Genomic DNA, 71,610 nt, shown 5'->3' on the forward strand with positions numbered 1-71,610 from the left:
AAAAACTAAAAACTATGAATATAAAAAATATAAAGGGAAAACTTACATGAGTCCACAGAGAACAGAGAGGAAATACTCTGTCACTAGTATAATTTTAGAGGTAGTTCTGTATAATCCTCCCTTTTCCATCTTTAAGATGGCAATTTAAAAAATCAGAAAGGACAAGAAAAACAGTTCAATGTGTTAGGAGGCAAGGCTGAATCTCTGCACATTCTGTTTCCTTTGGGGCAGTGCTTATTTTCCGAGGAAGAATTTTGGGTGTGCTGTACTGGATGTCTCCCTTCTCAGGGAGAGTCACCACTTGCTCCAAAACGCTGGACCTCAGCTCAAGGGCACCACTGAAGGAGCAATAACAAGGTGGAGCCATGTGACAACTGGCGTCCTGCATAGGCTCATTTTGAGGGACTTCCAGAAATGACAGCATGTGTGCAAACAGAGAACAGAAAGCAGTTACACAGTTCTAGACATGGAAGGAAAACCTTGGGCTACTGCTATCAATGGAATTTTTTTTGTAGCCAGACTGAGATCTGGTGACATTTGAGATATTATAGATCTACAGATATAGATCCCCAGACCGTTCATTCAACAAGTCTTTATTGAGCACCTACTCTGTGCCCAGCACTGCACTAGGTGCCATGAGAATACAAGAGAAGTATAAGATGTTACGCGCCCTCCAGCTTACAAAACTAGAGGCAGAAATAAGATGTGCATGTGACTCAGGCAGCATGTGATACACACAAAGTGGGCAGCTCTGAGACAATGGTGGTGAAGAGACCACTGAGACCCAGATCCGTTGGAGCAGTTTTAGAACAGGGTGGAGGAGTTAAAACTTGGATGAGCAGTGGCTGGCAGAGCACTTGGAATGGGTAAGGACAAGACTGGGAGATCAATTTGGCTGGAGCAGGGAGCTTGTGTTAAACTGTGGCCATGAAGGGGGGCCGGGACACAGGCTGGGTCCGTGGGCAATGAGGAGACACGTTACTTCCTCTTGAGATAAAGACCTAGTGGGTTTGTGGCCTTCCGCTGCCTTCCTTTCCCCATCTTCCCATCTCCACTCTTTCCTAGGAAAGTGGAATCTGCATGCTGAGTAGGGCCAGGGACAGGGGCTTAACACCCGCTGCGGAACCTGGTCAGAACTCCCGAGGCAGGGGAGGCTCTGCTCCACTGGATATTTGTCTTGGTGTTTTTGGATGTGCTGATCAAGAGCAGGATGTTCTGGGTTCTTTTAAAAACTCCCTCCACAAGGACCAATCCAGAGAGAATTTATTGATCAGTGATCACAGCTGGTACGCCAAAGCCGTATGTCTGGATCCTTCCCTAAGACCACAGATAGCTCCAGGGACTCCCACCACGTTGGCTACGGAAATATGCTCCACTCTGGTTTCAGAGAAGCCTGGACTCGACCCCGTGAGATGATATGCGCTGGCACTCCAGGCCTTAAATGGCAGGGAAGCCTCAGTGGACTCTGACTATTTTCAGCATTTCCATGTATGCTTAACTCTGAGTTGGGGTGGGGCAGGTCTGTTTAAAATGCCAGGGAAGGTGAGCAGTAAGGTGGATTTGAACAAGGAGGAACCTGTGGGATTTAAGGAGAGCAAAATGACCTTAGGCGTAATCGACTGGTTTTTCCAAGGTCTCACCACGCTGGGCAAGAAAATGCTGCATCAGGCCCTTACTCCACAGAATGCTGAGCTGGGGCCAAGGTCATGGTCAAAAAGGAAAGGAGCCCTCATCGGCTCCAGAGTCAGAAGTTCCTACGGGAAACCAGCAGGAGGTGGGAGAAGAGCCCAGTTAGGGCAGTAGATGGAGCAATAGCACTGAGTGAGATCTCAGCCACAGCAACTGGGGAGGTGGCTGGCAGTGGATATGGGGTCCCCTGCTCCAGGTGCTCAGGCCAGGCATCCCCTCACCCTATTGAGAGTCCTGGAATTCCAAAGAAGTAAAGCATCTAAGGGTGTTGGGCCAGGGGCAGATGTCAAGGTTCAGGGTCTCAGTAGGAGACGCGTTCCTGGCCACTTGAGCCACAGGAAGGGAACCAGGCGCCGGGTGAAAGTGGCGGTGAAGGTGTAGATGAGTTCCTGTGACTCTGCATTGGTGAAAGTCACGGTGCCCCCTTCATAATCCAGGGCAATGCCCACTCTCCGGGGCCGTAGCGCTGGGAAGAGCTCGGCCTCGGGGCTGGTGTTGGCCCAGATGCCGGAGGAGGAGAGGCGCAGTGCCCACACACCATCCTCTGGCCGTAGGGAGAGGTCTCCCTTCCTCTTCATAGAGTCTCTGGCCACCCCCACCATGCAGCTTTCCAGAACTTCCTCCTCTTCATCCTCCTCTTCTTCCTCTTCATCACCCAATGATTCCTCATCCTCATCCGTTTCCCAGTCGTCATATCCATCCCCATAGCCGGCCTCCTCTTCCTCCTCCTCCTCTTCTCCCTCTTCCTCCTCTTCCCCCTCTTCTTCATCCTCAGACCAGCCCTCCCTCTCCACTTCCACTTCCCAGTAGACCTTGCCCCAGGTGAAGCCCTTGCTGCCCAGCACCCCGGGCTCACAGTCAAACTGCTGGGGGTGCAGGTAGGCACATTTGTACAGGCTGGTGTAGGTCACGCACTTCCAGTCCTCTGACAGCTGCAGATACCCACTGGCCGACTGTGGGTCCAGGGTGACGCTCACTGTGGGGAGAAGGGGAAAAAAAGTAACAATATCACTGTTTTGCTCTGTTTTGTTTTTTAAGTTAGAGGTAATAAAATTTATTTTAGCAGACATTTATTTTTCAACATCCTTAATTTGGTATAAGTGTGGCATATTTTCTGGCTTTGTGTTCTGCTAAATCACCATCACTAAACTGCTTTATGAGCATGATATACTGAAATTTAACTTTACTGTTTTCATTTATGCTCTGATTCCAAACAGAACTTTTCATAAGCTTCCTCTATCTCTGGATCTCTGGGTCCAACTCTTCAGCAATATCATCCATGTGTGGATCACCAGCCAAATAAATCTGTTCAATTTTCTTCATAATCTAGAAAAACAGTCCTATTTTTCAAGTAGCTCTAGATGTTCCTCTTGGTAATCTGGATCAGCTACAGTAAAAGGAACACCACGATGTATGAAATGTTGGTTTATTCACATAGTAATTACGATCATTTTCGGGTGTTGCATTTCTGTATGACGAAGTTGCATGGACTCCACCCAGTTACTGCACTGGAGTTTTACAAGCTTCAAGAGCATGTTTCACGTCTCTGCTGCAGTTTGCACCCATGACAACATTTTCAATTCCTGAATAATTTCTTCATATCAGTCCTTCCCTTTTCCTTCCGAGCATCTTCCAAAACTGACCCTGTCACCTTCAGTAATTTTACTGCACAAATTAAGTTGTCATCCAAGGGATTAGAAAAGAGGGCATTTAGTAACTCCCAAAGACCAACCTGAAGAATATTTGCCCTTTAACCTGTCCATTTGTTATTCTGATCTCCAGGTTAAGAAAAAGCTCTCAGAAAGGGAACAAATGCATGAAACTGTTTTCGAGTAACTTCACCCCCTTTTAGCAGCTTGATCTTTAATGTCATATTCAGTCCGACATTTTTGAAGTCAAAATTTGCGGAAGGTGCTACTCTGTGTGCTGTCAGATGATGGGCCATGTAGTTATACAAGTGAGCTCCCATGTAAGAGAAATTTGGGACAGATGTGGCCTCTTGATAAGTGAGTTCCACAGGTTCTTGCAAAGCATCCTCTGTTGTAATACAAGCATTTAGGGTCTCTGCCAACTGTTCAATTTCAGTTTCAAAACTGCCAGTCTGCTCTGTAACATGGTTCGAGAAACCCTGAACATATTCTGACAGAGATAATCCTAACCATCACCCTCATAGGATACTCTATAATTTGAATAACCTGATGGGTAAAACTCAATGGTATTCACAGACAGCTGAGACATTAATAAAGAAGCTACAACCACCTGGGGTTTAATCATTGCTGACTCAGTTCTGCTGTGGGATTTTTATACTGTGAACTAGATGGAACTCTCAGGGCCTCGTTTGCCCCCAGACAGCCCAACCTCTTCAGTGGTTCTCAGGAAAGCAAGTGTGAAAGTGGGCCAGAAGGAACCCACCAGTCTTCACAGTCAAAGAGGCACCATTCACATCTTGGTCTATGCGGATGGCGTTTCTTGGTGGTATGCAGTGTACAATCTAACTGCAGGGCTGACAGGGAGCACAGTAGTGGGGCCTGTGGCAGATACAGCCTCTGGCCTTAGGTTGCCCCTGCTGTTTCCTCTGAATACACGAGCCATGCAGCCAGGAAAATGAGAGAAAGCTCAGCCCCGGGGAAAGGACTGGTGGTAGGAACCTGTGAGGACCGGAAAAGGAAAAGCAAACGCAGGGCAGAGAAGAATCAGACTAGCAAGCAGAGGCCTCTACTGCAGACTAAAGAGTAGAGAGACCAGAAAGTGCAATGAGGGAGGGGGGCTTCTACTTTGCAACTGGGAAATTCTTCCTGTTGCAAAAGGGACTACCTGGGGAAAAACAGGGCAGTCAGAGTCTGTAGGCAGAGTTTTCCATATTTGACGTACATCTGGGAAACACCCTCTAGATACTCACCTGTCTTATATTCCAAGTCTCTCAGCAGCTTCCCTGGGGAGGAAAAAGGACAGCAATGACTCAAGTCCCACAAATTTATGAGCCCATTTGTTACTCGGGCGGTATCAACTTCCTGACAGGGATCCATCTCCAAGACAACAACCAGGAGGCCCTCAGCAGAGTGAGGCTTGAGAATGTGATGGAAAGGAGCCGGAGCCCTCTTTCTACAAGGTGGCCCTGCCCTGACTCCCACCCTTTATGCACTCCCCAACTCTTACCCTGGAATTCCCTCAGGCCTCGCTGCAGAGAGAGGAGTTTATCTGAGAATTCTCCGGTCTTTTTTTTAACCACTCGAGCAATGGGTTTCCCAACCCAGAACTTCTTCCGTGGATACCTGAGAAGATGGCAGACATGAAAACCTGTTACTCAGCTTTTACTTTCCTGCATACTTCTCTCTCAATCCTCACGACAATTACAAAGGGAAGAGAAAAGGTATGATGATCCCCAGAAAAACCGTGGCCCAAAGACACAAGCTGAGCCAGGGCTTCAGACTATCAATAGACTCCACATCCAGGATGCTCTGCCTACTAAGCCATATTTCTAACCTCTCTGCCCTGTCCCACCTCAAATAAGGCCAGTGGGCCAAGGAGCTGGGGTTATACAGAGAACTCATAAGGAGGAGAGCAGGTCTCCGGTTCTCAAGGATGTGCCCTGCCCTGTAGAAGGGCATCAGGACGAACCACGGGATGTGAGTACCTCTGGCACCATATCACCCCCTGTGAATTCAACTGGACCTGCTCAGAAGGGGAGGGAACATAAATAAGAGGGATGAGGTACGCCTGGGAGAGGAGACTCTTTTACCTGTTTAGGAAGTCTCTTGTGTCCTAGAAGGAAAAAAAAAAAAAAAGCACAAGTATCAGTATGAATCAAATAAGACTCCAATGCATATGCACCCAACACTGTAGTAGAGGTGGGACATTTTGGTGAACAAAACAAATGTGGTCCCTTTTTTATGGAGCTGACATTCCAGTGGGGTCATTGGATAAAACAACAAGAAAACAAACAAAATCAATACAATGACAGAAGCCACCATGGCTGGGGATGACAGGGCAACCTCTTTGGGAGACACCTGTGCAGAGAATTGAGCAATGAGAAGTACTGGTCACGTGAAGACAGGTAAGGTAAAACAGGAAAGGGCTTGGCGAAAGCAGCAGAGGCCAGATCATGCAGGGCTGGATATGCATGGTAAGGAGTTAGAATTTTGCTCCACGTACAGTGGAAAGCCACCGAGGGTTTCAAGTAGGGGCATGACATGTGTCATCCGCTGTACACATGGCTGAGACTGCTGTGTATCCTCCAGAGTCCACTCTCCCTTTCCTCCTTTTAATAGCGGAACCCCCTGGAGTTATGGGTCAGATGGCCACCCAGGAAGACTACATTTCCCAGATCCCCTGCGACCAGGTCTGGTCATGAGACTAAGTTCCAATCAATGGGACATGATAGAAAGCAATGACCACAATTCTGGGTATTATCCTTTAAAAAAAGAAAATTGCTTTCTTCTTCCTTTTTCCCCCTAGCTGAATTTTGGACCTGGTGGTGGTGAGCCCAACTTTGACCACACAGCAGAGGACAACATCCCTAGAAGTTGGTAGAAGAACCACATGAAAGTAACCCAGTGCCCTGGATGAGCTTATAAACAGCTACTGTGATAGCTCTAGACCCTGCACCTCTGAACTGTTACTGAAACACAAATTTCTGTTCTGTCTGTGCCACTGTCCAGCAGCGAGCCAAAACCCTAAGTAATTACTTACTTGGCTGCCCCACAGACAATGGAGAGGTTTTTGCTATGGACCAGGGGAGAGCTACAGGTGGCCTGAACTAGGATGGCAGCAGTAGGGAGAAAAAGAGAGAAGTAGCACATTCCAAGTAGTTTAGAGACAAATTGACCTGGACATGCTGGTCAAGGATAATCAAGAACAGGGCATGGTTTGCACCGGAGGGGTAACGGTGGTGCTATCTGTGTGACAGACAGGTGGCAGGACAGGGTGAGTTGGAAGAGGGTTATTCTGAGATGCTCAGATTCCCTTTTGTGAGTCAATGGCCTCCATAATACTCTGTATTAATTGATTTTGTCTTCCTTTCACTCATCCACATATATTAATTAAGTGGGTCCTAGATACCGAGCACTGATCTAGAAGCCTCAAAACAGTCAAAAAAAAAAAAAAAAAAAAAAAGACAGCAACAAATCCCTACTTCTGTAGAGCTGACATTCTAGCAGGGAGAAGCAGACAATAATCAATGCAGCAAATACATCATACTACGTGAGTGATAAGCACCACAGGAAAAGAGAGCAGAGTGAAGAGGGAGGGAGCAGGAGCCGGTGGGGTGTAGGCAGCTTCCTTGAGAGGGTGAGATTTGGGAAACAAATGGAATTAACAAATTACGGCTGCTGATGAATGCTTCAGAAAGTTTGGAAAGAATTGTGAGCTTTACTCCAGAGGAGCAAGACAAGAAGTAGGAGGTACATCCCAACCCCACTATGAAGCAAATGCCCAGATTTGGTTGCAAATTTCTGGCAAAGTCCTCTAACATGCACCTCAAAACATTTAAGTTCAAGGCAGCTTCAGAGGACAGGGCAACAAAACAGGGCAACTCCTGACAGCTCTGCCGACAAAGGTGGCATAAAAGAGCAAATGAATGGAGCAGTAGCTGGAGTGGTGGCCAGAGGCCCAGCTGGGCATATTTCCTGACATAGAAGTTCCCAGAACAGTAGAAAGGGGAGAATCATATAGGAGAAGCAAGAGTCCTTTAAAGGTTAAAGTTGTGAGCAGCCCAGAGAGGGTGGGGTCCTGAAAGTCAGGACAGGGCTGGCCCTGCCAAGAGAAGAGGCCAAAAGACTGAGGAGCCCCCATCTACCGCCACATACAGGGCCTCTGGAGGGAAGTGATCAGCCCAAGGCTCCTGGAGGACTCTTCTCACCCAAGACATCTGAAGCTGTCATGAAACAGGCAATGAGAGCCGAGCAGTGGGGCCACAGCAGTGAGTCATGGCAAGCTCTGGCAGGGGATGCACCTGGTTACTAACAGCATCAGGAAGGTTCTTCATGGAGGTATATAGCAAGAGAAGCAGGGTGCAAGCATGCCACCTAATCCTGCAGGGTCAGCCCCGCCTATAAGCAGGATGCAATGTCTCTCCGGGCCTCTCCTACCACCCCAGTCCCCTTAATGCCTTCTTGATGCTTTCAGCCCCACAGGTCTGTCTTTCCTTTTTTACCATCTCTATCAAAAGGTCTCTTCTATTTTACACATTTTGTCCTGTTGCTTCTCCATCTCACCTGTATTTCTCTTTTTATTATTTTTTTATTTTTTGAGACAGGATATCACTATGTTGCCCAGGCTGGTCTCAAACTCCTGGTTTCAAGCAATCTGTCTGCCTCAGCCTCCCAATGTGCTAGAATTATAGGTGTGCGCCACCACACTGGCCTCACCTGTATTTTTCTATCAGACTTCTGGACCTTCTTTTGGGTCTTTTTCTTACTATACTTTGACAGCCAAATAATCTCTGGGAAAATATTAATGACAATTAGGGAGTTAGCTATCTAGTTCCCATGTAGCACACAGACAAAATCTACCAATACCTTTTTTTTCTGCCTATGGCTGGTTACCTAGTTTTCCCAGCACCATTTATTAAAGAGACTGTCCCTTCCCCATTGTATGTTCTAGGTACCTTTGTTGAAAGCCAGTAGGCTGTAAATATGTAGATTTATTTCTGAGTTCTCTATTCTGTTCCATTGGTCTATGTGTCTGCTTTTATATCAATACTATGCCGTTTTGGTTACTACAGCTTTGTAGTATATTTTGAAGTGTGAGGCCTCCGGCTTTGTTCTTCTTGCTCAGGACTGCTTTGGCTATTTGGGGTCTTTTGTGACTCCATATAAATTTTAGGTTTTTACTATTTTTGTGAGGAATGTCATTGGTATTTTGATAATAGGGATGGTATTGAACCTGTAAATTGCTTTAGTTAGGATATTTTAACAATTTTAATTCTAATCCATGAGCATGGAATACTTTTCCATTTGTTTGTGTCTTCGATTTCTTTCATGAGTGTTTTGTAGTTTAATTATAGAGGTCTTTTACCTCCTTGGTTAACTTCATTCCCAGGTATTTTATTTCACTTTTGTAGCTATGGTAAATGGGGTTGCTTTCTTGATGTCTTTTTTAGCTAGTTTGTTATTGGTGCATTAAAAATGCAATACATTTTTTATGTTGATTTTGTATCCTGCAACTTTACTGAATTTATTAGTTCTAAGAGTTTGTTTCTAAGGGCCTTTAGGGTTTTGCTACATATAAGTACAGCAATTATGGAAAATAGTATGAGAGTTTCTCAAAAAACTAAAAATGAAAGTACCATATGATCCAGCAATCTCATTACTAGGTATTTATCTGAAGAAAAGAAAATCAGTATATCAAAGGGATACCTGCACACTCATGTTTATTGCAGCACTATTCACAATGGCTGAGATATGGACTCAATCTAAGCATCAATCAACGGATAAAGAAAATGTGGTATATATACACAACAGAATACTATTCATCCGTAATAAATTTGAGTTCATGGAAGTAGAGAGTAGAATCATAAGGATTACTTACTAAGTAGAGAGTAGAATCCTAAGGCTGGGAAGGGGGCTGGGAAGGGGAGGGTGGGAAGAAGTTGGTTAACGGATATAAAGTTACAGCTACATGGGAAGAATAAATTCTAGTGTTGTGCAGCATAGCAGGGAGAATATCATTAACTACCATTTATTGTACATTCTCTAAAAACTAGAAGAGAGGATTTTGAATGTTCCAACACAAAGAAACAATAAGTGTTTGAGGTGATAGATATGCTAATTGCTCTGAGTTTATTGTTATATATTATATACAGATATCAAAATATCACTGTAAGCAGGGCACGGTGACTCACACCTGTAATCCCAGCACTTCGGGAGGCTGAAGCAGGCAATCACCTGAGGTCAGAAGTTCGAGACCAGCCTGGCCAACATGGTGAAACCCCGTCTTTACTAAAAATAAAAAAGTAGCCGGGTATGGTGGCGCACACCTGTAATCCCAGCTACTTGGGAGGCTGAGGGAGGAGAATCACTTGAACCCAGGAGGCAGAAGTTGCAGTGAACTGAGACTGCACCACTGTACTCTAGCCTGGGAGACAGAGTGAGACTCTGTCTCAAAACAAACAAACAAACAAAAACTATATCCCATAAACATATATACATTACACAGCACTAAAAATAAAAGAGAAAACATAAAACAAAAAAGAAACCCACCAGTACCAATAACATTTCCTGTACTAGTTTCAAGCAGACACCATTTTCTCTCCCTTCCATTGACCTTACTCCACCCCAGGGAGAGCTGCAGTCTGAGTGCTCTGAGTCACTGAGAGCCGGGGCTCTGCTCTGAGGGCCACTTCTCTTAGTGCATCAGGAAAGGGCACCCCTCTGGGCAGACACAATGGATTTCAGCCCCACCACATCCTCAGCTGTGTGCCTCTGTTCCACGCACAGCAGGCATCCATACATGGCAGGGGCGTGGGAAGAGGAAGAAGAGGAACAGGGGCAAAAGGAGATGCAGAAAGTGACCCAGTCAAAGAGTCTGACAAGAGAAATCTGAGGCAACAGAACGAAATCTGGAGGAAAAGAGGGGGCCAGAGAGACATTCTGGACAAAATGAGAACAAGAGCACAGAGCCCGGGAGTCAGGACACCTGGGCTCGAGCCATGACCTGACACCTGCCTTGTGGCCTGGGACAAACTCCTTCCACTCCCTGGACCTCAGTGACTTCAGCAGTAGGGACTGGACTGGATGGTCTAAAATCACTGCCAGTCCTCATTCTGCATCTGAATTCACAACAATGGTAAGCCCGTGGCCACTTCCTGTAGTCTGTCCTGGTACACACACTTGGGAGTCTGTCTTGCTCTCTCTCCCTCCTGGCTATTGGTTTGCCCTGCCATTGGCCTGGGACCCCCCCTTCCTAGAGATCCCGGGTGACTCTGCCGCTGACCCTAAACAGTGCAAGTGGGGGAATACCATCAGAGAGCCCCTCTTCTCCCAGCCTGTGAGGGAAGGAAGGTCAAGCCCTCTACACCTCCAAAGGCTGCTGGGCCCTGTTCAGGGCAGCGTAAGCCCAAGAGGCTCCCGGGGAGGAGATGTGGTGCCATTTCAGCTTCACAACCAGTTCTTCAGCCCTAAAGCCTTCCTTTCTATCAAAGCCCCCTCCTCTAGGAGGCGCCCCAAGGCCCCTTGTCTGCTTTCCATCTTGTTCTCTGTGTGGTAATCCCATAGGCCCAGAGAAAACCTGGCCATCTCTGTCTCCCTTCCCCAGTTACCCTATCTCTTCTAGACCCTCCAAGTCTTTGAGAGGAGCCGCTGGTCAGCCCCCTCTCAGCCACCCCCAACCACGACACCATAAAAAGCTTCCACCAGTTAAGTGTCTGCCAGTAACTTGTTAGAAGGGCTCATGATGGCAGTGATGAGAATGGAGGATGGTAAATTATATTAATTAATGATTTTAATAACCTTCCCTTCCATTTTTTACTCTATTTTATCATTTAGTTTTTTTAACGATTTTGTGTGGAAAATTTATTTTCTGAAGTGACATCATGCCAGTTATTTCATTTTATGCCCATGCGATCTACAGAATAATTGGCAGGGGTTAGGATCACCATCCTCATGTTTCAGATGACAAAACTGAGGCCCAAGTCTCCTAAGGTCCGGCAAGTGAATGGCAGGGCTGGGACCCACCATCCTGGTCCCTGGCTCCCTGCCCAGGGACGGCCTCTCACCTGCATGAGCTCTGCAGCTGGCTGCTGTGCCTTGCCTTCCAGTTCGGAGATGATCAGAGCCAGCCGGGCGAGCTCTCCGACGCCCCGGCTCTTGAACTTCTCCCTGCCCTCTGTGAGCTCCTGCTCCAGCTTCGCCAGCTGTTCCAGCAGGTGCTGCTCCCGCTCCCTCAGGAACTGATGACCCTGCTCAAACTCAGCCACAATGTACTGCCTCTGGTCCTGGAGCTTCTTCTGCAGGGGGCAGGAAGGGGAGAAGAGCTGACACCTCTGCTCAGGGTGGAGGGTCCAGCACTGGAGGTGCACAAGGCTGGCTCATTCACCTCGGTACCCTCGTTCAAGAATTCCACAGGATGTGGAGTGGGAGAAGCTATAGAGGGCTCCCGGTCCACACTCCTCAAAGACACCAGTAATGAATTGGTTCAGTTCACTCCACCACTACATGATGAAAACCCTGTCTCCACCTGACTGGTTAGCCACGATCTGTTTTAGCTAAACCAGTATGCTCTGGGGTCCCTGGAGAAACTCTGTGGGTCTCACTCATGAGCCAATGTACTTTTCTCTCCTGGACAAAATCTCGGTCACCTCTTCCAGGAACTTTTGCTTGATTAATGTCATCTAAGCCTGTCCAGTCCTCTCTTCAGCACCCCACTGCTAGGTCTAAAATACCTATGTGTACCCCACCTCTGCCACATAAGACTGTATCCTGTTTCCTCAGCAAAACTGTGTGACGTCTGTGCTTAGGGACCATGTCCTTTCCTGCCTACAAATTTCCTCCCCAGCTGGGGTCAGGGGAGTCCTCAGTGGCCCTGTTGACTGGTGCTGGGCTGGGGGCAGTTGTGCACACTGAGAGCCTGGAGGGGTCATTGGACTTAGCTGTCTCTGGCTTACTCTCTCCCTCTCGCTGGGCCTCATGACTCACCACTGGGCCTGACCCCACTACCCCTCCACTGCCCACTTTCCCAACATACACATTTTTCCCAGATTTTCCCCAGAAAATCAGAACCATTTTATCAGTTTTTCCCTCCCAACCCCGTATCTAATCAAGCACATAATGTGCTGCCTAACTACAGTTGTCCCTTGGTGTCAGTGGGTGATGGGTTCCACAATCCCCCTCCGCAAGGACACCCTAATCCAAGGATGCTCAAGTTTCTCATATAAAATGGAAATATATTTACATATAATCCACTATATACTTTAAATTATCTCTAGATTACTTATAATGCCTAATATAATGTAAATGCTATATAAATAGCTGTTACATCGTATTGTTTAGAGAATAATGACAAGATTTTAAAAATCTGTATATATTCAGTAGAGATGCTTTTTCTTTTTTCTGAATATTTCTGATCCATGGTTGGGTAAACCCACAGGTGCAGAGCCCACAGATATGTAGGAGGTCCCACTGTGCTGGCAACTATGATCCTGGGTCTGGGCCTCACTAAGTACAGCGCCATCAGAGCTGGCAGGCCTGCCTTAGCTGTTCCCTAGCCCCTCCATCTCAGTTCTTACCCTGGAGCCAACTCCCTCCTTCTAAACCCTTTGTCCCCACTCCACTTCAGGCAACCTTCTCTCCCTCTCTCTCTCTCTCTCTCTCTCTTTGAAAGGAAGAATGAAGCCATGCCTTCTTCAGTCCCCTGGCAGAAGAGAAGCTGCAGCTAGACATGGGCCCTGCCACCAAGGTGAGAGTCACAGAAAAGGGAAGGGACTCTGGCTGACATCCAGGGGACCCACTTGTCTCTCAGACAAGCAACAGGCCCAAGACCACACAGCTAGAAAGACAGAGCCTGGGCTAAACCCAGGTCTGCCACTGCCAGCCCGACGCCCGTCCTCCCTGTGAGCAGCACCTAGAACACCTCCCAGCTGCCGCCTACTCGCCCAGCCTCACTCTGCCCTACACGGGCACAACACTTCAGGGCTTCCTGTACCAGCCTCACTTACCAGCGCAGCCAGGATATCACCTTCTCCCTTTGCCTGGAAGCCCTGAATTTTGTCTCTGTCTCTCCTTAGGGTACTCAGGTGATTCAGGATTTTTTCCTGTGGAGAAACAAGCAGTGGGAACAGGTGGATGCTCTGGGCTGGGGCAGAAGGGGAAACTCAGGCTGAGTCCTCTGAGGGCTGCAGGCGGAGTGTCCACAGAAGGTGGCAAGGCACCCTTGCGGGTGAGGAGGGCTTACCCTGTGGGGCTGGGCAGCCTTCTCCATGAGGATGGCCGTGTGGGGCCTGTGTTCCCGGGACTCCCGGCACATCACGCACAGCAGCTTCCCATCATCCTCGCAGTAGTAGTGCAGCTTCTCCCGGTGTCGCTCGCACAGCTTCGCGTCCTGCTGCTCCCGGGTCACCTCTCCCGGCTGCCTGCCCTTGTCCACCTTCAGCCGCTCAATGTTCTCCACCAGGCTGGCCAGCTGCCACACGGGTCGTATATTCTCCTTCTTAAAAGGCTTCTTACAGAGCGGGCAGACGGGGCGGCTCCCTGAGATGGGGCGGACGTCTGTGGTGCAGCTGCGGCAGAAGACGTGGCCACAGTCAATGGTCACAGGGTCCCGCAGGTAATCGAGACAGATGGAGCAGGTCACCTCCTCTTCCAGGCTCCGTAGTGGGGCTGACGTGGCCATGGTACCCTTAGTTCAGAGGGGTCTTCGTTCACTGTTGCGGACTTCTTCTCCCTGGAGATGAGACGTAAGAGTCAGGAGCAGAGGTGGCAGCCTTGTAGCTGCCAGGCACAGCACTCAGTCAATCTACCGACACCACCGGCTCCTACAGGGCTCACACAATGACAAAGGGAAGGGGACCTTACAGAACTAGCCCAACTCCCTCATTGTACAGATAAGGAAATGGAATCCCAGAAAGATTAACTTGGTAGAGTGAAGAGCAGGGCAGCCACTAGCCTATACCTTGCTGTTGGGAGACCCTTTCAACACCCTTTCTATCTGTTGGAAAATCGCTGTAGTGCACCAACTGTAACAGAACAATCTCTTACTACTTGCTGGGAAACTTGTAACAATACATATATAAATCTACAATGTCTACCGTAGACACAGTGCTCCCTTGCTTGTGGACACCTGCTCACTCAATTATGCAAAGCACAAGACACATGACCAGCCATGGGGGTCCTGACAGAGTCAAGAGACCCCTTTCGTTTGTTCCTCAAGCTTTCAGGTTTCAAGAACTACGAGGAGCAGCATGCCATGGCTCACCCTGTAAACCCAACACTTCGGGTGGCTACGGCAGGAGGATCACTTGAACCCAGGAGTTTGAAACCAGCCTCAGCAACATAGTGAGACCCTGTCTCTACTAAAAAAATAAAAAAATTTTAAAAGCCCAGTATGGTAGAATATGTCTGTAGTCCCAGCTGGAGGGCCACAGCAGGGGGATTCCTTGAATCTGGAGGTGGAAGCTACCGTGAGCTATGATTCTGCCACTATACTCCAGCCTGGGCAACAGAATGAGAGATCCCATCTCAAAACAACAAAAGGCATTAAAAAAAAAAGCTAAGAGTACTGAGGTTCTTTACCAAAATTTAAGAAGCATCAGGAAGATTCAGGAGTCTGAGTGTCAGTGTTTCCCTTCATGAGTGTTTCCCTGGGCTGCTCTACAGTTTGGGTCTAATTGCTTCCCCTAGAAGGCTGGACTCTAAACTCAGCCCTCCAGCGGAGCACATCTTAGCCTCAATGGGCTTGTTCTTGGCTGTGACTTCCCTGTCTAGCTCGCTCCTGAGGGAAACCAGCATGGGAGGAACCCTCAGGTGGCTGTGGTGGCTATGTGCTGTGAAGCCTTGGCTTGTACAGGGAATGTGGACACACAGAAAGGACTCTGCTTCTGTTTACCTTTGTAGTCCCGTCCCAGTTCTTGTCTGAAGTTATGAGCCTCAGCACATCTAACCTAAGAGCAGCCTCCTGCCCCTGACTCTGCCTGACAATAAAGAAGTCACTTAAGTACTGAGCCTCAGCTGGGTGCAGTGGCTCAGGCCTGTAATCCCAGCACTTTGGGAGGCCGAGGCAGGCAGATCACTTGAGGTCGGGAGTTCAAGACCAGCCTGACCAACATGGAGAAACTCCGTCTCTACTAAAAATACAAAAAATTAGCCGGGCGTGGTGGCACATGACTATAATCCCAGCTACTCGAGAGGCTGAGGCAGGAGAATTGCTTGAACCTGGGAGGTGGAGGTTGCAGTAAGCTGAGATCATGCCATTGTACTCCAGACTGGGCAACAAGAGCAAAACTCCGTCTCAAAAAAAAAAAAAAAGTACTGAGCCTCAGTGTATCCATCTGTAAAACAGGAGTGATACTTACCTTCAAGGGTTTCTAAGCAGGTCATGTGAAAGAATTATGGTAAAAGTACTAAGCACGAGCCTGGTACAGATGGAAATCTAGTAGGGAACTCAGAACCCCTGGTTCCCAAATCCAGTAAGTGTTCAAACCACAAAGAGTTAAATTCAAAAGTGGCAGCAAGAGAAGAAGTGAGTAGAACCAGTCACAGTGACACACACGCTACAGAGTTAAAGAACATCGTCACGGGGCAGTGCCAGGAGGACCTGCTCTCCCATAGATCCATGGAAGGCAACTAGAGCAGCACTGGAAAGACAACCAGCAGGGCACAGAGGTGACTGCGAGGCTGGAATGAAGCAACCTGAATTACAGGCAAATCAATACTAGTAATGATTATGTATGGTGAAAGTCCATTGCAACAGAGTTCAGTGGCCTCTGTCAGTACTGACATGAATGGGACAGAAATAAAACCCCCAGTCTATATGACCCAAGAGAAAACAAAACAGAAATATAATGTGACTCATTGAGGGTCTAGTTAAGTACTATATAAAAAGTGTTTTATGATGTAAAAGGACTACATATAAGAGACTATTACAGTGCTGATAATAAATTCCAACCGGAGGCACTAATTGGATCTAGTTATGTGTGATTTTAAGAGACAAAATGAGGGGAAAATCAAGCACTTTCAAAGCACAAATGAAAGAATCAAGGAATTTAACTGTCAAGTGAAAGTAATATTAAGCTCCTAGATGTTAGTAATGCTGGTAGAAATGCTAGAAATTGTCTGGTCCAACTCCTTGTCTTTACTGTTGAGGAAATAAGCCTGGCCCAGCACTTTTTCAGTTGTAACATACTGCAAGTGTTTAGAAATAGGAAAAAGAAATGGTACTGGGAGTGTCTGTGGGCTGTGAAGCTGTTCATCATGCCTCTTTGCCGAATGGCCTGGAAGTTTAAAAGCTGAGGTTGTTTTCTTGCTCAAGGATAGCCCGTGTTATCTTTGGAGTTGGGAACTTATTTTGCAACTTACTTGCAAAATAAAAAGAATAAAAGGACTATGAAGAGCTCAGCTACAGCTCTTCTTCCATGCAAAATAGGATACCTCATCATCCAGCCTCCATGCTGGGATTCCACAGTCTTTAAACCTCCTGAAACTGTCAAAAATTATTGTATATGTACTAGATACATAAAACTGTCTAGAGATTACAGCAAACATCAGTAAATAAGTAGAGAGGGACAGCAAAACTAGAAATCATTTTGCAACTGCCATGATAATAGCACAAGGATCATCAATAGATGCTAAAACTATTGGGTGAAAGGTTTTGGGGGCAAGATAGTCCCCATGGTGCCAAAGTACCAAGGAATGGATTACTTCCTGACATAACTTGGTAAGGAAGAGATCCTGTGATCACCTTAACTAAGTGATCAAATCCAGTGTTAATCAACAGAGGGGGCGAGGTGGCATGTGCTTCCTGGCATGGCACTACATGAATCACACAACATTAACCATGAAGTTTGTGCCAAAAACGTTTGACTTGAATGAAAGGCTAGTCAAGTCTTTAGATCTAACTTCCAGTTTGTAGAAAATATGAAGGGTAAAAGAATACTCTGAAGTATGTTACAACTGAAAAAGTACTAATGGAGGAGTTTCCACAAGGAAACAACTAGAAAAATCCAGAATGCTGGACATTTCACATGGCAACTGGCCTAATCTTTAAAAAAGTCAATGTCTTAAAAAAAAACTTTGAAAGAATTGCTCTTGATTTTTACAGACTAAAGAGAAATAATAACCAAATGCAATATGTGAACCTTGATTGGATCCCGTTTGTTTTTCTTTCTTTTTTTTTTTTTTTATAGGCTATAAAAATAGTCTTGGAACTATTGTGGGAAATTTAAAAATAGACTGAGTGTTGGATCATATAAAAAATTATTTCCCTTTTTTTTTTTTTTTGAGACAGGGTCTTACTCTTGTCCCCTACAGTCCAGTGGAACTATCTTGGTTCACTGCAACCTACATCTCCCTAGCTCGAGAAATCCTCTCACCTCAGCCTCCTGAGTTGCTGCGACAACAGGCACATGCTACTGCACTTGGCTAATTTTTAAAAGTTTTTGTAGAAAAGAGTTCCCACTATATTGCCCAGGCTGGTCTTGAACTCCTAGGCTCAAGCCATCCTTCCACCTCAGCCTCCCAAAGTGCTGGGATTATAGGCGTGAGCGACTGCACCTTCTCTAAAATTATTTTCGTAATAGCATTTATTGAGGTTACATAAATAAATAAATGTATGTACTTATTTATTTATTTATTCGTTTACTTATTTATTTGTTTTTGAGATGGAGTTTTCCTCTTGTTGCCCAGGCTGGAGTGCAGTGGCGCAAACTAGACTCACTGCAACTTCCACCTCCCGGGTTCAAGCAATTCTCCTCCCTCAGCCTCCCTAGTAGCTGGGATTATAGGCACCCACCAACACATCTGGCTATTATTTTGTATTTTTAGTAGAGATGGGTTTCACCAGGTTGGCCAGGCTGGTCTCAAACTCCTGATCTCAGGTGATTCACCTGCCTTGGCCTCCCAAAGTGCTGGGATTACAAGGCGTGAGATACCGTGCCCGGCCAAGAATACCTGTATTCCTAGGCAATGGATGCTGTAGTGTTTACAGCTTGTCTCCCACCTAATTTGAAATGATTCAGCAAAGCAAAATAAAAAGCTAGAAAAGTTTTCTGGGGAGGGAGCTATAGTTTTCTATCACACTTTTTTTTTTTTTTTGAGATGGAGTCTTGCTCTGTCACCCAGGCTAGAGTGCAGTGGCGTGATCTCAGCTCACTGCAATCTCCACCTCTTGGGTTCAAGCGATTCTCCTGCCTGAGCCTCCCAAGTAGCTGGGACTATAGGCACATGCCACCATGACTGGCTAATTTTTTGTATTTTTAGTAGAGACAGGGTTTCACTGTGTTAGCCGGGATGGTCTCGATCTACTGACCTCGTGATCCACCCGCCCCAGCCTCCCAAAGTGTTGGGATTACAGGCATGGGCCACTGCTCCCGGCCTTCTATCACATTCTTAAAAGGGTCTGTAGTAACCATCAAAAATGTTTAAATCACTGATACAGATATCATGGTGCTTGACACTTTGTAGAAGCTCAAAACACATCTGTTAAAAAAGTGAATGGATTCAGGGGAACTGCAGACAAGGTTAAGTGAATAGAACCATTTGTTTTTGACGGTCTGCCATAACTAGATAAACAAAACACAGTACCACTTTTATGACCAATCCCTTCCCTTGGTTATACAGACTCCTTCTGAGGAAACAGGCTCAGCAGGGTGAAGTGACTTGCCCAAGAGCACATGGCTAGGAAGCAGTGCCTGGTGCCAAGCCCTCCACTCAATCCACTACACTCTCTTCCCCACCCAAGCACACTGTAAAATGGGGTCTAATACCAGCTCCTTTGTTAGGAAGCTCAGATGAGGTCATCTACATGGAAGGGCTTTGTAAGCTGAGTAATGCTGACAAAAGAAAAGGGGCATATATTCTGCTGATACTGACCAAAAGCACCCTAGCCTTAGCTATGACAAACTTTCACATATGGGGTAAGCAATAAAGCACCCCTGTTGGATAATAGTTTTCCTTTTTAGGGATTGGGGATCTCAAGATTTCAGAATTAGGAGAAATAAGGTTGAGTATGAGAGATGTGAGCAGACCAGAATAACCACTCCCTTTCCCCAAATACAAATCTGTCAGATCCGATGTAAAATTCACCCTCTCTAGTCACAAACTATAGAAATGATCCCTGAAAGTATAGTCTTAAAATTCACCCTCTCTAAAAAAAAAACAAAACAAAAAAAAAAAACTCTTCCCCAACTTGCCGCACTCCCCCCTGCCCCCCGCCCTGGTTCTGCCCTATCTTTTATGCCTTCAGCATATTCTCTGTGATTACCACAACAGGTTTCTACACTAAGAGGTGAAACCATTACCCTACTATCCATTCCTGGCTCCTGGGCAAACAGAAACCAAAATTAGAGCCAAAAAAAAAAATAATAATAACACTGGATAACATACTCCACCCCCACCCCCTTTACCCAGATGAGAATTCTGAAGCCATCCTCCCGGCTCAGGGAGGAAGTCACTTCATGAGGAAGTCACTTCATGAACTGCCTTTCACCAGAGGTCACACATCCCTGCTGGGGGTGAGGGGGCATCCTTCTGTCTCTTCAGTAAACCAGTAGCAGCCCAGTGCGGTGGCTCACACCTGTAATCCCAGCACTGTGGGAGGCCAAGGCAGGTGGATCACCTGAGGTCGGGAGTTTGAGACCAGCCTGAACAACATAGAGAAACCCGTGTCTACTAAAAATACAAAATTAGCCAGGCATGGTGGCACATGCCTGTAAGCCCAGCTACTCGGGAGGCTGAGGCAGGCTTGAATCCATGAGGTGGAGGTTGCAGTGAGCCAAGATTGCACCATTGCACTGCAGCTTGGGCAATAAGAGCAAAACTCTGTCTCAAAAAGTAAAAAAATAATAATAAAAAAATAAACCAGAAGCTAGCTGCAATTCTATAGAACCAGGAAGATGCAACAAACAACAAGCCCTGCAATGTCCTGGTACCCTGAAAGACAGAACTGGAGACACCCCCTACCTTTATCTAAGCTTTTCCCATTTCCTTGAAATCCACCCCTCCCCTATATGTCTCTGGATCTCATAAATACCTAATCTGCACATGTCAACAGACTAGGCAAGGTGACGCCTCGTAATTTCAAGATATGGATGCATGCACGCTTACTGGCTCCAAGATAATCACTATGAGCTGTAAAAACTAACTGAGGGCCGGGCACGGGGGCTTGTGCCTGTAATTCCAGCACTTTGGGAGGCTAAGGCAGGAGGATTGCCTGAGCCCAGGAGTTTGAAACCAGCCTAAGTAACATAGTGAGACCTTGTCTCTAAAAAAAGAAATTAGCTGACTTAGCTGGGAGGGATGGTGCATGCCTGTAGTTCCAGCTACCTAGTAAGCTGAGGCAGGAAGATCTCTTGAGCCTGGGAAGTTGAGGCTGCAGAGAGCCATGACTGCGCCACTGCACTCCAGCCTGGGTAAAACTTTGGCCTGCCTCCTGCTGCCTCTGGCTCCTGGATGCCACCCAGAGAGGTGCCCTGGTAGACACTGAATCCCAGATGTGGACTCTGGGCCCAGGAAAGTGAATGGAAAGGTCTGGGTTTGCACCATGGCCTCCAGCATACCAGTTCAGGCCTCTCTTCAGCATCTCAAGCTGCTTCTCAAGCATATGTCTGGACCTCCAAACAAGAGGAAAGCACCTGTAATCCCAAAGCACTTAGCCTAGAGCTCCATTCCCTGTGGGTACTCCATTTAATGGCTCTCGGGGCCCCAGATTAAGCCCCATATTTTAATCTGAGATAAGCAACTTCAGGTAAACTTCCATGAGACACCTCTAAAAAACCTGGAGAGGCCAGAATTCAGGGCAAAAAGCAAGTGATCCAGATGTGCATACTAGAGGAGTGACAGCACTCCCACTAGACATGCCAAAGGCCTGGATACTAGGCTGTCCCGGAGATCCCAGTGACTGTGCACGATGCATTCCTGTGGTCACAATTGGCTTACTTTCCCCATAGAGCTGAGCATCAGTGGTGTTCTGAAGCACAGTGCACGCTACAAAAATCACGAGGGCTCTGAAGGCTAGAAATTCCCACAGGGCTCAAAGAGGGGCAGGAGGTAGCGGCCAGCTGGGAAGTGGATGAGACAAGGCTTTCAAGGGCCCCTGTCCTGCAGCTGACCGATAGGGAAAAATTGGGAGTTCTTCATTTGTGTGCCTGAATATTTGTCTGATGTTGAATCATGAACCAAGCTCTCTCTTGTCTAAAATATTCTTAAGTGTCATTTGGTGCTTTGATAAAATCCTTTATCGTCTCATGGGATGGTTCAAACCCTGACTACACATCAGATTTGTAGTCTTCAAACTGATGAGTTTTCAAAACATACCCAGCCCAACTGAATTAGAATCTCCAGAGGTGGCCCAGACTCTGGTATGGTATTAAAAAACAAACTTCCGGGCTGGGCACAGTGGCTCACACCCATAATCCCAGAACTTTGGGAGGCCGAGGCAGGCAGATCACGAGATCAGGCGATCGAGACCGTCCTGACCAACATGGTGAAATCCTGTCTCTACTAAAAATACAAAAATTACCAGGCATATTGGCACGTGCCTGTAATCCCAGCTACTCGGGAGGTTGAGGCAGGAGAATCGCTTGAACCCAGGCAGCGGAGGTTGTAGTGAGCCGAGATCATGCCACTGCACTCCAGCCTGGGGGACAGAGTAAGACTCCATCTCAAAAAAAAAAAAAAACTTCCTAAGAGATTCTAAAGTCTATCCAGGACTGTGAATCACCAGAACCCCCTTATTTACAGAGGAAGAAAGTGAGGGCCAGAGCCTTGGACTGATTTGCCCAGTGGCAGAGCTGCCTGGCAGCAAGGCCAGAGCTAGCACGAAGTGGGGTGAGGTGCACCTCCCAACTCTGGGCTTCTTCCACTCCACCACATGCTGCACTTTGGTGCCTGGAAAATGAACTCTCCCCCACCCATAGGGAGTGCTGCAAAGGGTGAGCCTCACAGGCAGAGGAAACCAGCTGCCAGAGAAAGGGTAGTGGTAAGTTTGAGGAGCTGACAATTGGCCACAGGTGGAGTGCAGTGGGGCGAGCAGAGGGAGGGTGGAGAAACAGGAGGGAACAGATTATGCAAGACTGTGACCCAGGTTAAGAATTTTGGACTTTATCCTAACAGCCCTGGGCAGCCATTGAGGGTTTAAGCAGCAGGGTGTTAAAATTTATTCAACAGCTAGCAGATGTTTATTAGGTGCCTAATATGTGTCAGGCACTGAGGTTACGGCAGAGAATGAAAATGGCAAACTCCCTGCCTTACCAGAACTTAATCCAGTAACCTAACTGAGGAATCCTGCAGAAGCTGAAATCAGATCCAACTGTGGTATCATCAAACCCTCAGGATTTCCTGATTTACATAAACCTCCTCTCTCTCCTTTGCTGCCTCAGTGCTGCAGCCACTCTGGCCTTCCTTTTGTTCCTCAAGCACACTCGGTCATGGTCACCTGTTAAACTGCCAATCTGCCCAGGTGATCAACCTGGTTAAACCCCTCAAAGGCTTTCTGGAATAAAGTCAAAACTCCTGCCCTTCCTTTCTTCTGTGAGGAGGCTGTCCCAGGAGATCCTAGCTGGATCTTAGATAGTCATGGCCCAGCCCCTGTCTTCAGGCTCATTTCCTGCCACTCCCCATCTCAAACTCAAACTCACAGCCAAACCAAACCACTCTCCAAGACACAAAGTGCCATACATTTTCCTAATCCTGTTGAAAATGTTATTCCCAGGCCCGGCGTGGTGGCTCATGCCTGTAATCCCAGCACTTTGGGAGGCTGAGGCGGGCGGATCACAAGGTCAAGAGATCAAGACCATCCTAGCCAACATGGTGAAACCCTGTCTCTACTAAAAATATAAAAATTAGCTGGGCTTGGTGGCACATGCCTGTAGTCCCAGCTACTCGGGAGGCTAAGACAGGAGAATCGCTTCAACCCAGGAGGCAGAGGTTGCAGTGAGCTGAGATCACACCACTGCACTCCATTCCTGGCGACAGAGCAAGACTCCGTCTCAAAAAAAAAGACAGAAAAGAAAATGTTATTCCCTCTGTCTAGAACACCATCCCTTTTCCACTTGGCAAATTCCTTTTCTAGCTTGAAGTCTCAGCTGAAAGCCACCTCCTCTAGCAATTATTTCCTGACCTGTCAGAATGGGTCCAAGAGTAGTCTAGTTATACAGCCCGAAAACACCCCCATGCTGCACCCTGTACTTCTCTGTAATTTTAAGTCCTGACTTATTAGTATAATTACTCGCTTAACACCAGCTTTTCCCACCAAACAAGAAGAGAGATTGTGTCTGCCTTATCCCCAGAATCTGCATAGTACTTGGCACAAAGTAGACAAAAATTGGCTGAGAAAACAAAGCACGAGCACAGAGTATCTGTCACAAAGAAGACACTTCCTACATGTCTGCTGAAGGAATGCAAACAATCGTAGCCACCTGCCCTTTCTCTCCAGCAAGATGGCAGTAAATTAGTAGAGAGAGAAGCAATTTCTTCATATTCCCTGTAGCAGCAAGAACAGTGGGCTGCATGTCCCCATCAAGTCATTGTTTCCAAGGTTTCGCTCCAGGAACTTACAGAAACCAGAAGAAAAAGCTGTGTCTGAGAAAATGGCTGTTGTGGAGGAAGTTATAATAGTAAGAATCACTCCTTCCCTTTTCTTTAGTTTTAGACCTCCATATACACCCCAGAAACAACAGAGTTTATTTTCTCAGGTTTTGAGCCTCAAATGGAATTTTTTTCCTTTTTTTTTTTTTTTTTGGCATGTATTTTTCCAGCGGCAGGGGTGGGGAGGGAACTGATCACATTTTAAGGCTCATTCATATTATTATAAGCTGATTTTATTTTAATTGCTACTCTGACTACAATTTTTAATGTAGTCTACTGATAGCCATATAAGTTGTTCCCGTTTGGGAACACTTCCATGAATATTTCTGCACACACATCCTAGCACACACAGGCAAGATGAATCCTCAATTTGACTAATCAGGCCAAACTGTTTCCAAAGTGACTATACTGTTGTGCAGTCTGCCTAGCAGGCTATGAGCACTCATGCTGTCCCACAGCCCCACCAACACCTGGTATTATCAGCTTTAATTTTTGCCACTCTGGAGGATGGGGGAGGGGGGGAGAGAGAGAGAGAGAGAGTGTGTGTCTGTGTTTAACTCTCCAAAAGGAAACAGCATGAGAGAGACCCAGTAACAGGCCAAGGAATCCTATAGCAGCAGACCAGATATTGTGCTCCTTGACCCAACTAGTAAATGGTGTAAATGTTTATCTTTGGGGAAAGAAGGGGGAGGGCCCACCCAGCTTCGGTTCTTCTTCCCCTTGGTAACTTACTACCTATGAGTTAGTGAGATGGAGATATTCTAACCGTTAATCCAGGGAGAGGGAGGAAGCTAAGCCATCAGCTAGGAAGTTACTCCTTTTCATCAAATTTGAGACACCTATGACATCACATTTTAGCATCTCTGAAATGTTTTCAATGGCATGTCTTAATTTAACCGGCAAAACATTTTTTTGATATGTAACATAAAATAAGGGCACATAAAAGAATTGATGGTGCTGTGGTTTGAACATGTCCCCCAAAAGTTCACGTGTTGGAAACTTAATTGCCAATGTAATGGTATTAAGAAGTGGGGTCTTTAAGATGTGACTGGGTCATGAGGGTGGAACACTCATGATGGATTAATGCCATTCTTGCTAGAGTCCATTGGCTTCCAGATCCGTAAGCTGAATAAACATCCGTTGTTTACAATTTAACCAGCCTGTGGTATTCTGTTACAGCAACAGAAAATGGATTAAGATAAATAGCATCTTAGATTTGGTGAGATGTGGCATATCTCCTAAAAACGTTCCCAGAATCATCCTTCTAGCACACAGGATCTCATCCTGTTATTCTCCCGCTTCAAATCTTCTAGCTGAGGTTGGGCTTGGTGTCTGTAATCTGAGCACTTTGGGAGGCTGAGGCAGGAGGATCTCTTGAACCCAGGAGTTCAAGACCAGCCTGGGCAACATAGGGAGACCCTGTCTCTTAAAAAAAATAAATAAATAAAATAATTAATTAATTAAAATACAAACAAACAAACCAAAAAAACTCCTACTAGCTGAGGTCAAAACTGCACAGGCATCCTCCTCTGCCCCCATCCAGTTAGCCCCAACTTACCTATCCAGCCCCAAATCCTGCCTCGTCCTACCTAATTCTCTGGCCATGAGATACACTGAACCAGGGAGACAACAGCCCCTTCACTCTCCACTCTCCACCCATGCCCTTCTACGAGCTCTTCTCTCCGGTCCAGCTCGTCCTTGAAGGCTTGAATACAATTTGTCCCCTTATCTGTGAAGTCTTTCTTGTGCCCATCCCATCACTGAGTTGAATGTAACCCTCCTCTGGAGAGCTCCTACAGCTTTGCATACATTATATTTCTATGATCACACTACCACACTGCTTCATACAGTAGCACCCCTCCATCCACTGAAAATACATTCATACAGGAGTCCCCTCAATCCTCAGGAGATGCATTCTAAGACTCCCAGTGGTGTCTGAAACCTACGTTTCTTTCTCCTACACATACACACTTATAATAAACTTTATAAAGCAGGCACAGAAAGATTAACAATAATAACAGAACGGAATTTTAACACTATACCATAATAAAAGTTATATGCCTGTAGTCTCTCTTTTGAAATATCTTGTACTGTACTCACCCTTCTTGTGATGGAGGAACAGTGGGATGGCAAGAGATTTCATCATGCTACTCAGAACAATGCACATCTAAAACTTGTGAATTGTTTACTTCTGAAATTTTCTGCTTACTGTCTTTGGACTGAGGTTGATGGTGGGTAACTGAAACCATGGAAAATGAAGCCATGGATAAGTGGCTGTAATTGATATTTTTATCTGTCTTCTCTCCCAACCAGAATGTAAACCCAAGGGTCATGCCTCACTGATGTTTTTATCTCCAATATCCGGTACAAAGTAGAGGGTCTGCAAATGTTTGTGAAATTAATATGCTCCTCTAATTCCAGAGCCTTGGCATCTCCATTCTCCCCCCTTTCATCACACACCCCACTATCCCACATTAAAATTCTGCTTCGGCAGCAGGCTCCCAGGGCTCTCCTTAGATTAGACATTCTTGGCCACACACATTACCTAAATCTCTCCTGGTCTCCCTCTGCATGCATACAACTTTGGGGGGAAGGACAAAATTCCATTTCTATCAAGTTGGCAAAATCTAATTCATCCCAACACCAGCCAAATTATGCTTTTGTCTTCTAAAACCAACTTCCCATTCTCTGTGTCTTTTCTATTCAGATCCTGGGAGGATCCAAGTCTGAAGTCACACCAAGAAGCCTCAGTTCAGACCACGGGCTCTCGTCTGAGGTTTGCAGTGTCCTCTGTGGTGGTCACATCCAATCTGAGTCCAACTTGTTTGTCCCTTGCAGGAAGTGGCATCTAAGAAGTCATCCACTGCCTTGGGCCTTCAGTCTCCTTACCTCTTAACAAGGGGAAAATATTTTGCCAAGTTTACCAGGCTACTTGAGGTTCAAGCAAGGTCACATTAAGTGTCTCATTAGCAAAAAGCTCTATAAAAATACATGCTGGGAAGGAGCACAGGAGCCAATGTGAAACAGCTCCCAACAGCCAAAGCTGCAATAATCTGAGCAACAAAATAAAGTAGTGCTGAATTATAAACCAAAGCATAAATGTCCGAGTCTACACTGAAATTAATGATTTAATAAATTAATAAATGGGGGAGAAGAGAGAAACAAATCTTCCATGCAGAATAACTGCAAATAATATCTGTAGGGGCTGGGTATGGTGGCTCACACCTGTAATCCCAATGCTTTGGGAGGCTGAGGCGGGTGGATCATGAGGTCAGGTGTTTCAGACCAGCCTGGCCAACATAGTGAAACTCCGTCTCTACTAAAAATGCAAAAAATTAGCCAGGCATGGTGGCGGGCACCTGTAATCCCAGCTATGCGGGAGGCTAAGGCAGGAGAATCACTTGAACCCGGGAGGCAGAGGTTGCAGTGAGCTGAGATCGCACCACTGCACTCTAGCCCAGGCGACAGTGCGAGACTCCATCTCAAATATATATATGTGTAGATACTTGCCCTAAGATATGGGCTGCACTTAGTGACTTCATTCAAGAGGACAATACATGCAAAGAGTGGAAAAGAGAGTAACTGTACAGTGGAGAAACCTGAAAAACACTCTCTCAGCTAAGATCAATATTAAGTCATAAATCATGTTGATAGTACATGGGATGAAAATGATAATCTACCTCTGTGTTCTTCCTCCCAGTTACTCATAAGCCTAGTCTAAGGTGAAACACATCAAATTCCAATAGAGGGGCATCCTACATTATATACGACCAGTATTCTTCAGTACTGTCAAGGTCATCTAAACAAGTCTGAGAAACTGCCACAGCCAACAGAAGCATAAGGAGACATGACAACTAAATGTAATGTGGTAACCTGCATGGAATCATGAGACAGAAAAAGTACTGAGGTAAAAACTAAGGAACTCTAGGCCGGGCGCGGTGGCTCAAGCCTGTAATCCCAGCACTTTGGGAGGCCGAGGCGAGTGGATCACGAGATCAAGAGATCGAGACCATCCTGGTCAACATGGTGAAACCCCGTCTCTACTAAAAATACAAAACATTAGCTGGGCATGGTGGCGCGTGCCTGTAATCCCAGCTACTAAGGAGGCTGAGGCAGGAGAATTGCCTGAACCCAGGAGGCGGAGGTTGCGGTGAGCCGAGATCGTGCCATTGCACTCCAGCCTGGGTAACACGAGCGAAACTCCTTCTCAATAAAAAATAAAAAAAAAAAATAAAAAATAAAAAAAAACTAAGGAACTCTGAACACACTATGGACTTTGGTCAATAATAATGTATTGATATTGATTCGTTAATTGCAACAAATGTACCACGCAGAGGTAAGATGTAAATAACAGGGGACCCGGTTTGGAGCATGTGGGAACTTTGTACTATCTTCCCAATTTTTCTGTAAATCTAAAAGTGTTGTAAGAAATAAAGTCTACTTAAAAAATAAAATTGCAATTTTTGAAACATTAAAAAAAGCCTATTTTTTAAGGTGATTTTTGAACTTGGGGAAAAACATGTTAAGCATTATGATTTCAGCTAACAGTTAAACAGGAGGTTAAGGCATGCATAAACGAATGTCATTCTCCCCTCTTTTGAAGCACACACAAATTGTGGTGTCAAAATTTGAAATCCTACTGGAGATTTGTAAGCGTTTCCCTCCCATTTACTTCACAAAGTTAATTTACACATTTTTTCTAAGGCCAAATAGGGAGAAAATCAGTAAGAAAAATGTTAATGGGCTGGAGTGAGTGAAACCACAGCTCCAAGTATTTGTGGCTAAACCCGCTCACTCCGACCAAAAAAAAAAAAAAGAAAGAAAGAAAGAAAGAAAAAGAAAAAAGCAAGCATGACACTTTGGTCAGGGAGCTGGATTAGCCTCCTATCTACCAGGCTCCAAGCAAACGGACGGTCTACCAGGCCCCGCTTACTTCTGGTTCCGCAGACTATAATGGATCGGAGTCTGAGAAGGACACCAGAAAGCGAGGAGGACCCAAGAGGAAGAGGAGAATGGAAGGACAAGCAAGCAGGAGGGACGAGGCTGGCGGGGAGGACGCAGCGAACTTGACCCCCTCCTGAGCCCGCCCGGGGGCCTGGCCCCGTTCTGAACCCGGGCCCGGCGGCCGCGTTGGGTCGCCCCAAACCCGGGGCGCGTGCGACACTGTTGCTTCGCTTATCTCTCATCCGACACCCCCTACTCACCGGTCCCGAGCTCCGGGCGGCGAACCCCTGCCGGGGTCCCTCCTCTCTCGCGCCGGTCTGTTCCGGGTCCCGCTTCTCCACGAGCAACCAGCGCGACAGCTCGTCCCGGCCCCGTAATCTCCCGGCTATTCGGGGCCCTTCGCCGAGATTTCTCCCAGACCAGCCCCGGGATTGGCTCCTGCTGAACTCCGTCTTCCAATAGGAACCTTAACGCCTTTTACGTCACTGATCACCGGGCAAATCCCCAGCCATCTGATTTCAGTTTTCATTTCACTGCCCGTGGTGCGGGGCTCCACCGGTAGAGAAAGAAAAACTGAAGTCAGGCGGGACCGAGGCTGCGCCAAGAGCCGCAGGCTGAGTTTGGCGCGTAATCCAGGTGGCCTGTTACACGGTTTAAGGGAGCAAATCCTAAGGCTTATGAGGCCCCTACGTAGGACTCTGGGGGTGCAATAATCCCCTTTCCACCTCTCGAGACCCCCCACTGCCCAACTCTGGCCTTCCGCTTGATCAGGGTCCGAGGGCGCTTTGAGGCGAAGGTGGCGCTCGCCAGGGGCTCAACTGTAAATAGTGAGTCCCTTCCCCTAACATGACCTAATTTTGCTTCCAGAACAAAGCAGGATTTCAGCAAGCAAATAGCAGAGACCTATTTACAAAAATTACTTCCTAGGTAAAATAACGTTCAACCAGGCAGCCATTGTCGCCATTCGACGGAAGGTAAAACTGAGGTTCCAGAAGCTGAAGGGTCTGGGCCCAGTTCAGGGAGGTTGTTTCCGCTCCTCGACGCTGAATCTAGAAACCAGAGGCTGCAAAGCGGGCCGAGACTCGGGTTCCCAGGGTCCCTGGTGGGGAGGTTTCCAGAAGGCTCGGGCGTGTCCTTACGGCCCTGGAAGCTGAGGCCGCTGGAGCGGACGCGGGTGCCCAGGCTGCGCTCGCTTCCTGTTCTGCCTGCAGCCGCTGCGTCCAGTCCAGCCGCGGGGCCATGCCCTGTGCTGCCGCTGCCGTGTCCCAGGCACCGCCGCGTGAAGATCTCCGTCTTTTCTAGCCAACTGGGCGGCCGCGGCGATCGACGCGTGCACTGGGCTGGGAGCAGGCTGGAAGAGGCGGCACAGGTCATCCGGGTCAGCCAGTGCCCTGCTCCCAAGGCTGGAGATGTAGCTGGGACACTGGTCACCCACCTAGTCAGTGGTGAGAGGATGGGCCACATTGTTTGGGTATTCATGAATGGAGGAGCTCAGGGTCCTAGACCCTAAAACCTGCCGCATCTTCACCCCTCCTCCGCTGGGAGTGGGGAAATTTGCACTGCATTTACGCAGTGTGGCGAAGTGGGTGGGACATTCAGAAGAAGCCACGCCCACATTTAACATCCCGCGTCCTTCCCTTCTACCCTGCCCCGCCCCGCATTTTGTCTTTTTTCCCTTTGTCTGGCAGTATAACTCACGCTGCTCCTCCAATCTGGGAGGGATGTAGACCTCACCTGCTTAGCACAACTCTGGCGGGCCTGTGCTCTGGAGGTGGTCTCAGCACATACTGCCTAGACCCTTTTCATACCTGCTTTTTTAGTTGGTATTGTGGGAACAAAGTGTGTTTAAGATGCTCCTTTGAATCGCTTGAACCCAAGAGGCAGAGGTTGCGGTGAGCCATGATCGTACCATTGCACTCTAGCCTGGGCAACAAGAGTGAAACTCTGTCTCAAAAAAAAAAGTGCTCGTTAACCCATTCACAGGCCATTCTGGGCCTGGCCTGGGGCACCTGACATAACAGCCCCTCTTAGCTCTCTGATCTCCCTCATGCCACTTTTCCCTCAGCCCCTGTGCTTTAACTTCTGTGGTCTTTGTTATAAGTAAAATTTCAATGCCACGAAAGAAATAAAACTTGAAGATAAATCCTCTAAGCAAGGCAGTTTACTTCTATAGAAGGGTGCGGCATAGAGATGGAACAATGGCTGCCGCAGGCTTGTGGGGAGAAGGGGTACTTATGCCTGATGGGGGTTGTCCCTACTGCTGTGTCGTTCCCCTATTGGCTAGGGTTAGACCGAACAAGCCAGACTAATCCCAATTGGCTATTTTAAAGAGAGCGGGAGTGGCAGATTGGGTGTTTTGGTGGGAAGGACAGTTATGGATGAGTCAGAGCAGGTAGCCAGGGGTGACCTAGGTCAAAGAAAGTATCGGAGCAGGTGACTGGAGCAGGTGGCCACGATGAGTCAGGATGGAGCTGGGCTGGGGGAACAGATGTGAACTACTGATTAGAACCGGTGGAGAAGGTTGTTTACCAGAATTACAAGGAAGTTAAACTTTAAAATAGAGAATTAAAGACTAAGACAGCTGAACATACTGACATACTGATTCTTTGAAGAGAAACTTGAGGTTCACTATAACATCTTGAAACTCTCTGCCCCAGCCCCTTGCATGGCTTCCCTCTTCTTGTCAATGATGTCTCTGTTTAATTGGCATCTCAGAAAGGTCTTCCTTACCTAGTTGAAACCAGTTCCCCATCATGCATTATTCTGTTTTCCTTTCTTCATGCATTTATCACCATTTGAAAGTATCTTGTTCATTTCTTTGTCAATGTGTTTATTTTCCATCTTCCTCCCCCTCAGTGTAAGCCCCAAGAGAGTTGAGATATCCGGTCTTCCACGCACATGGCTTCCATGTCAACAAATGTATGTTAACTGAATGAGCTCAATGTGGGCATTTCTAAAGCTGCCTGGCCCTGCTTGGCTGCAGTATCAGTCACACACTCCCCTCTCCCACCACACTACATTGATTGGTGCAGATTCTCAAGTCCAAGTAAGGGTAAGAGAAACGGACGCTGGGAAAATAGGTTCTGCTTTGTGATGAAGGAGACAGCTTTGTAGCAGCTTTGTAGCTTTGTGCTACCTGCTGTCTACAGCTTTTCTCTCCATTTAAGGTTCTGAAGCACAGTTAAAATTTCTTCCTCCAGTTCTCCAGTTCTGTGGTCATACCAGATGGAGGCCAGGGCAGCATACGGGGCTGGGTAAGAGTGAGCTAAACTACACAGGGTTGAATTCTCCAATCTGCCACATTCTGTGAGGCATTGGGGCAGTTGCTCAACCTGTGTACCACAGGTTCTTCTTCTGTAACATGGAAGTAATTAGATCTGCTTCATATGGTTGTTATGAGGCTTAAATGTAAAGCTTTGAAATGTGAATCAGTGTTGGCTAGGCTAAAGGGTATAGTATAATTATTTGCATTTGAAATAAATAAATGGAACAAGAAGGTTTAGTAGGCATATTTCTTGAGCAGCTCTCGTTTAACCTAAGGAGGAACAAAAGGCTGCTCTCTAAAAATGAATTTGTATATGACAGGATACAGGAAATGCTACCCCAAAATATGGCACCTTGGAAATTGAGAAAACAGCAGAAACAGGAAGATTTCTCTGACCTTCTCTTGCTCCTTTCTCTCCTGAAGCAGGCCATAGAAACTAGAACTTCCCTCACCCCTGCTTCCCTAAAGCAGGCCACAAAATCTAAGAAGGTCACTCTTTGACCTGCTCCCTCCTCTCTCCTTCATATGAAGAACCTCATATGACAGGTGAACATATGACAGGTTCTGCCCTATGCCCTGAGGGAAGGTCTGTCACACAGGTATGCCAAGAAGAAACTAACTAGATAGGCCTTGCTAACTTCTCCTCGGTTTATCACAGTTACATCCTACACTTTTGTCCATGCAATCATACTTCTGCCTAACTGTCCATACAACTACACAAATGTCTCCATTTCTTTGGGTTTTCATTTCTGAAAGTTCCTATGTCATGTAAAACTTGGATAAAAATAAATATGCATGCTTTTCTCTTGTTAATCTGTTTTTTGTTACTGGAGTCTCAGCATAAACCTTGTGATGGGTAAGGCAAAGATATTAGTTTTTTCCCCTACATTTAGTATAAACATATTGAACTAAAATATAGCATTTAGAATCTCAGGGTTTTTTTGTTTGTTTTTTTTGTTTTTGTTTTTGTTTTTTTAGTAGAGGTAGGGTTTCACCATGTTGGCCAGGATGGGCTCTATTTCCTAACATCATGATCTGCCTACCTCAGCTTTCCAAAGTGCTGGGATTACAGTCATGAGCCACCAAGCCGGGCCCAGAATCTCAGGGTTTTAAGAATACTAGAGCGCTTGGAAAGAGGCCTCCAAACAAAAATCAAACAAACAAAAAACCTGAAAACATGAACCTTCCATTGGTAATGAGGCAAAGAATCTGTTTGAATCTTTTGTGTGAAGGATACTTTGGTATTAGTGCCAGAATAAATAAATGAATATCTGTAAAGGAAAAGATAAAAGTTCTATCAATGAAACAATTTTTTTTAATTTTTCTGTTCAAACTTGTGCACTTATACAATGAAACAATTTTAAGCCAATATTTCCATTTTCTAGTAGAGGCATAAGCTAATAAATAACATTTGTGCTACTAAAATCTGCCTGCTTTTGTGCTAACAACTAGCTGCAGGGTAAAAAATAACAAGTTTAACTGTCCCTTTTAAAAGGAAAAAAAGGGATTTTGAATGCTAACAGCATTAACTACCGGGTTTTGAACAAAAAGCGTAAGCTGAACCAATCTCTCATGACTTGGGATGTCATTTATAATACCTTGTATTCCAAATTTGGTGACTTTTAAATGTCTATTAGCTCAAAAGTTAGTGAAAATATATTGTGTAATATATCATGACAAATTCAATTTAAAAATATATATTTTTTTGGAAACAGCATCTCACTCTGTCACCTAGGCCAGATGGTTCACTGCAGCCTCAACCTCCTGAGCTCAAGCAATTCTCCCACTTCAGCATCCTGAGTACCTGGGACAGGTGTGTGCCACCATGCCTGGCTAATTTTTGTATTTTTTATAGAGACAAGGTCTGGCCGTGTTGCCCAGGCTGGTCTCGAACTCCTGGGCTCAATCCTCCTGACTTGGTCTCCCAAAGTGCTGGGATTACAGGCATGAGAAACCATACTCGGCCAAATTCAACTTTTCACTTTAACATTTCTGAGAATTCTAAGCTTTATGTGGTGATGGTACAGTTACCCTAGAATGTGAAATGGAATACTCTCATTAAATTTTAAAAAATTATTTTGGAAAATTTTAAACCTACACAGAAGTAGAGAAAATGTGAGCCACTTAGCTTCAACAATTATTAATATTTTGCCATGTTTCACTTTGTTGTTTGTTATTGCCTTTAAAAGAAAAAAAAAACGAGTATTTATAAAGCAAATCCCAGACATATTTCACTTTACCTGTAAATCCTTCCGTATGCTTTTTTTTTTTTTTTCTTTTTTTTTGAGACAGAGTCTTGCTCTGTCATCTAGGCTGGAATGCACTGGCATAAACTTGGCTCACTGCAACCTCTGCCTCCTGGGTTCAAGCGATTCTCTCATCTCAGCCTCCTGAGTAGCTGGGACTACGGGCATCCACCACCACACCTGGCTAATTTTTGTATTTTTAGTAGAAACAGGTCTCCCTATGTTGGCCAGGCTGGTCTTGAACTCCTGGCCTCAAGTGATCCACCCGCCTTGGCCTCCCAAAGTGCTGGGATTATAGGCATGAGCTGCTGCACCTAGCCCTCATGTGCTTTTTTTATAGATGGGGACTTTGTTTATGTACCAAAATGCCATTATTGCACCACATTAAATTATTCTTATAATTACTCAATAATTTTATAATATCCAGTTCATATTCAAATTCTCTGCTTTTATCAAATACATATTTTTATAGTGTTTGAATCCAAATCCAAATAAGGCCCACATAATTAAGGAAGAAAATCTCAAACTTGAAAATAGGCAAAATGATAACTATATGTCCTTTCTATGTGACACTGTAGCATTTTCTTTCTTTCTTTCTTTCTTTCTTTCTTTTTTTTTTTTTTTTTTTTTTTTGAGGCAGAGTTTCACTCTTGTTGCCCAGGCTGCAGTGCAATGGCATGATCTCAGCTCATTCATTGCAACCTCCACCTATGGGCTCAAGCGATTCTCCTGCCTCAGCCTCCTGAGTAGGTAGGACTACAGGCATGCGCCACCATAGCCAGCTAATTTTTGTATTTTTAGTAGAAATGGGGTTTCACCATGTTGGCCAGGATGGTCTCGATCTCTTGACCTCATGATCCACCCTCCTCGGCCTCCCTAAGTGCTGGGATTACAGGCATGAGCCACCGCACCTGGCCTCACTGCAGCATTTTCTAACAGACCTACATAACAATTATCTAATTCTCTAGGGTAGTTTCACTTTGATTTAGTATTTTAGGGTATTTAGAGTATTCTTTTTTTTTTTTTTCTCATTAAACTTTTTTAATGGGTCTCAAAATTCTGTGACAAATTTTTGGTCGTTTCCATTAAAAAGTACTGATTTTAAAAACTAATAACTTAAAACTGCCACAAGCAAAAAAGAGAACCAAAGTGGTCCACAAAACATTCTCCTTTCCTTCTGAAGGTTTTACGATGCATTGTTATCATTGACCAGTCTTTTACTACTAAACTTAAATGGCCAATTGAAATAAACAGTTCTGAGACCGTTCTTCCTCCACCACTGATTAAGACTGAGGTGGCAGGTATTAGGGATAATATTCATTTAGCCTTCTGAGCTTTCTGGGCAGACTTGGTGACCTTGCCAGCTCCAGCAGCCTTCTTGTCCACTGCTTTGATGACACCCACAGCAACTGTCTGTCTCATATCACGAACAGCAAAGCGACCGAGAGGTGGATAGTCTGAGAAGCTCTCAACACACATGGGCTTGCCAGGAACCATAACAACAATGGCAGCATCACCAGACTTCAAGAATTTAGGGCCATCTTCCAGCTTTTTACCAGAACGGCGATCAATCTTTTCCTTCAGCTCAGCAAACTTGCAGGCAATGTGAGCCGTGTGGCAATCTAGTACAGGAGCATAGCCAGCACTGATTTGGCCTGGATGGTTCAGGATAATCACCTGAGCAGTGAAGCCAGCTGCTTCCATTGGTGGGTCGTTCTTGCTGTCACCAGCAACGTTGCCACGACGAACATCCTTGACAGACACATTCTTGACATTGAAGCCCACATTGTCCCCAGGAAGAGCTTCACTCAAAGCTTCATGGTGCATTTCAACAGATTTCACTTCAGTTGTAACGTTGACTGGAGCAAAGGTGACCACCATACCAGGTTTGAGAACACCAGTCTCCACTCGGCCAGCAGGAACAGTACCAATACCACCAATTTTATAGACATCCTGGAGAGGCAGTCGCAAGGGCTTGTCAGTTGGACGAGTTGGTGGTAGGATGCAGTCCAGAGCCTCAAGCAGAGTGGTTCCACTGGCATTGCCATCCTTACGGGTGACTTTCCAACCCTTGAACCAAGGCATGTTAGCACTTGGCTCCAGCATGTTGTCACCATTCCAACCAGAAATTGGCACAAATGCTACTGTGTCGGGGTTGTAGCCAATTTTCTTAATGTAAGTGCTGACTTCCTTAACGATTTCCTCATATCTCTTCTGGCTGTAGGGTGGCTCAGTGGAATCCATTTTGTTAACACCAACAATTAGTTGTTTCACACCTAGTGTGTAAGCCAGGAGGGCATGCTCTCGGGTCTGCCCGTTCTTGGAGATACCAGCTTCAAATTCACCAACACCAGCAGCGACAATCAGGACAGCACAGTCAGCCTGAGATGTTCCTGTAATCATGTTTTTGATGAAGTCTCTGTGTCCTGGGGCATCAATGATAGTCACGTAGTACTTGCTGGTCTCAAATTTCCACAAGGAGATATCAATGGTGATACCACGTTCACGCTCGGCTTTCAGTTTATCCAAGACCCAGGCATACTTGAAGGAGCCCTTTCCCATCTCAGCAGCCTCCTTTTCAAATTTTTCAATGGTTCTTTTGTCGATGCCACCGCATTTGTAGATTAGATGACCAGTAGTGGTGGACTTGCCCGAATCTACCTGTCCAATGACGACAATGTTGATATGAGTCTTTTCCTTTCCCATTTTGGCTTTTAGGGGTAGTTTTCACGACACCTATGTTCTGGCGGCAAACCCGTTGCGAAAAAGCTAGAGTATTCTTTAGGGGTAGACATTAACTTGTAAAAAAAAGTGATATCAATGCAAATGATTCTTAGTCAATAACAATGTCAATGAATTTTGTTCAGTGGAGGTATAGAAGATGGATGGCTAGTGTCTGTATATTCAATCTTCCAAATTCTCTTTGAACTAGTTCTTTTTTACTAGTCTCATGTTAGTATATCTTTGATACATGGTCATTTTTGCTTTGTATAGGATACTGTCATTGACTCTTAAAAATTATACTTTGGCAGTACATTGCATTTTATTATTATGTCTCTTAATCTTATTACAACAATCTACCCTTCCCTTATTTTCTTTTCATTACTTTGCTGGAGAAGCCAGTTCATTTATTTTGTAGAATGTTCCACTTACTGGATTTGGTTGATTGCTTCCTCATGGTATCAGTTAACTTGTACTTCTATTTCCTGTGTATCTTAGATAAGATTCATAAGATAATAAAGGATGCTACGTAGTCATCTCTCATTCTAAACAATCAAACGTTTCCAATCTTTCACCGTGTGTCTCTAACCCAGATACTACTACTGTCTCTTTCTGCTGTAGAGGTAACCGTCAATCTGCATTTTTGTGATAATCATTCCTTAGCTTTTATTTTTATTTACTTAACTCAAGAGGGTTTATCAGATTTGGGTTCAATTTTTTTCTTTTTTTTTTTTTTAGACGGAATCTCTCTCTGTCACTCAGGCTGGAGTGCAATGGCTTGATCTTGGCTCACTGCAACCTCCACCTCCCAGGTTCAAGCAATTCTCCCACCTCAGCCTCCCGAGTAGCTAAGATTACAAACGCCCACCATTATGCCCTGCTAATTTTTGTATTCTTAGTAGAGACAGGATTTCACAATGTTGAACCAGGCTGGTCTCGAACTCCCGACTTCAGGTGATCCCCTCCCACCCCGGCCTCCCAAAGTGCTGGAATTACAGGCGTGAGCCACCACACCCAGCTGGGTTCAATTTTTTAAGGAGAATACTTCAAAAGTAGTGCTGTGTACCTATGGTACCACATTTAGAGGTATATGATCTCATCCCACTTTTAGTGATGGTAGACTTGATGGAAGATTCAGGTATTGTCAGCCTGATCCCTCAATTCCCCAGTTTGCCAGTTAGGGATTTACTGCCTCTCGGCTCCAAAAATAATCCTGAATCTTTTAAATATGTTTTCTTTGCCAGCTGGCCCTGAAGCTTTGTCAGTAGAGGGCACTGGAGAGTCGCTGCAGGGAAAACTATTTTGCTTCCTGGTTCTGGTGTGCAGTTGCCAGGTTCCCGCGCTTTTCCAGAGCCTGCTCCTGGGGCACCCGAAACTTACCGAACGTCCAATTATTGCAGTGCACAGTCAGCAACATCCAGCAGACAGCAGCTTCCTTAGGCACCCCTCCTGAAGAGGTTTTACACTGGAATGTTTCTGGTATGAACAGCTTTTGCCTGCACCCTAGAGAGTGGGTTTCCAGCACTTTCTGCCATAGCAGAACCACCTTGATGTCTCTACTCTCCCTGACCAGGCTAGATCCCATCCTCTCTTGTTTCCTCAAAAATGAACTAACCGGCCCGGGTGCGGTGACTCACGCTGTAATCCCAGCACTTTGGGAAGCCGAGGCGGGTGGATCACGAGGTCAAGAGATCAAGACCATCCTGGTCAACATGGTGAAACCCCGTCTCTACTAAAAATGCGAAAAATCAGCTGGGCATGGTGGCGCGTGCCTGTAATCCCAGCTACTCGGGAGGCTAAGGCAGGAGAATTGCCTGAACCCAGGAGGCGGAGGTTGCGGTGAGCTGAGATCCCGCCATTGCACTCCAGCCTGGGTAACAAGAGCGAAACTCCATCTCAAAAAAAAAAAAAAGAAAGAAAGAAAGAAAAAGAAAAAATGAACTAACCATCTATAAATATCTACTCTCCTGCTTCAGTAATTTTTTTTTTACTGTTTTACTGAATTATTCTCATGAGCATACAAGCGTATTATAATTCATCACATTAAAAAACAAAACAAACTCCTTGATACCATAAGTTTTTAAAAGGTGTTTGCTCAAGGTACTCTCCTATTTTTCTGCTCCACATTTATAGCAAAATTTGAAAATATTCTGTTCCTGCTTTCTGTTTCCTTTTTTCTCTTTACTTAAGAACTGTGAAATGTATGTTCAAAGGTGTACATATAATGCATATACACATTTTAAAATATCGATCAGATAATAAAGGATGTTATGTAGTCATCTCTCATTCTAGGCAATCAAACATTTCCAATATCTTTTATTGTGTGTCCCTAACCAATAAATAGATCACTCTCCCTCTCTCTTGGCTAGAGCTGCATTTTGTGTGTGTGTGTGTGTGTGATAATCATTCTCTAGCTTTTATTTTTATTTATCTGTTTAATTTTTTTGAGATGGAGTCTCGCTCTGTTGCCCCGGCTGTAGTACAATAGTGCCATCTTGGCTCACTGCAACCTCTGCCTCCTGGGTTCAAGCGATTCTCCTGCCTCAGATCCTGAGAATCTGAGATTACAGGCATGCGCCACCACGCCTGGCTAATTTTGTATTTTTAGTAGACATGGGGTTTCTCCATGTTGGTCAGGCTGGTCTCGAACTCCCGACCTCAGGTAATCTGCCTGCCTTGGCCTCCCAAAGTGCTGAAATTACAGATGTGAGCCCCCGGACCCGGTCTCACTTTGTCATCCAGGCCAGAGTGCAGTGTCACAATTATAGCTCACTGCAGTATGTGAACTCCCAAGCCCAAGGGATTTTCCACCTTAACCTCCAGAGTAGCTGGGACTACAGCCTCATGCCATCACACCCAGTTAGCTTTTCTTCTTCTTCTTAATTTCGTAGAGATGGTGTCTTGCTATGTTGCCCAGGCTTGTCTCAAACCCCTGGCCTACAGCAATCCTACTGCCTCAACCCCCCATAGTGCTAGGATTAAAGACATCCGCCACCAGGCCGGCCATCCTAGCTTTTCCTTATATTTCCTTGATACATGTATGTATCCCTAAATAGGATATTGTCTAGTTTTGCCTATTTTTGAACTGTGTATACATGGAATTGTAATGTACATGTTCTTCTGTGACTTTATTTTTGAGATTCACCATCTTGATGCATATAGCTGTGGTTCATTCATTTTCACTGCTGCATAGTACTCCAAATTTGAATGTCCCATGTTTTTTTCTTCTCCATTTTACTATTCTTGGAACGTAGTTTGTCTTCATCTGTTTTGCTGTCATGATCAATGATGCTATGAACATTCTCATACTTGTACCCTGGCACATACCTGCAGGACTTTTTCTTTTTTCTTTCTTTCTTTCTTTTTTTTTTATTTGTTGAGATGGAGTCTTACTCAGTCGCCCAGGCTGGAGAGCAGTGGTGTGATCTCGGCTCACTGCAGTCCCCGCCTTCTGGTTCAAGTGATTCTCCTGCCTTAGCCTCCCCAGTAGCTGGGACTGCAGGTGCACATCACTACATCCGGCTAATTTTTGTATTTTTAATAGAGATGGGACTTCACCATATTAACCAGCCTGGTCTTGAACTCCTGACCTTGTGATCTGCCCACCTCGGCCTCCCAAAGTGTGGGGATCACAGGCGTGAGCCATTGTGCCAGGCCTAGTAGTGAAACTTCTGAGTCTTGGAATGTGGTTGCAGTATATATAGTGTTACTTTGTGAGGGGAGACTATTTCCTAGGGGTTATATAATTTACATTCCCTTTAGTGGCAGATGAAATTCCTATTAAACCACATCTGCAACTTTACTTGGAATTGTCAGTCTTTTGCCATTTTGCCATTTTGATATGTGTGAATATTTTTTGATATATTTTTTTTTGAGACAGTCTTGCTGTGTTGCCCAGGCTGGAGTGTTGTGGTATGGTGTTGGCTCACTGCAACCTCTGCCTCCAAGGCTCAAGTGATTCTCCTATCTCAGCCTCCTGAGTAGCTGGGATTACAGGTGCCTGCCACCATGCCCAGCTAATTTTTTGTATGTTTAGTAGAGATAGGGTTTCACCATGTTGGCCAAGCTGGTCTCAAACTCCTCACCTCATGATCCACCCGCCTAGGCCTCCCAAATCACTGCAATTACACATGTGAGCCACCACACCCAGCCATGTATTTGGTTTTAATGTGCATTTTCCTAATTATTAATGAAGCCAAGCATTTTTCTTTTCTTTCTTTTTTTTTTTTTTTTTTTTTTTCTTTTTTTTTTTTTTTTTTGGCCAGTTTATTTCTCTTTCTGTATGTCTTTTTTGAAATATATACTTTCTTCTATTGGCTATTTTTAGTTTCTTTTGGATTTGTTATCAAAATGCCAAGGGTTTGGTCTAGATTTCTCACTGCACAAGAAACCAATCACTGAGGCAACAAGTATTGCCAGGGAAGAAGGCTTTATTCAGGAGATCAGCCTCAACTCTGTCTCCTCATCTTCATTGACTTAAAATTAAGAGTTTTTATAAGAGGGGAGGAATGTAACTACCTATAGGAAAACAGGAATTAGGGAGGGGTAAGGAAGAGGAGTTGAACAAAAGGCAGCAAGTGGTCAGTTAGGCAATCTTGAAGGGTGGGGGTCTGGTGACTTACCAGATGCAGTGATCTGGTAAGTTTAAGTTTCCTGATACTAACAGGGAGCCTTGATGTGTTTCGATTTCCTGAGAAAGGAACTCAGATAAAACAAGTGTAAGTTTCTTAAGTTTTAAGATTTGTAGGGTACATTTCTATGTTTATTTAAAGACGGAAAACATAACCAGTCCTATGGGACAAACGGGCTGGTTTCAGATTGATGGGAAGTATTTGTTGTTTGTATATTCTGGATACTAATTCCTTGTTGGTTTTATGTGTCACAAATAACTTCTTTGAGTTTCTGGCTTGTCTTTTCTCTCTATGTCATCTTTTGAAAAGAGAGGAGCATTTTTTTCATTCTAAAGTAGCTAAATGTATCAATCTTTATGTTTTGGACTATGAATCTAGTTTAATAAGTCCTACCTCATCTTGAGATTACAAAGATAATCTATATTATTGACTAAATATTTTTCTGTTTAGCTGCTATAGACTGAATGCCTGTGTCCCTCCCAAAATTCATATGTTAAAACTTAATCCTCAATGTGATGGTACTTGGAGGTGGGGCCTTTGGGAGGTAATTAGGTCATGAGATCAGAGTACTAATGAATAGGATTTGTGCCCTTATGAAAGAGACCCCAAAACGCTCCCTTGTCTCTTCCACCATGTAAGGACACAGTGAGAATTTAGAAGTCTGCAACCCAGAAGACAATCTTCATCTGAACCTGACAGTGCTGGCAACCTAAGCTCAGACTTCCCAGCCTCTAAGAACTATGAGAAATAAATGGTTGTTGTTTAAGCCACCCAGTCTACAGTATTTTTGTTATAGAAGCCTGAAGAACTAAGATATTTGCCTTTCACATATAAATCTTTATAGATCTGGAATTAATTTTTGTGTTTAGAGCAAAATATAAATTTGTTTCCCCCTTTTTCCAGAAGGTTAACTAATTATCTCAGTGACATCTAATGAACAGCCTCTCATTTTCCCCACTGTTTTGCACTGTCAGTTCTGTCACATGTTATGTAACCATCCATTCCTTCACCAATACTCATTGAGCATGTACTTTATGTTAAGTGCCCTTCTGAATACTGGGAATAAAGCAGTGCCAAAGCAGACAAAAATCCCAGTGGATCTTATATTCTTTTGGAGGAAGGCAAATGATGAGCAAATAATTAAAAGTTTATAATATTAGATGCTGATAGGTATTATGAATTATACAAACCAAGAAGGGGAATAGGGAGTGAGGAGAAAATGTTATCATTTAAAGTAGGGAGGTTAGGGAAGTCCTCACAGAGAAAGTCGTATTTCAGCAAACACCTACAAGAGGTAAGTGAGCCAGCTTTGAGAAAATCTGAGAGAAATGTGTTCTAGGCAATGGGAAGAGCCTGCACAAAGGCCTTGAGGCAGAAGAATGCCTAGTAAGTGTAGGGAGCAGTAGGGATGCCAGGGTGTCTGGACCAGAGTGAAGGTGAAATGCAGGACATGAGGTCATTGGGTCACAGAAGTGAGTGGGTCCAAGCTGGGAAGGCCCATGTGGACCATTCTAAGGACTGTGATTCTACTTTGAGTGAGATGGATGGCACTGAAAGGTCAAAGGACTGATCGGCTCTGACTATAGGCTTTAAATCATCTTTTAATTTCTCTGGCTTTTCTGTTGAAAATGCAACCAAGGAAGCAAGAATAGAAGAAGCAACACCTGTCAGAAGGCCATTGAACCATCAAAATAAACTAAGCAAGTGATGATGGCAGTTGTGGGAAATAGTCAAGTTCAGAATGCATTTGAAGACAGAATCAACACTATTAGGTATGGTGTGATAGGAACAATAGAGACAAGGATGATGCCCAGGTTTTTGGCTTGAGCAACTGGAAGGGTGCTGAGATGGGAAAGACTTGTCAGAGGGTAGGGGCAGGACCGACCAGGGAAGAAGATTTGGATCTGATTTTAGATATGCTCATTTTGAGATGTCTATTAGACACGCAAAGCAAAACGTAGACCAGTTACTCAACTCATTTAAGCTACTATTAGTGGCTACACTTTTCTCTTACCTTCCAGATTTCTGGGCAACACTCACATTCTTGGGGTGCAGCCTGAGACTCTCCATTTCAAGCAAGATATTCTTTTTTAAAAATATTTATTTATTTATTGCATTTTAGGTTTTGGGGTACATGTGAAGAACATGCAAGATTGTTGCATAGGTACACACATGGCAGTGTGGTTTCCTACCTTCCTCCCCATCACCTCTATCTGACATTTCTCCCCATGTTATCCCTCTCCAACTCCCCACCCACCACTTTCCCTCCCCTATTTCCCCCTGACAGACCCGTGTATGATGCTCCCCTCCCTGTGTCCATGTGTTCTCATTGTTCAACATCCATCTGTGAGTGAGAACATGCGGTGTTTGATTTTCTGTTCTTGTGTCAGTTTGCTGAGAATGATGGTTTCCAGGTTCATCCATGTCCCTACAAAGTACACGAACTCATCACTTTTTATGGCTGCATAGTATTCCATGGTGTATATGTGCCACACTTTCCCTGTCCAGTCTATCATCAATAGGCATTTGGGTTGGTTCCAAGTCTTTGCTATTGTAAACAGTGCCACAATGAACATTCGTGTGCATGTGTCCTTATAGTAGAACGATTTATAATCCTTTGGATATATATCCAGTAATGGGATTGCTGGGTCAAATGGAACTTCTATTTCTAGGTCCTTTAGGAATCGCCACACTGTCTTCCACAATGGTTGAACTAGTTTACATTCCCACCAACAGTGTAAAAGTGTTCCTATTTCTCCACATCCTCTCCAGCATCTGTTGTCTCTAAATTTTTTCTTTTTTTTTTTGAGACGGAGTTTCGCTCTTGTTGCCCAGGCTGGAGTGCAATGGCGCGATCTCGGCTCACCGCAACCTCCGCCTCCTGGGTTCAGGCAATTCTCCTGCCTCAGCCTCCCGAGTAGCTGGGATTACAGGCACGCGCCACCATGCCCAGCTGATTTTTTGTATTTTTAGTAGAGACGGGGTTTCACTATGTTGACCAGGATGGTCTCGATCTCTTGACCTCATGATCCACCCGCCTCGGCCTCTCAAAGTGCTGGGATTACAGGCGTGAGCCACCGCGCCCGGCCTGTCTCTAGATTTTTTTAATGATTGCCATTCTAACTGGCGTGAGATGGTATCTCAATGTAGTTTTGATTTGCATTTCTCTAATGACCACTGATGATTAGCATTTTTTCATAAGTTTGTTGGCCTCATACATGTCTTCTTTTGTAAAGTGTAAAAATATGGAATGCTTCATGAATTTGCATGTCATCCTTGCACAGGGGCCATGCTAATCTTCTCTGTATTGTTCCAATTTTAGTATATGTGCTGCCGAAGCAAGCACAACAAGCAAGATATTCTTACACATAACAAAGCTTGAAAAACATTGCTTTAGGCTTTCTTTTCTCTCCATTACCTCCAAATGTGTATTTAATACTTTCATAATCAGAAAAAGTGTTACAAAATCAAATATCCAGTAAAAATTCCCTATTTTCACAGCATACCATACAACTACTTTATACAGAATTCTCAACATTTTGCAGTAAAATCATTGTTAACAATTTTTTTTTTTTTTTTTTGAAATGGAGTCTTGCTCTGTTGCCCAGGTTTGAATGCAGTGGTGAGATCTCAGCTCACTGCAACCTCCAACTCTCAGGTTCAAGGGATTCTCCTGCCTCACTCTCCTGAGTAGCTAGGATTAGAAGTGTGAGCCGCCACACCCAGATAATTTTTGTATTTTTAGTAGAGACAGGGTTTCACTATGTTGGCCAGAATGGTCTCGATCTCCTGCCCTCATGATCCACCTGCCTCAGCCTCCCAAAGTGCTGGAACTACAGGCATGAGCCACCACACCTGGCCCACTGTTCACAATTTTTTTGAGCCACAGTTTTTGGCCAGGCGCAGTGGCTCATGCCTGTAATCCCAACACTTTGGGAGGCTGAGGCAGGTGGATCGCTTTAGGTCAGGAGTTTGAGACCAGCCTAGCCAACATGGAGAACCCCTTTCTCTACTGAAAGTACAAAAATTAGCCGGGTGTGGTGGCGGATGCCTGTAATTACAGAATTTTTAAATGTGCAATTATTATTGAATGTAGTCACCCTTTTGTTCTAACAAATAGTAGGTCTTATTCTTTTAATTCTTTTTTTACCCATTTACCATCCCCACCTTCCCTTCAGCCCCCTACTACCCTTCCTAGCCTCTAGTAACCATTCTACTACTCTTTATGTCCATGAGTTCAATTGTTTTGAATTTAGGTTCCACAAATAAGTGAGGACATGCCATGTTTGCCTTTCTGTGCCTGGCTTCTTTCACTTAACGTAATGATCTCCATTTCCATCCATGTTGTTGCAAATGACTGGATCTGATTCCTTTTTAAGGTTGAATAGTATAATCGTACTTCATTGCATATACATATCAAATTTTCCTTAGCCATTTATCTGCTGTTGGACATTTAGGTTGCTTCCAGATCTTAGCTATCGTAAACAGTGCTGTAGCAAACATAGGCGTCCAGATATCTCTTCGATATACTGATTTCCTTTTTTTCTCTTTTTCTTTTCTTTTTTTCTTTTTTTCTTTTTTTTTTTTTTTTTTTTTCTTTTTGAAGCAGAGTCTCCTTCTGTCACCCAGGCTGGAGTGCAGTGGCACAATCTCAGCTCACTGCAAACTCTGCCTTCTGGGTTCAAGCAATTCTCCCACCTCAGCCTCCTGAGTAGCTAGGATTATAGGTGCGTGCCACCATGCCTGGCTAATTTTTTTTGTATTTTTAGTAGAGACAAGATTTCACCATGTTGGTCAGGCTGGTCTTGAACTCCTGACCTTGTGATCCACCCGCCTCAGCTTCCCAAAGTGCTGGGATTACAGGCCTGAGCTACCGCACCCAGCGTTTTTTTTTTTTTTTTTTTTTTTTTTTTGAGACAGGGTCATACTTGGTCACACAGCAGGCTGAAGTGCAATGCTATAATCTTGGTTCACTGCAACCTCCGCCTCCTAGGTTCAAGTGATCCTCCTACTTCAGCCTCCCCAGTAGCTAGGACTAAAGGTGTGCACCACTACACCTGGCTAATTTTTGTGTGTGTTTTGTAGAAATCAGGTTTTGCCATGTTGCTCAGGCTATTCTTGAACTTCTGGGCTCAAGTGATCTGTCCTCCTCGGCCTCCCATAGTGCTAGGACTACAGGTGTGAGCCACCATGCCCAGCTCTCATTTTCTCTTTTGGGGGGTATATACCCAGCAGTGGATTGCTGCATCATATGGCAACTCAATTTTTAGTTTTTTGGGGAACCTCTAAACTGTTATCCATAGTGGTTGTACTAATTTACATTCCCATCAGCAGTGTACGAGGATTCCCTTTTCTCCACATCCTCACCAGCATTTATTATTGCCTGTCTTTTGGATATAAGCCATTTTAACTGGAGTGAGGTCATATCTCATTGTAGTTTTGATTTGCATTTCTCTGATGATCAGTGATCATCCACACTTTTTCATATGCCTATTTGCCATTTTTATGCCCTTTTCTGTTGTTGCTGAGACAGGATCTCTCACTCTGTCACCAGTCTGGAGTGCATTGGTGAAATTATGATTCACTGCAGCCTCAACCTCCCCAGGCTCAAGTGATCCTCCCATCTCAGCCTCGTAAGTAGCCGGGATTACAGGTGTGCACCATCACTCCCAGCTATTTTTTTTTTTTTTTTCCAGAAATGGGGTTTGACCATATTGCTCAGTCTGGTCTTGAACTTCTGGGCTCAATCCCACCTACCTTGGTCTCCCAAAGTGCTGGGATTACAAGGGTGAGCCACTGTGCCTGGCTTTGTATGTCCTCTTTTGGGAAATGTCTATTTAAATCTTTTGCCCATTTTTTACTCAGATTATTAGATTTTTTTTACTATAGAGTTATTTGAGCTCCTTATATATTCTGGTTATTAATTCTTTGTCAGATGAGTAGTGTGCAAATATTTTGCTCATTCTGTGGGTTGTCTCTTTATCGATTGTATCCTTTGCTTTGCAGAAGCTTTTTAATTTGATGTGATACTATTTGTCCAGTTTTATTTTGGTTGCCTGTGCTCAAGAAATTTTTGGCCAGATTCGTGTCCTGGAGATTTTCCTCAATGTTTTCTTACAGTAGTTTCATAGTTTGAGGTCTTAATATTTAAGTCTTTATTACATTATTATTTGATTTTTTATAAAGTGAGAGGAAGGGGTCTAGTTTCATTCTTCTGCATATGGATATCCAGTTTTCCCAGCACCATTTCATTGAAGAGACTGTCTTTTCCCCAGTATAAGTTCTTGGCACCTTTGTCAAAAATGAGTTCCCTGTTGGTGTGTGGATTTGTTTCTGGGTTCTCTATTCTATTCCATTGGACTATGTGTCTGTTTTTATGTCAGTACCATGCTGTTTTGGTATTATAGCTCTGTAGCATAATTTGAAGTCAGGTAATGTGATTCCTCCAGTTTTAATCTTTTTGCTTAGGATAGTTTTGGCTATTCTGGGCATTCTGTATTTTTGTATAAATTTCAAGATTTTTTTTTTCCTATTTCTCTGAAGAATATTATTGGTATTTTGATAGGGATTGCACTAAATCTCTAGATTGCCTTGGGTAGTATGGACAGTTTAACAATATTGATTCTTCCAATCCATAAAGATAAAATATTTTTCCATTTTTTGTGTCCTCTTCAATTTCTTTCATTAGTGTTTTATAGTTTTCCTCATGGAGATCTTCCACATTTTTGGTTAATTCCTAGGTATTTACTTTTATGTGTGGCTATTTTAAATGAAATTACTATTTTAAATTTAAAATTTTTCACATTGTACACTGCTGACATATAGAAATGCCACTGATTTTTGTATGTTGACTTTGTATACTGCAACTTTACTGAATTTGTTGATTGTAATAGTTTTCCTGTGGAGCCTTTAGGTTTTTACAAATATAAGATCATCTCATCTGCAAACTAGGCTAATTTAACTTCTTCCTTTCCAATTTGGATGGCCTTTATATCTTATCTTGTCTGATTGCTCTAGCTGGAACACCCAGTACTTTGTGGAATAACAGTGCTGACAGTAGACACCCTCGTGTTCCAGATCTTATAGGAAAGGCTTTCACTTTTCCCCCATTCAGTATGACACTAGCTGTGGGTCTGTCATATCTGTTTCTTTTATACACAGTGTTTTAAGACTTTTTATCATGAAGGGATGTTAGATTTTATAAAATACCTTTTCAGCATCAATAATCCTATGGTTTTAATCATTTTCTGGTTTTTTTTTTTTTTTCATTCTTTCTGTTGATATGATGTATTACATTGATTGATTTGCATCCTTGCATTCCAGGGATAAATCCCACTTTGTCATGATGAATGATTTTTTTTTTAGATGGAATCTCACTCTGTCACCCAGACTGGAGTGTAGTGGCACCATCTCAGCTCACTGCAACCTCTGCCTCCTGAGTTGAAGCAATTCTCCTGCCTCAGCCTCTTGAGTAGCTGGGATTAAAGGCATGTGCCAACACATGTGGCTAATTTTGTATTTTTAGTAGAAACGAGGTTTCACCATTGATCAGGCTCGTCTCAAACTCCTGACTTCAGGTGATCTGCCTGCCACAGCCTCCCAAAGCGCTGGGATTACAGGCACGAGCCAGTGCACCTGGACCTGATGAATGATCTTTTTGTGTGTTTATTTATTTGTTTATTTTTATTTTCGAGATGGAGTCTCGCTCTGTCACCTAGGCTGGAGTGCAGTGGCACAATCTTGGCTCACCACAACTTCCACCTCCTGGGTCCAAATGATTCTCCTGCCTCAGCCTCCCGAGTAGTTGGGATTACAGGTGCATGCCACCACGCCCAGCTAATTTTTGTATTCTTAGTAGAGAGTTTCACCATGTTGGTCAGGCTGTTCTCAAACTCCTGACCTCATGGTCCACCGACCTTGGCCTCCCAAAGTGCTGGGGTTACAGGTGTGAGCCACTTCAGCTGGCTGAATGATGTTTTTAATGTATTGTTGAATTTGGTTTGCTAATATTTTGTTGAGGATTCTGGCATCAGTATTCAACAGAGAAACTGGCCTGTAGTTTTCTTTTGTTGATGTGTCTTTGTTTGGTCTTGGTATAAGGGTGATACTGGTCTCCAAGAATGACTTTGGAAATATTCTCTCCTCCTCTACTTTTTTTTTTTTTTTTTTTTTTTTTTTTTTTTTTTTTTGAGACGGAGTTTCGCTCTTGTTACCCAGGCTGGAGTGCAATGGCGCGATCTCGGCTCACCGCAACCTCCGCCTCCTGGGTTCAGGCAATTCTCCTGCCTCAGCCTCCTGAGTAGCTGGGATTACAGGCACACGCCACCATGCCCAGCTAATTTTTTGTATTTTTAGTAGAGACAGGGTTTCACCATGTTGACTAGGATGGTCTCGATCTCTTGACCTCGTGATCCACCCGCCTCTGCCTCCCAAAGTGCTGGGATTACAGGCTTGAGCCACCGCGCCCGGCCCCTCCTCTACTTTTTAATAGTTTGAGTGAGATTGGAATTAGTTCTTCTTTAAATGTTTGGTAGAATTCAACAGTGAAGCCATCGAGTCCTTGGCTTTTCTTTAGTGGGAGACATTTTATTATGGCTTCAACCTTGTTACTTGTTATTAGTCTATTCAGCTTTTGGATTTCTTCCTGATTCAATCTCAGTAGGATGTATGTGTCTAGGAATTGCCAATTTCTCCTAGATTTTCCAATTTATTGGCATATAGTTGCTTATAGTAGCCCCTAATAATTCTTTGAATTTCTGCAGTGTCAGTTGTAATGTCTTTTTCATTTCTGATTTTATTTATTTGTATCTTTTTTTTCTCAGTCTTGCTAAAGGCTTGTCAATCTTGTTTAATTTTTGAAGAAAAAACAACTTTTGTTTCATTCATCTTTTGTATTTTTTTATTTCAATTTTATTTATTTATGCTCTGATTTTTATTATTCTTTTCTTCTAACTTTGGGTTTGGTTTGCTCTTGCTTTTCTAGCTCTTTAAGGTTTATTGTTAGATTGCTTATTTGAAGTTTTTCCTCTTTTTTGATGTAGGCACTTATAGCTATAAATTTGCCTCTTAGTACTGCTTTGCTATATCCCAGAGGCTTTGGTATGTTGTCTTTCCTTATTCGTTTCAAGAAATTGTTCAATTTCCTTCTTAATTTCTTCATTGACTCAATAGTCATTCAGGAGCATATTGTTTAATTTTCATGTATTTGTATAGTTTCCAAAATTCTTCTTGGTATTAATTTCTAGCTGTATATGATGCTTGATATTTTTCAACTTTTTAATGTTTTAAGACTTGTGACCTAACATATGATCTATCCTTGAGAATGATATATGTGCTAAAAAAAAAAAAAAAGAATCTTTATTCTGCAACCATTGGATAAAATGTTCTATAAGTATGTATCAGGTCTGTTTGATCTACAGTGTAGATTAAGTCTCATGTTTCTTTTTTTGATTTTCTGTCTGGAAGATATGTCCAATGCTGAAAATGTGGTGCTGAAGTCTCCAGCTATTATTGTATTGGGGTCACTCTCTCTCTTTAGCTCTGATCATATTTGCTTTATATATCTGGGTGCTCCAGTGTTGTGTGTATATATATTTATATTTGTTATATCATCTTGCTGAATTGAACCCTGTATTAGTCTATTCTTGCACTACTATAAAGAAATACCTGAGACTGGGTAACACATAGAGAAAAGAAGTTTAATTGGCTCACAGTTCTGCAGGGTGTACAGAAAGCATGGCTGAAGAGACCTCAGAACACTTCAAATTACGGCAGAAGGTGAAGGGGAGGTAGGCATATCTTACATGGCTGGAGCAGGAGGAAGGTGGGAGGAAGTGCCACACACTTTTAAACAATCAGATCTCACAATAACTCACTCACTGTCATGAGAACAGCACCCAGGAGGATGGTGTTAAAACATGAGAAACCACCCCCATGATCCAATCATCTTCCACCAGGCCCCACCTCCAACATTTAGGATTATAACTGAACATGAGATTTTGGTGGGGGATGCAGATTCAAACAATATTATTCCACCCCTGGCCCCTCCCAAAACTTATGTCTTTCTGATACTGCAAAATATAGTCATGCCTTCCCAATAGACTCTCAGTCTTAACTCATTCCGGCATTAATTCCAAAGTGCAAAGTTTCACCTGAGACAAGGCAAGTTCCTCCCACCTGTGAGCCTATAAAATAAAAAGTAGTTACTTTCAACATACAGTGGGGGTACAGGAATTGGGTAAATACTCCCATTTGAAAAGTGAGAAATTGGCCAAAAGAAAGGGGCTACAGGACCCATGCAAGTCTGAAACTCAGCAGGGTAGTCATTAAATCTTAAAGCTCCAAAATAGTCTCCTTTGACTCCATGTCTCACATCCAGGGAACACTGGTGCCAGACATGGGCTCCTAAGGCCTTGGGCAGCCCCTGGAACTTTGCAGGGTACAGCCACTGTGGCTGCTTTCATGAGCTGGCATCGAGTGCCTTGGCTTTTCCAAATGTACAGTGCAAGCTGTCATTGGCAGATCTACCATCCTGGGGTCTGGGGGGCAGTGGCTCTCTTCTCACAGCTCCACTAGTACCCCAGAAGGGAATCTGTGTGGGAGCTCCAACCCCAAATTTCCCCTCCACTCTGCCCTAGTAGACATTCTTCATGAGGGCTCTGCCCCAGCAGCTGGCTTCTGCCTGGACAACCAGGCTTTCCAACATATACTCTGAAAACTAGGTGGTGGCTCCCAAACTTCAATTCTTGCCCTGTGTACATTGACAGGCTTAATTTAACACCACGTGGGAGCCACCAAGGTTTACAACTTGCACCCTTTGGAGCAGCAGCCTGAGCTGTACCTGGGGCCTTTTGAGCTGAAACTGGAGCTGGAGCAGCTGGAACTTGGAGAGAGGTTTTCTGAGGCTGTGCAAGGCAGCAGGATCCTGAGCCTGGCCCAGGAAACCATTCTTCCCTCATAGGCCTTTGGGCCTGTGATGGGAGAGGCTGCCCACAAGATATCTGAAATGCCTTCAAGGTGTTTTCTCCATTCTTAGCTATCAACATTTGGTCCTTGTTACTTGCAATTTTCTGCAGCTAGCTTGAATTCCTCTCTAGAAAACAGGGTTTTCTTTCACTCTGCTTCCCTTTTAAATATAAGTTCCAGTTTCTGGTCATGTCTTTGCTCACAAATATGAGCCTAGGCTACCAAAAGCAGCCAGGTCACGTCTTGAATGCTTTGCTCCTTAGCAATTTCTTCTGCCAGACACCCTAAATCATCACTCTCAAGTTCAAAGTTCCACAGATTCCTAGGGCAGGGGCACAATATCTCCAACCTCTTTGCCAACACATAACAAAAGTGACCTTCACTCTAGGTTCCAATAAGTTCCTCATCTCCATCTGAGACCTCCTCAGCCTGGACTTCATTGTCCATATCCCTTTCTCTCATCTTCTGAGAACCTCCACACTCTTCCAACCTCTGTCTGTTACCCAGTTCCACTGCTGCTTCCATATTTTCATATAAAGCAATGCCTCACTCCTCTGTACCAATTTTCTATATTATTCTGTTCTTGCACTGCTATAAATAAATACCAAGACTAATTTATGAAGAAAAGAGATTGAATTGGGTCATAGTTTCACAGGCTGTACAGGAAGTATAGCAGCATCTGATTCTGGGAAGGCCTGAGGAGGCTTTTAGTCATGGAAGAATGCAAAGTGGGAGCAAACATCTACATAGCAGGAGTAGGACCAAGGCAGGTGGGTGGTGTGGGGAGGTGCTACATACTTTTAAGCAACCAGATTACAGAAGAACTCACTATCATGAGAACAGCACTAAGAGGATGGTGCTGAATTATTCACGAAGAATCCACCCCATGATCCAATCACCCCCCACCAGGCCCCACCTCCAACATTGAGGATTACAATAGAACATGAAATTTGGGTGGGGACACAGAAATGGAAACCATATTAACCTCTTTATCATTGTATAATGACTTTGTCTTTTCTTGTAGTTTTTGTATCAAAATCTATACTCCTGTTCTTTTTTCTGGTTTCCACTGGCATGGAATATCTTTCCAAATCTTAGCTTTCAGTCTCTGTGTGTCTTTACAGGTAAAGTGTGTTTCTAGTAAGCAACAGACCAATAGGCCTTGTTTTTTTCATTCGTTCAGCCAGTCTATGTCTTTTGATTGGAGAGTTAGTCCATTTCCATTCAGTGTTATTATTGATAAGTAAAGACTTATTCCTGCCATGTTATTTATTTTCTGGTTGTTTTGTGCTCTTCTTCTTTTCCTCCTGTCTTCCTTTTAGGAAGGTAATTTTCTCTGATGATATGATTTAGGTTTTGGCTTTCTATTTTTTATGTATCCAGTGTGTGTTTTTTGGTTTGAGGTTACCATGAGTATTACAAATCCTATTTTATAATCCATTATTTTAAGATAACACTGTTTGCATTAACAAATAAACAAAAACAAAATAACTCTACACCTTAACTTCATCCACCCAATTTTTAAGTTTTTGTTGTTTCTAATTTTGTCTTATTGCACTGTCTTGAAAAGTTGTTGTAGCTATTATTTTTGGTTTATTATTCTTTCTATTTACACACCACAGTTACAATGTTATCATACTTAGTGTTTTTCTGCATACCCTTACCAGTGAGTTTTGTACCTTCAGATTATTTCTTGTTGCTCATTAATGTCCTTTCCTGACTGAAGTACTCCCTTAAGCATTTCATATGGGCCCAGTCTAGTGTTAATGAAATCCTTCAGCTTTTGTTTGTCTGGGAAAGTCTTTATGTATTCTTCATGTTTGAAGGATATTTTTGTTGAATATACTATTCTAGGGTAAAAGGTTTTTTCCCTTCAGCATTTTAACATATGTCATGTCACTCTCTCCTGATCTGTAAGCTTTCCACTGAAAAATATGCTGCCAGATGTATTGGAGCTCCATTGTATGCTATTTGTTTCTATTCCCTTGTTGCTTTTGGTATCCTTTCTTTACCCTTGACCTTTGGGAATTTGACTATTAAATGCCTTGAGGTAGTCTTCTTTGGGTTAAATTGGTATGGTATTCTATAACCTTCTTGTGCTTGGATATATATATATCTTTCTCTAGGTTTAGGAAGTTCTGTGTTGCTACCCCTTTCAATAAACTTTCTATTCCTATCTCTCTATATATATAGATTTGCCCTGTAGAGGCTATTTTCTAGATCCTGTGGGCACGCATTATTGTTTTTTATTTTTTATCTCCTCTGAATGTGTATTTTCCCCTTTCTTTACTTGACTATGTATTTTCTTTCTCTTTTTTTGTGTTGGCGTCTAGCTCTGTCACCAGGCTGGAGTGCAGCAGCGTGATCTTGGCTCACTACAACCTGTACCTCCTGGGTTCAAGCGATTCTCCTGCCTAAGCCTCCTGAGTAGCTGGGACTACAGGCCCAGCTATTTTTTTTTTCTTTTTAGTAGAGATGGGGTTTCACTATGTTGGCCAGGATGGTCTCGATGTCTTGACCTAGTGATCCACCCGCCTCAGCCTCCCAAAGAGCTGGGACTAAAGGCATGAGCCAGTGCACCCAGCCTTGAATTTCTTCAACACAGCTACTTTGAATTATCTGTCTGAAAGGTCACATATCTGTGTTTATCCAAGATTGGTCTCTCATGCCTTATTTATTTCATTTGGTGAGAGCATGTTTTCCTGGATGATTTGATGCCAGTAGTTATTCTTCAGTATCTGGGTATTGAAGAGTTCGGTATTTATTGTAGTTTTCACTGTCTAGAATTAGTTGTATTCATCCTTCTTGGAAAAACTTTCCAGATATTTGAAAGAATTTGGGTGCTGTGATCTAAGCCGTATTCACTTTTGGGGGCACCCAGGCTCTTTTTGAACTTATCCTCCCTCGTGCCTCAAGCTAAATTCATTTCAGACATGTTTATTTTGACACAAAAGATTTTGAAATCCATGCATAGTTTTTTCATAATATGCATGTTTTCTTCAACTGTTTGAAGTCCCCTTGTATACTCTTGGGGGTGGTCTTCTTTGGGTCAAATCTGTTTGGTGTTCCCTTACCTGCTTGTTCCTGATATTTCTTTCTCAAGTTTTGAAAAGGTTTGCAACCTGTTCTCATTTTTCTCTCATTATTTATCCCACCACCCTGACCGAACTCCTACAGTTCCAATGTCCAGAATGGTACTGCCTAAGTTATCTTCAGGATTATAATTTTGGGTTTGTCTTTAAATCATCTTAATTTTTGTACATTGTGTAAAATGTCCAGTTATGATCTTCTGCATATGGCTAGCCAGTTATCCCAGCACCATTTATTGAATAGGGACCTATTTCCCCATTGCTTGTTTTTGTCAACTTTGTTGAAGATCAGGCAGCTGTAGATGTGCGGCCTCATTTCTGGGCTCTCTATTCTGTCCCATTGGTCTATTTGTCTGCTTTTGTACCAGTACCATGCTGTTTTTGTTATGGTAGCCCTATAGTTTGAAGTTAGGTAATGTGATGCCTCCACTTTGTCCTTTTTGCTTAGGAATGCCTTGACTATTCAGACTTTTTGGTTCCATATGAATTTGAAAAGTTTTACTAGTTCTGTGAGGAGTATAATTGATAGTTTGAAAGGAATAGCATTAAATCTATAAATTGCTTTGGGTAGTATGGCCACTTTAATGATATTGATTCTTCCTAGGCATGAGCATTGAAAGTTTTTCCTTTGTTTGTGTCATCTCTGATTTCTTTGAAGAACGTTTTGTGTTTCTCATTTTAAAGATCCTTTACTTCCTTGGTTAGCTGCATTCCTAGGTATTTTATTCTTTTTGTGGCAATTATGAATGGGATTGTGCTCCTGATTTGGCTCTTGGCTTGGCTGTTGTGTATAGGAATGTTAGTAATTTTTGTACATTGATTTTGTTGCCTGAAACTTTGCTGAAATTGTATATCAGCTATAGGACCTTTTGGGTTTTCTAGATATAAAATCATGTTGTCTGCAAACAACGATAGTTTGACTTCCTCTCTTCCTATTTGAATGCCCTTTATTATTTCCGTTGCCTGATTGCTGTGGTCAGGACTTTCAACACTATGTTGAATAGGAGTAGTAAGAAAAGTCTTCCTTGTCTTGTGCCACTTTTCAAGGGGAATGCTTGCAGATTTTGCCCATTCAGTATGATATTGGCTGTGGGTTTGTTATAGTTGGCTCTTATTATTCTGTTTCCTCAACACCTAGTTTATGGGGATTTTTTTTTTTTTTTTTTTTTTTTCAGATGGAGTCTTGCTCTGTCACCCAGGCTGGAGTGCAGTGGCATGATCTCAGCTCACTGCAACCTCTGCCTCCCAGGTTCAAGTGATTCTCCTGCCTCAGCCTCCTAAGTAGCTGGAATTACAGGCACATGCCACCATGCCTGGCTAGTTTTTGTATTTTTAGGAGAGATGGGGTTTCACCACGTTGGTCAAGCTGGTCTTGAACTCCTGACCTTGTGATCCACCTGCCTCAGCCTCCCAAAGTGCTGGGATTACAAGCGTGAGCCACCGCACCCAGCCTTTAAGAGGAATTTTTAACATAAAGTGATGCTGAATTTTATTGAGATAATTTTATGGTTTTTGCTTTTAGTTCTGTTTATGTGATGAATTATATTGTTTTGGGTCTGCTCAACCAATTTGCAATAAAGACTACTTGATTGTGGTGGATTAGCTTTTTTATATGCTGCTGGATTTAGTTTCCAAATATTTTGAAGATTTTTCCATCAATGTTATCAAGGGTATTGGCCTGAATTTATCTTTTTTTGTTGTGTCTCTACTAGATTTTGGTATCAGAATAATGCTGGCCTCATAGAATAAATTAGGGAGGAGTCCCTCCTCCTCAATTTTTTGGGAATAGTTTCAGTAGGAATGGTACCAGCTCTTCTTTGTACACCTGGTAGAATTTGGCTGTGAATCCAACTGGTCCTGTGATTTTTTTTGGTTGGGAGGATATTTGTAATTGATTCTATTTTGGAGCTCTTATTGGAGCTCTGTTCAGGGAATCAATTTATTCCTAGTTCAGCCTTGAGAAGGTGTATGTTTCCAGGAATGTATCCATCTCTTCTAAATTTTCTAGTTTGTGTAAAGACAGATGATCATAGTAGTCTCTAATGGTTATTTGTATTTCTGTGAGGTCAGTGGTAATATCGTCTTAGTCATTTCTAATTGTGTTATTTGGATATTTTATTAGTCTAGCTAATGGTCTATCTTATTAATTTTTTTAAAAATAGAACTCCTGGATTTGTGGATCTTTTGAATGGTTTTTCATGTCTCGGTCTCCAGTTTAGCTCTGATTTTGATTATTTCTTATATTCTGCTAGCTTTGGGGTTGGTGTACTCTTGCTTCTCTAGTTCTTTTAGTAGTGATGTTAGGTTATTAATCTGAGATATTACTAACTTTGTGATGTGGGCATTTAGTGCTATAGATTTTCTTCTTAATGCTGCCCAAGTCTTTAGTCTGTTGTTAAAGCTCTTGACTGTATTTTTTCATTCACTGAACTTCTTTAACTGTAAGATTTGATGTTGGCTTTGTTTTTTTTTTTTTTTTTTTGTTATTCTTTTATCTTTTTTCTATATTGCCCAGGCTAGTCTCAAACTCCTGGGCTCTAGTGATCCTCCTGCCTTGGCCTCCCAAAGTGTTGGGAGTACAGGCAGAATATCTACCCTTTGTTGAATTTCTCATTCAGATCATGAATTGATTTTCTGGTTTTGCTGAGTTGTCTATTTGTATTCTCCTGTATCTAGTTGAATTTCGTTAAAATTATTTTGAGTTTATTTTCAGATAATTTCTTCTGGATTGGCTACTAATTATTGTTTCTTTAGCATTACCATGTTTCCTTGTTTTTCATGTTTTTGCAGTTATCTGTGCATCTTCTGGAAGTCTCTTCTTCCAATTATGTAGAGTAGCTTTCATGCAGATAGTTTCACCTGCAGATGGGTTTGAGATGTTGGGTAGGATGTGTTGGCGTTGTTCTGGCTGGATGCAGTTGTGTAAACTTTGTGCAATTTATTTAGCTGTATTCAACATGGAAGATGTCTCTGAATGCCTCAGTGGCTTGGGCTGCAGAGGTCTGTGAGCGGGGCAGCTGCATAATCATTGTTCTGGGAGAAGGGCAAGGCTGTTCAGCCAGAGTATGATTATTAAACCACATAATCATTAAACAAAAGATTTGCAGATTCTCTCGTCCATGAGAAAAATGACAGAGAACATTAACTATTAGCACAGCTAGCCTTCTTTTTATTTCCTCACCTTTAGTTTTCTACCTACCAAAATTGCTGCTTTTAACCCCAGTATTACCAGAAATTGTGGACCATCTTTCTAGGATCATAATTTTGATTTGTATTACTAAGGTTGAGCACCAAATCCTCTTGACTTCAGGTCTGTATCTCCTTATCTCTGCACACCTTCCTACAGCACTGTGGAATCCATGCATTAGGTGGTTCTCAGGTCACCTTTGTGGTAGGCAGGCACAAAGGTGGCCCCCAAAGATCCTCATCTCCTGGTATTTGTGCCCTTATGTAATCCTCAACTTTGGAGTGTAAGCTGGACCTAATGAAATTTTTGTAATAATCAGAATATGGTAAGTATTCTATTGATGATGGAATATGTATTTTAGAGACATCAGGGTCAAATATGTCAGGCTGCCCCACAAAACTGATGGCAAATGGCCCTGTATTCCCACCCACACCCCCTTTTTTTTTTTTTTTACCTGAGGGGCTGTTTCTCACAACCTCAACCTCCACAGTCCTTCCCGTGAAGCAGATTCACAAATAACCAGTCCCAAGGGAGGACTCACACTGTGTAAAGGATAGGGAAAACTATCATTATGTCAACCAACAAAATTAGGGTCAGAATGCCTCCACCCACTGCACCCTGAGTTGGTTTTATCAACTGCCAAGTATGGTGAGAGAATGAACACCCAACCAGCTATACAACACAGGTTTACTACATACAGATAGGCAGCAAGCGACAACAGAAGCCTAGAAGCACGACAAGCCAGTCCCTTCAGGCTCAACAAAGTTGGCAATGGTGGATGGAGTCTCAACTGCACGTGCCCTAATTGCACCAGGGCTGAAGGTCCCCAAAAGGCAAACTGACCAGGGTTGCATGCCTCAGAGGCATTGTGAATCACTGAAAAAAGCTTTCAAGGACATCTTGCTTCCAGAGGAGAGAGGAATAAAAGCCCAGGCTGTCCCAGGCGGTTCCTCCCTAACTCAGAATGTTGCATTCCCTAGGAGGGAGAGGAATAAAGTCTGGGCTATTTAGGTAGTTCCTGTGCATCTCAGGATATTTATTTCATTTCCAGCACATTCTAAAGTTATTTTTGAGAACTACAGGTAAGAATAAAGGAGAACTGTGTCAGTCCATGACCACCTAAAGAACTGCCCTGCATCTGTCATCAGATAGCAGCAGCAGCAGGAGGAAGATGAGAGGCAGTGAGTCTGATTCGGCTGCGATGAGTAAGGGATCTGGTGTGTAAAGAGGAAAGGAAGTGAAGAAACAAAGACACAAATCTAACGCCTGGTGAGTACAAATACTCTCCCCCACCCCCATCCCAGAGAATCCTCCATGGCTAGAAAGATGGGGAAATAAGTCTCCAATCTCCCTGTGCTGCCCCCAGCGCCCCAGGTTTCCCTTACTTCAACTCAGAAAAAATATCCCAGGGAGCCGAGTAGTGAACACTGTAAATATGTCTCTGCTCATCTCCAGAACAGACTACCACAGCTCCTCACTCCTCGGAAGTCCTAATCTCTCTATACTTACTAGATAGGGTATCAATTCAGTTGTGTGCAGCAGCAACCCAGATGGTCAAACAGGAAAGCAGTGTGTATATTTCCCATGACAGTGAGGCAGACACTCCAGGGCCACTAGGGCATCTCTGCATTATGAAGTTGTCCAGCCATCTGGGCTCACGTGGCCTTCCTTCTCTGCTATTGTTATTATAATTATAATAAGGGTATTGCCCTTATTACCATGACTTGGAGTACCCAAGACCATGTCTATGGTCCTTAAGGAGGGAAGGAAAAGCAGGAACGGAGAAAACAGCCCTGACCTTTAAGGGCAAAACTTACAATTTCACATCTGCTTCATCTTATTGGCCAAAATTTAGAGCTAGCCTCAAGAAAGGGTGTAGAATGAAGCTTTTAATCGGGGCAGCTATGTGCCCAAATACCTCCATTGGTGATATAGTTTAGACATTTGTCCCTTCCAAATCTCATGTTGACATGTGACCCCCCGTGTTAGAGGTTGGTCCTACTGGGAAGTGTTTGGGTCATGAGGCGTATCCCTCATGAATGGCTTGGTGCCCTCATAAATATGAGTGAGTTCTCACTCTATTTGTTACCATGAGATTTCGCCGTTAAAGAGCCTGGCTCTACTACCTCCTCTCTCTTTATTTAGCTCACTCTCCTGTCATGTAGCACATCTGCTCCCTGTCTGCCTTCCACTCTGATTGAAAGCTTTGTGAGGCCCTCAACAGAAGCAGATGCTGGTGCCACGCATTGTGTCAGCCTGCAGAACTGTGAGGAGTTTTAAAAGAAATAAACATCTTTTAAAAATAAATTACCCAGTCTCAAATATACCTACATAGCAATGCAAAACAGACTTGTACCAGTGGTGTGGAATAAGGATAATTTTTGCTATAACTTGCAAATTTTAAAATATCAGGAGCAATAGAATTATCAATATCTTGTCATTATCAGTATCTTAAACTGAACCAGATTGGGATGTTAAAAATGGAATAATCTCAAAACATATCATTAAGTGAATATAAAGCTGCAGATTCAGCATGTTAAAATATCTGGAAAAAAGGGAAACCTCCATCTATAATACTGTAGAAACTGCTAACAGTGGTTGTGTCCAGGCAGGGAATTTGGAAAAACTGTTGATGGGATAGAGGACGGAATTTATTTTTCACCGTATATATATATTATATATATATATATATATATATATATATTTTTTTTTTTTTTTGAGATGGAGTCTTGCTGTCACCCTGGCTGGAGTGCAGTGGCATGATCTCAGCTCACTGCAACCTCCATCTCCGGGTTCAAGCAATTCTCCTTCCTCAGCCTCCTGGGTAGCTGGGACTACAAGGCATGTGCCACCATGCCCAGCTAATGTTTTATTTTTAGTAGATACAGGGTTTCACCATATTGGCCAGGCTGGTCTCGAACTTCTGACCTTGTGATCTGCCCACCTCGGCCTCCCAAAGTGCTGGGATTACAGGCACAAGCCACCGCACCCAGCCACATTGTTTTTAAACTTTGTGCATCTGATATTAAAAAATAACTTTGAGGATGGGCACTGTGGCTTCTGCTTGTAATCCCAGCACTGTGGGAGGCCAAGGTATGCAGATCACTTGATCTACAAAAAACTATGAAAATTAGCCGGGCATGGTGGTATGCCCCTGTAGTCTCGGCTATCTGGGAAGCTGAGGCAGGAGGGTCACCTGAGCCCAGGGTGGTAGTGGCTGCAATGAGCTGTGATTACACCACTGCACTACAGCCTGGGCAAGAGAGTGAGACCCTGTCTCAAAATAGTAATTCTGAATTATAAAGTTGACTTAATGATGGTGGTTCTTTAGAGATGCAGGAGATCTGAAAAGTAACAGGGAGAAATATTAAGAGGGCATACCCTCCCAGGTTCACAGAGAACTCAGGCACAGCCTTTCCTGTAACATTTCTGATTTTTGTATCCAAGAATTTGCTTTCATAAACACAGCTCACCTCTGCACATCATTTGGTCCATCCCAGGACCTGGGATATAAAGACCTTGTTTAGTGATGGTCCAGCCTGTGTGAGGCTGTCTAGGGGAAGAGGCCTGGCTACCCACTTTTCTTGGTGTCTGTGACCAGGAATATCCCTGTACAGACAGATCCTCAGATGGCAACCAGTGATCCTGCCTCCTGGTGAAATCTCCACTTGATAATGGGCGTGACCTGTGACGTGCTTCTAACCAACAGAATATGGCAAAAGTGATGTCATTTCCATAATGAGGTCATAGGAGATACCCCACTTCTGTCTTGCTAGATGACTGTCTTCTGCCCTCTTTGCTTGCAAGTTTTGATGGAGAAGAAAGGCTCATATGGCAGGGAACTGAGGTCAGCCTCTGGCCACCAGCCATTAAGGAACTGAGGATGTCAAACAGTCGTCAAGGAACTTAATCCTTCCAACAATCACCGAAGCCTGGAAGTGGATCCTTCCCCAGTTCAGCCTTCAGATAGAAACCAGCCATGGCAGACACTCTGATTAACACATTGTAAGAAACTCTAAGGCAGAGGAACCAGTATAGCTATGCCTGGGTTTCTAACCTACAGAAAATGTGAGATAATACATGTTATCAACTGCTACATTTGTGGCAATTTCTTACATAGCAATAGGTAATCTAAAAACATTTCACAGCTTTCACTGAGTTAAGTGACCCTTGGGGGCAGTTAGAACTTCTCTCATCCCCTTCCCTATGGCAGCCCTTATCTTTTTTATAAGTAGACATCCCACTTTCTCTTTATCAGTGTAAATGTCAAGTTCTCTTACTATCTCAGTTGCTCTCCTCTCACACCATCCAGGAGACCCACTAGGAAGTAGAAGAATGGGGGAAATGGCAGCAGGGGCTTGGCTAGATTCCCCCTCACAGTTCATTCTGTATTGCTAGTATTACCAGGAGTTCAGTTCAAAGAAGAGAAATAAGGGTCCAGCAGGAATTAGGAGATAAGTGAACACCCCAAGGCTCTCAGGCCCACATGGGCTGTGTTCTCAGGCTGTGAAATAAAACGGTGATGCATAGAGTCTGCATGGCCACTGCTGGTCTTCAGCATTCTGGATAGTGCACCTCATACACCCTGATAAAAACACCATTTATTCCCTCCAGGGCAGATATAGCCCATCCTTTCCCCACCTGCAGCAAGCACACTCCATCAGCCTATGGATCACTCTGACACAGGATTTTTCTCAGCCACTTGCCATCCAAGAGCCCTGAGGTCAGTGGTGCCCACCCCTACCCCCTCTCTCACTTGGGTGAGGCTCCCACAGGAGATGCCCCATTTACTCAGCCCATTGAGCCACACCTGGCTTTCACTCCAGCGTGGATCCTGTGGCCACCACGACTCCGTGCTCAGCCCCTGACAGGAGGGGGTGTGTGAGTGAGCAAGTGCACAACCGGGTCAGCCATCCAAGCTCAGGCACAGAAGTGGGCTCTGTGTGGGGCTTGCAGTGGACCCCCCTGGCATCCAGATGAGGGGGTACAGGGCAGCACTGAGGCAGGGGTGGCTGCAACCCTGAAGCCCCCGAGGGGGTGTTACAACGTGCTAATTAGCTCTTTTAGTCTGGTGCATTAACAGCCCTGTCAGCGTCTTCCCATCATATGGGGCAGCTGCTCTCTGCTGGCAGAGCAGAGGACCACAGTGAGTTCCGAGTTCTTGTCCCCCATCCAAGAAGGAGGTTACCCTGACAGTTGTAGGGTGAAGAGGGAAAATAAAACTTTATTGAGAGATAAAACAGCCATCAGTGGAAAGAGGATGGGAGGTTGGTTTCTTACCCCAACCTGAAGGGTAGGGAGTCCCTCTGTGTGTCTGAATTTGGGGGCTTTTATAGGCACAGTAGCATTGGAAAGGACAACATTCAATTGGTTAAAAAACATTATTCAGAGAGAACCAATTGGGAAAGAGTGGGCAAACAGAACAGAAATTCTCACTTTGGGTCGTTTCAACAAGAACAAGCAGCCCGGTGTTCAGGCTTCAGGCTGTTTTTGGTTTGAAGGTGCAGTTTCACCCGGCACGAGCCTCCATCTGCCAAGAGATTTGCCTGCCTCCTGCTGCTATCAATTTCAAGCCCCTCCCTCAGCTACCTGTAGCAGCCCTCGCAGGGACTGTGGCAAATACAATAGACTCCAGTCCAGTCTCTGTGCCTGGAGAAGAAAGGGAAGCTGGTCAAAACCCACAGGAGGCAATTCATAGGTGGTCAGTGGACAAGTATGGGGTCAGCAGGACAGGGTGGTTACTTGGGCTTAGCAGTCAGACTGTCTCCTCAGTCATAGATCAGCCCACTGAGAGCCACTGAACCTCCTAGTGACCTGTTTCCTTGTCTGAAAAACGGGGTTGAAAGCTGTCCCTATGTCATGGGGCTCTTGTGAGGTTTAAATGATTTAATTCCTGTAAATCCCATAGGAAAGTGATGCTTTTATTAATGCAGAATTCTGTAAAAGGGAGGGACCCATCCATTTAGCTCCTGTTTCCTTATGCCAAGTGTGAAGAGGCCCAGCTCTCCCCAACACTTATCCTTACCTCACTTCCATGCCTGCAGGTGGAGAGCGTTCTGTCCCTTACAACCTATAGGGTGGGGTCACACATATACAAAAACCCATACATGCTTATAAACACACACATACAGATGTCTATCCCCGCTTATATATCTACATGTACACACAGACACATGCACATTACACACTCCCTTCAGATTTGCCAATTCATTTCAGGCACTGGCTTATTCCCACTTAATCTCTTATAAGCAATTTAGGAATCTGAAAAAGAAGCACCTAAGAATTTCTGTCCCATCAGAAATAGACCCACTTCCCAGGCACTCTGGAGTTTCTGAGCCTCATGTAGCCCTGTCTGGTAGCTTATGGAGGAGCAGAAAAAATGTTAACTCAGATCCAGGTCCTAGAGTCAGCGGCAGCCACAGGAACTGGCCTTCCCGGGTATTGAGGATCAAGAGTCCAGAATGTCTCCTTCCTCCTATCAAACCTGTGGCCGCTCAAACTGCCCTCCATAGCCAGGGGCCCCTCCCAGACTTTGCAGCATAGCAGGAGTCTCCACAGGAGCTCCAGAAGGAACAGGGTTAAGAGTTTAATTCATCATCCCCTTCAGGTGAGGCACCCATAGGTGAGAGTAAGAAAACCCAGAGTAGCATTCTGCATCTGAGCCCTTGTTCCTCCAGAACACAACTCCTGTAACCAGAGCTCCAGTGATCACAGCTCCAGCAACCACCACACCACTGACTACAGCTCAGTGGTTACCTATGACTGGGAAACATTCCCCTGATAGGGATGGAGGGCTCAGAAGTTGGCTTTCAGAAGGGAAGGGAAGGTGAGGGATGCTGGCCTGCAGGCCTCAGCCCTGACCTGCTGAAGGTCTCCAGAAGAGGCCCTCCTCTCCTTTCCCTGAGAAGTGGCTCTCTGCCTACATCCCTCTCCTTACCCCATCTCAGGGTGAGGAGCTTTACCAGCCCCTCATGCTACACATGGCATGTTTATCTTTACTCTTCTCCAGAAGGCACCACAACTTCTAGAAGGTTCCATCTCCTGCAGCCCTGGTGTCCACAAGCTCTATGGTTCTCATCATGCTACCAGGTCAGTGTGATCTCCACAGGGCCCAGAACCCTGGAGTTCATGTGTGCACCAGGAGGCTCTGTGGACTAGAAAGCAGAGAGGGCCCAGGCACAGGCCTGTTGAATGGCAAAAGCAAGGCACTGTAACTCCTGAGTTTTAGCTGCTGCCAGGGTAAGGCAGGGAGCGTGCCTGAGGGAAGACAGCCTAAACTAAGCAGGAATCCAAGGAAAGGGCCTTGGAGCTTAATCCAGACATTCTCCTTCAGAGTAAGAACCTCTTCAAAATTTCTCTCTTATCAAGCCACCCGTCAGTGTTTCCAGATAAATGCTGGAGATTTACAGCTGCCGGATCTTTATTGGGAAAGTGAGAAGTGTGAGAAACCTCTAAGAGTCCACAAACAAGCCCAGTGGTCTCCTGGGAGCAGTTCCACCTCAGCGAACACTTAAGGAAATGGAGCAGTTAGCACTGCCTAGGGGACATAACATGGGAGGCTCCCCAAATACACATCTCTTGCTTGTGGGGGAGCCATCCTCAGCACATCAGCCCTACCCCACAGTAGATACCAACATCCCTATGCTGGATGAGTTCTGGGGGAGTCCCCTCAGCCCTGGAGAGAGAATTGGTCCCCAATGCGGACTTGGGGAGGGCTGAGTTGGGGAGCTGTGAAGGTCATTACCAGTGGGGCTCAAGCTCTCCCCTCCAAGCGCCAAGGATCTCTGCAGCCACAGGATGCATTCCTTCTTCACTTAGACCTTGTCTCTGTGAAGGACCCATTCGTCTTCCATTTCTACTTGGTGTAGAATGCAGTGGGCAATGAATGAGACTGCCGAGTATTGCAGAGTCCACGCCCAAGCGCAGGCAGTTGTCTCCGTAGTAGCCACACCACCGTACCTGTGGTTCCTGCCAACCCTCCACTGCCCAGGCCAGGCAGTGTCAGTCTGGCAGATGCACCCCCAAGGACTCTCCTTCATGGTCCCTGCTCTTCTATCCCACCCTTCTGATCTCACGGCTTCTCCTTAGGTGACATTCACACTTTGTAGACAAAGTTGTTTGGTCCCCTGATTATGATCTTCTTTACTTGCTGTCGGCTCTGCCTGGGAAGTGGTCTATGCTTGGTTCCAGGATGTATTGAAAAAGCACTGGATGGGCAGGTACAGTCTTGGGCTTTACCATGAAGTATGTTGTTTGGGCAGGCTGTTTAACCTCCACAGCTCTGTTCATCTTATATACATGGGGGAGGGAGGTGGGGTGGGGTTACATTATGAGCCCACAGGTCTGCTTCTGTGCTCACTGTAACAGATTCTAAGTACAAGTCCCTGAAACAGAATCACAGTACACATTAACATAAGAGGGCACAGTACAGCTTTCCTTGAGGTTCTAGAGAATGCAAACTTCACATTAACAAGCAACAACCCTCTGCTGAAAAATCCTCTAATGAATTTCAAGGTTAAATATAAATAACTGTCGGATTGTTCTGCCTGAAGTAGTCACACCCTCCTATGGGGTCCCACAGTCCACAGGCTCAAATCCCTGATCCAACAGTTACACACTGCACCAGCTTTCGGATCTCTCTCCTAATAAGCAGTGAGCCCCTAGAAGGCAGAGACTGTGTAACAATGACCTGGCAATTGTGTTGAATAGCTGCTGCTATCAGGATCAGCTCGTAAAAAGCCAAGCACTGCTCAGCTTTTATTATGCCTCTCACTGATTTATGCCTTCATTTGGCATTCATCAACTTGTTCCAATAGTGCCAAACAGTTGGGAGATATTTACTAAAAATTATTAAACTGCAATCTATCCTCTGAACCCAATGTGCTCAATCCCACACTTTGCTGCTCTCTAACTTCCAGCTGCTTGGAAAGTCTTCCTTTCATTGTCTTCATCCACCCAAATCATACACATCCCTTGGGTTCCATGTGAAGTTCCATCTCATTCATGAAACTCCCTGACCACTGGGTATCTGGTCTATGAACCTAAGCAAACTATTTCTCTGAATTTCCTTTGGCATTTGAGGAGGGACTGGTGTCTGACATCTCTTGGTATGCCTCGCAGAGTCAGTAAGGTGTTCCCAGACCTATGGGTACCACCCCATATTGTTAGTTCTTTGAGGGTACACACTAGGTTATACTTTTCTGGTTCTCCACCCTGAGCTCCCACAAGGTAGCTGATAGGTACATCTCACCTCCAATGAGACTGCTGAACATTGAATGAATTAATGTCACCCAGAAACTGACCCCGCGACCAGTCTGGGCCAGTTCACTCACATGACTGTGGGAGGCTGGCAAGTACAGAATTTTCAGGTTAGACTGGTGGGCTGGAGACCCAGGAAGAACTGACACTCCAGCCTGAGATCACAGGTAGCCTGGACAAGCAGTGTTGCTGGGCTGCTGCACATTCTTTACTGTGAGACTTAGAAAAACTGTCAGTTTAGCATTATCCTAATATTGTCATAACTCTCAGATAGCCTATTTGCTTTTCTTTTGTTCTTATTGTTGGTGTGTTGTTACTCCTGTGGAAATCACAATTGTGCTGTGTTTTGATATCTATGAATTCAAAAGCTTAAATAGACTATTAAGAAGAAACAGTAATAATAAAGTGACAAGCTTTGGATATCTTTTTAACATTGTTTCTAAATATTGTAAACATGAATCTTCTGGATCTCAAAGGGGACAAAGAAGCAATGATAATAATGAATCATAATCTGGAACATCTAATATTGTACAAAAAGTATAACAACTGGAAATGCCTTTGCAATTGCATAAGATTTAGTTCAAAAGAAACAAGAATTTGCATTTCTAAAATTTAAAAAATCCCCAATAATTTTGATAAAACTCACAGATGGCTTATTGCTAGCAACGTAAATACTAGATGCAAATCATGCTCAAACGCTGTGTAAATAGCTGAAAGCACCAAGCACATTCTGTCAGGGCTCATAATTCAAGGAAAATGTTAGCAAAATTCAAAGAGAGAAACTTGAAAAATATTAAGAACAGCTTTGTACAATAAAGTATTTGAAAAAAGCAACAAACATTGGAAAAATGCCATCAGATGTTAGTATACAGTTTAGCTAAATGTTTAATTAAATAGAGCATTTTACATCATTAAGCAGAAGCTTTTAAACAGTTACACATAGTGCTTATCATCACAGTATAGATTAATGGTTCTGCTGGTTGCAAACCATATTCTACATAATAAGACAAATTTTGGAAAATGTATTAATCCAAGCAATAAATCATTATCAGTGAAGTGTCAACTATTTCACAAAAAGTTTTAGTTCCTTAAACACTAAACATAAGACTTATAATAGGAAAAGGGGTTTTTGTTGATATGAAGAACTTAAATATACCAACCTTACTCATCAGTGCTCAAGAAAAACAGCTTTAACGCAAGATGGCTGTATGATGGGACAGACAGTGCCAGTGTATGCCACAAAGAAAGTTCAGGGTCTCAGCAAAATTTCTGGGTTAAAAAATCTGGAATAGGATCACAGAAGTCACATGACTGTCTCACATTTACTCTTCCTTGTGTCCTGAACCTGCTGACTTGTCTGCATGGGCAACCAGGAAGCTGGCACAACAATACTTGTTTGCTCACTTTGGTCACCACCATTAACTCTGCTGTTGGGTGCCCATGTGTAGATGGATTCCATGAAAATATCAGGTTCCCTAAGCAACCTGAACTGAGAGGCTCAGTGCGGGAAAGATTTCCTTAGTCAATGACTTATTGAGAGACCGACTCAACATTCCCAGGCACTAGACAGAACCAGTCAGGAAAGGAAATCATTTCCTGATTGCCTGTGGGGAAAAAGAAACTATTATTTGGATAGACCAGTATGGATGGACTCTTAACACAGTAAAGGAAAGTGAAGGCAGTGCAATCTTCAGAGGGCGGCAGATGGGGCACCATGCATCCCCAGAGGGGCTGTCTTGCAGTCCTTGCAGGAGTTGCCAAGCTCCCAAAATCTCCTCCTGCTGCTATTCCCAACCCTGCCTGAAAGAGGTGAGGAGGAGGATAGGGAATGAGTCACACAGACTTGAGACAGGAGTGAGTGCCCTGGCAAAACTGTCCCCAAGTACAGGCTTAACATGAGGTCAATAGCAACTACTTAGCCAAACCTTTGGCTAAAACTCTAGGAAAGGAGGCACAAAATAGAACAGGGGTTTTTTGCTTCTCTAGGTAAAGGTTTAACTTCAGCATGGGTAAACTATTCTCTCCTTCTTTATTGTCTCCTAGAGTTCTCACCACCTCCTCCCAGGCTAAACCCTTCATGTTGCAAGAGACAGAATTCCAGGTAAGACACAGGGCCAGCATCTGTGGCACAGATTACCCCTCTTCATTCTGAACCCCTCCCGCTTCCCATCTTGAATCCTCTTCCCATTCCTGACCACATCCTCCACCTGTCAAAAAGTCACAGGTGTTTACGAAGAGATTTCTGAGCACACCTTAGACAGAAGTCATGACAATGGGGCCCCTGACTGGGAACCTGCTGGGAGAGGTGGCCTGCAGTGTCTGTCTGGAGTACACAGGGGACCCTGGGAGCATCTTCTGTGGCCATGGCCCCTGGCATGCCTGCATCGCTTGCTGTGCCATCATGGGAGCCATGTGATCTCCATTCCACAAGAAGCCCTTTCAACAGGGAGATCAGGCCCAACTGGATTCTGGCCACCTTGGGTCTCCAGTCTCCTACTCCAGTCTCCTGCAAGCCCATGAGTGACAATCCAGCACAGGAAATTTGGTTCTGTGAGCAGCGTCTTTTTCTGTTGGCAGGATGACCAGCAATTCTTGTATGTGGTTTGCAAAGATCTTATGGAGCGCAAATGTTAGTGCTGCGGAAGGAGAACGATGCTAGGTTCAACAGGGAGTCTGTCCTTTTGCTGTCTTGTCTAAACCAGAGAAGAAACTTCGGTTGAGCTGCTTTAATATTGGCTTCAGTTCTATTACAAAACAACAATAAAATTATTGTATTCTAAACACACTGCTAAATGCAACAATAGTTTATCTTTTAATCCTGGATTATATAGTTTAAAATTACTTGCAAATGCATACTACGTCACTCCAAAAAACCTCAGGCATTCAGGCATCACAATTTCTCTATCTTCATGACACAGAAACTTCCATGTCACTAGAGGATTTCACAATCCACACAAATCCTCTGAAGACTTGTAGGTATGAAGGAAACATCACTGGACACGATGTTGAAAATGGCAATAGGCCAGGCACAGTGGTTCATGCCTGTAATCCCAGCACTTTGGGAAGCTGAGACAGGTGGATCACATGAGGTCAGGAGTTTGAGACTAACCTGGCCAACATGGTGAAGCTCCATTTCTACTAATAATACAAAAATTAGCCAGGTGTGGTGGTGCACACCTGTAGTCCCAGCTACCCTGGAGGCTGAGGCAGGAAAATCACTTGAACCCAGGAGATGCAGGTTGCAGTGAGTCACTGCACTCCAGCCTGGATAGAGTGAGACTCTGTCTCAAAAAAATAAAAGGCAATAAAAGCCCTGGATAGATAGGGGTTTTTTAGGTGAGCTATAACATCTGGGCAAATAAAAATACTACATTATTCCTAGAAAA

At 44.2% G+C, this 71,610-nt stretch overlaps 1 protein-coding gene, 1 non-coding gene and 3 pseudogenes across 4 annotated transcripts; all 5 read right to left on the reverse strand.

Annotated features, from left to right (window-relative positions):
* Nucleotides 1-577: 577 nt before the first annotated feature.
* TRIM26 (tripartite motif containing 26) lies at nucleotides 578-29,268 on the reverse strand. Of its 2 annotated transcripts, XM_032271837.1 has the most exons (8): nucleotides 29,123-29,268; nucleotides 13,576-14,064; nucleotides 13,340-13,435; nucleotides 11,402-11,632; nucleotides 5,429-5,451; nucleotides 4,846-4,961; nucleotides 4,589-4,621; nucleotides 578-2,665 (listed from the first exon to the last, which is right to left on the reverse strand). In XM_032271837.1, exons 2-8 carry the CDS (start codon nucleotides 14,011-14,013, stop codon nucleotides 1,983-1,985), a joined length of 1,620 nt encoding a protein of 539 aa, XP_032127728.1. In that variant the 5' UTR covers nucleotides 14,014-14,064; nucleotides 29,123-29,268; the 3' UTR covers nucleotides 578-1,982. The 2 variants fall into 2 exon arrangements, with proteins under 2 accessions (XP_032127728.1, XP_032127729.1); XM_032271838.1 differs by lacking the exon at nucleotides 11,402-11,632.
* Nucleotides 2,682-4,581, reverse strand: LOC116545262 (annotated as a pseudogene).
* Nucleotides 19,315-19,465, reverse strand: LOC116545276 (annotated as a pseudogene).
* A 6,118-nt stretch (nucleotides 29,269-35,386) lies between the features above and the next one.
* On the reverse strand, nucleotides 35,387-37,151 carry LOC116545259 (annotated as a pseudogene). Its single transcript, XR_004266252.1, has one exon. The product of XR_004266252.1 is annotated as an elongation factor 1-alpha 1 pseudogene (transcript).
* A 7,813-nt stretch (nucleotides 37,152-44,964) lies between these two features.
* On the reverse strand, nucleotides 44,965-45,071 carry LOC116545277. The gene has a single exon (XR_004266257.1). It is a non-coding gene; the product is annotated as a U6 spliceosomal RNA (small nuclear RNA).
* Nucleotides 45,072-71,610: the final 26,539 nt, after the last annotated feature.

This window comes from Sapajus apella, unplaced genomic scaffold (genome assembly GCF_009761245.1).
Source record: "Sapajus apella isolate SASKATOON/1434 unplaced genomic scaffold, GSC_monkey_1.0 scaffold252, whole genome shotgun sequence".
Classification (NCBI taxonomy): domain Eukaryota; kingdom Metazoa; phylum Chordata; class Mammalia; order Primates; family Cebidae; genus Sapajus; species Sapajus apella.

Coding starts and splice junctions, on each gene's coding strand:
- TRIM26 (XM_032271837.1), bottom strand. CDS start 14,013: ATGGCCACGTCAGCCCCACTACGGAGCCTGGAAGAGGAGGTGACCTGC. Junction 5,452..11,401: donor CAGCTGCAGAGCTCATGCAG/GTGAGAGGCCGT, acceptor TTTTCCTTCTAG/GACACAAGAGACTTCCTAAA. Junction 4,962..5,428: donor ACAAGAGACTTCCTAAACAG/GTAAAAGAGTCT, acceptor CCATCTTCTCAG/GTATCCACGGAAGAAGTTCT.